At 47.0% G+C, this 60,948-nt stretch overlaps 1 protein-coding gene and 1 pseudogene across 3 annotated transcripts; one reads left to right on the top strand and one right to left on the bottom strand.

Moving 5' to 3' along the window:
• The first annotated feature begins 2,464 nt into the window (after positions 1–2,464).
• Ston1 (stonin 1) lies at positions 2,465–45,070 on the top strand. Of its 3 annotated transcripts, none has more exons than XM_038320446.1 (4): positions 2,465–2,529; positions 36,287–38,251; positions 42,797–42,999; positions 43,722–45,070. In XM_038320446.1, exons 2-4 carry the CDS (start codon positions 36,334–36,336, stop codon positions 43,794–43,796), a joined length of 2,196 nt encoding a protein of 731 aa, XP_038176374.1. In that variant the 5' UTR covers positions 2,465–2,529; positions 36,287–36,333; the 3' UTR covers positions 43,797–45,070. The 3 variants fall into 3 exon arrangements, with proteins under 3 accessions (XP_038176374.1, XP_038176375.1, XP_038176376.1); XM_038320447.1 differs by lacking the exon at positions 2,465–2,529 and adding an exon at positions 5,359–5,474; XM_038320448.1 differs by lacking the exon at positions 2,465–2,529 and adding an exon at positions 28,218–28,331.
• LOC119807295 lies at positions 9,070–13,062 on the bottom strand (annotated as a pseudogene).
• Positions 45,071–60,948: the final 15,878 nt, after the last annotated feature.

The following is a 60,948-nucleotide window of genomic DNA, read 5'->3' as shown; positions in this document are numbered from 1 at the left end:
GAGCGTCCCCAGTTAAAAGATAAAGCAGGTGTCAGCGAACTGTAGTAGTCTTTAGAAAAGTCCGTGCCCGTCTGCTCCCTAGAGAAGTGTCAAAGTTTCCATGCTATTTCTTTCACCAGTTGAGCTACCCACCCCACTAACCAAAGCCATACTGCTTATCTCAAAGATGGCGAAAGTACAAAGGTGCACTCTGAAAGTCGTTGTAGTGGTAGTGACTTCTGCACGTGTGTTGATTTCTGTATGCCTCTTCTCTTCAGTTAGCTGTGCCATTTCTGAGATGGGCTGGCCTCCTTGGAAGCTAGAGGTAGAACAAGGCACAGTGACAGCATAACTCAGCCACCTACTTTGTTTTTAAATATATCATCTATCTTCTATCTCTATTTACCTATCATATATCTATCTATCTCTATCTATCTATCTATCTATCTATCTATCTATCTATATCTATCTATCATCTATCTGTCATCCATTTCTATCCATCTATCATCTACCATATACTATCTCTTTCGATATCTATCAACATCTATCCATCTTTCTATCTATTGTCTATCTATCTGTCTGTCTGTCTACCTATTTATCATTTATCTTATTTGGTGCTCTGGACTAGAGAGAGGGCCCCATGGTTAAGAGCACCATGTTGCCCTGATAGAGAACCAGAATTTGTTTCCCAGCACCCATGCTGGGAAGCTCAGAATTGCTTGTAACTCCATCTCCAGAGGATCTGCTGCTTTTTTCTGGCCTTCTGAACACATTCACAAGCACAAACCCACACACGGACACACATATACACAAAACATTGTGCTGACAATCAAACGCCAGGCTTTGCATGGTAGGCAGGCATCGCTGCACCATGCTTAGCCAGACCCCACATTTTTTCTTCCCTTCTTTCTCTCCTTTCCTCTACCCGTTTTGCTCTTCGCTCCCCTCACCTCCTTACCAGAAGGCTGATCAGCTCCTGTCTGCTTCCATAGGAAAACCATCCCCACCAAAGTTACCAGGTTTTTACTTCCTATGTTCTGGGCGCTCACTGGCTGAACCTCAGATCTTGGCCATTACTAGGATGGTAGTGAGGGAAAATGGGGAGGCGAGGGGCATTCCTTCTGTTTATTATTTCCGTTGTATTATGCTCTAAGCTTACACACTTAGAAATCTTACCAGAGAATAACATTATCCCAAGGGTGTCCAATGATGTGGCATCAGACACACCTGGGCCCTCCCTGGAGCTCCGTTTCCTCCCTGGATCCTGGTGGCTGGACGGACTACTTGAATATCTTTTCTATTTTACCAGGTTTTCCAAAACCACCAAGATGACACTGGGAAAGGTGCTTTAAAGATGAATCCCACTGCCCTGTGAATTCAGGGGGAGGCGCCACCAGGGCTTCCAGTGTCCCCCACCTGGCAGCCCAGCACTCGGGTTGAGCGGTTCACCTACCCACCTAACTCAAGCACGAGTTCTCTTCCCTGGCAGTTCGTCGTGCAGACCACTAAACCATTATTTCTGGACTGCCATTGTGAGTAGGGGGATTCACCGAGTGCCCCACTGAGTGTCCATCCTGGGGAATGCCGAAACGAATGGGAATGCCCTGTGTGAAAACCTTCGTGATTTCTTTTCACACTCACAGTCCATTGCACCGTTTTCCACCTCTTCTAAATATTCCAAACCCTCGGGCCCAGAATGTCCTCTTCCCTCACACCCTAGCTAATCCAACTCAAGACTCCATTCTGGGATATGGCGTCTTTCCAGGAAAAGGGGCTTCCCATTCCCGTTTCTTTGTTGTGACTGGTTCAGTCTTACTTGAGAAAGAGGCCAAGATGTGCTGAGAGTCACCTGTTGGCCGGCAAGGAGAAGAGGGAGTACTGTTCTGGAAACCCTGGGAGGAGGTCTTTCCTTTCTCCTCTCTCACGTACTCTCCCAGAGGCACGTAGGAAGCAGGAAGCGCTGCGGAGTCCTGCCTGCGCCACACAGAGCAGCCCTTCACTCACTCGCCTGGCCATCTGTGAGTGTGGATTTCACCCAGGAAGGAGGCTTTTTTAATTTTTTGGTTTTTTTTTTTATTTTTTATTTTTTTTATTTTTTAGCCTGACTATCCATACTTCGCTGTGGACCCAGCTGGTTCCACTTTGAAAGGAAAAGAGGAGGCTTCCAGAATAATCTGGTGACCCCCCCCCCCCCCTTTCCGACTTCTGCGGGTGAAGTTATGTTTCTTTCTTTGGGGAGTTCAGACTTGCCCGGAACAGCTGGCTTGGGGTGAAAAGCAAGTGTTCAAACTCACAGTAGAAAAACTTTGGGGGATCCAGAGTGGATAAAGGAGCAAGAAGGGAAGATTCCGCAGGGAAGAGGGGCGGGGACTAAAGGAATGCCCCGCGCGATAACTCCCCCCCCCCCCCCCCCCCCCCCCCCCCCCCGCCCCGCGCAGTCGCCCCGGCCCTCCCTGCCCTCCTCCCTCCTCTCCTCCCTCCCCTTCCTCCCCTCTCTTCTTCCCTGTGTGGATGGTCGCGGCCAGAGTCGGAGCACCAGCAGCGCTGCCCGTGAGTGATCAGCCCCAGGGACCAGCCGGAGGAGGCTTGGCGAGAGCCCCTCTCCAGGGTGGGGTTGCCCCAGCTCGCTGGAGTTTTGGGCGGGGACAGAGGACTTCTCCGGGGCTTTCCCTCCTGGACACGTCCAGGGCCCGCAAAGGGCTGGGCCCCGCAGACTTCTCTCTGCCCTGGGCATAACTGCAAAGAAAGAAAAATTCAGCAGCACGGAACAGCCAGGTTCCCGGGCAGGCAGGACTGGGCTGGGCGGGGACTGTAGGAACCCATGCTTGGTTCACCCAGACCTGGGCACCAGACCCTGTCCCGCAAGAGCTCCCTTGGAATTCAGGATTCCCACGTCTACCATACTTCCAACCCCACCCACAGTCTTCCAGGCTTCTGTTCTTGGTGGTCCTGTCCTCACCGCTGGGTTTGCTTCCATCCCTCTTTTCCTCTGAGATGATCAGCCAGGCCGAGCCAGCCAGGCCAAGGGGTCCACACACAGGCGTTAGAACACTCTGCCCTAGGGTTTGTTGCAGCAATGTCCTGCGCCTGGATTAGGCATGTGAACCCTGTGGGTGCAGGTGCGAACGAAAATAGATTCCCTTTCGGACTGCACTGTATGTATGGTTCGGTAGAACCATCCTGGATGTCTAGTTGTCTGTCGTATGTCTCCTTTCTTTCCAACTGTAAACTCCTACCCACCAACAATGACAGTTAATCTAACTAGACAGCAAAACTCAAAATACAAGATAGAATGCTAGCCAAAATATTGTGTTCAGGACCTGTGAGATGACTCAGGGGTAAAAGTGATTGCTGCTAAGCCTTGACAACTTGAGTTGGATTGCTGGGGACCCTAGACATTGCAAGGAGAAAACCCACTCCCTCACATTGTTCTCCATATTCAACCCATGCACAGTGGCACATGCTATCCCCCCCACCCCTCCACTGTTGCCACAGAAAGGAAAAAAACAAGCAGCAAAAAAGCAGCTAACAGTAAATAAAACATACCGTGCAGAAGCTGGTCTTCTGAAAGTGAGGACTTCAGTCTCCACTAACTGTTAGTGAAGCTTTTTTTTTTTTTTTTGGCTGCTCTAACCCAGCTATTACAGCCTCCCCCAGGCTAGAGGTTTTAATTTGCCTGGCGTGCTTGGGCAGGAAAGTCTGCAGTCGTGCAAACAAGCGGAAGAATGGAAGAGGCTAAAATGAGAAGGACCACAAGCAAAATAAAACACAGCACCAGTTTCTAGCCCTGAGGCTGTGGCTTTAGCTGAGTTCTGATTGGGAGGAAGAGCTGTTTAGTTCATTTGTGTGGTTTTTAGGTCGGGTTTTATTATGGCTGAATCAATGTTTCCATGATGGGCTTGGTTCTATGGCTGCTTCCAGAGAGCCTCTAGAGTCTTTCCTGGAACTACGCAGATGGATTCGGGAGTAGTTTTTGTTGTCGCCCATTGTTTGTGTTTTAGGGATTGAGTGATTTTGATTTTCGTCTGCCTCACTGACTCAGAATCAGAGCTGTTGGAAGCAGCCAGGGCTTCATCAAAACTTTGTTGTGTGGGAGAAACTGCAGGGGAATGCTGCACTTCACCGTATGTGAGAAACACATACTTTTGTTGGTTTCTTGAAGGTGTGTTTATGTGTGTGTTGTGTATGCGTGTGTGCACACATCTATGGATGGTGTGGGAGGGTGTTATTCCCTTGAGACAGAGTCTCTCACTAAACCTGGAGCTCACTGTTTTCTCCAACAGACTGGCAAACACCAGCATCACCCTGTCTCTGCTCAGGCATGCCTCGTTTTGGCCAAGTTGAACGTTTTATGTGGGTGCATGGGGATCCGAACTCAGGTCCTTCAGCTAGCACTTAAGAAAGGCAAGCTTCTGGAAAACTATTCTCTTTCTCTACAAACAATAATGAGATCATAACTCATGTTGCAAACAACTTCTTAAGGCAGGTCAGGGGAGAAATAAAGATTTAAAGACCGTGGTCATGCGGAAACTCATAACTGCGTTTAGTCTTCAGAATAAGAGACTGTTGATGAGCCATCTGCATCCTCCCCTGCAAGGCTCAGGAAACATGGCAGAAGGCAAATAGCGTGGAAGAAGTGAAGGATGGGAAGGCACATTAAGGGAACCTATTCTCTTCAACATAGTATGGATGATACCTCATGAACTCATAGCCACAAAATGGGTCCCACCAGCTGTCCGTCATGTATGGGGAGGGGCTCATAAGGCCCCACCCTTCCCTGAAGAGTTTCTAGGGGATATTCCTAGTGATATAGCTATTGGTAAATTGCTCTTGCTCGAGTATTTAATCCCCACCCATGCTAGAACAAGCAATCCTAATAAAGTGAATTGGAACACACACACACACACACACACGCACACGCACACGCACACGCAGATGGAGAGGGAGAAAGGATAAGAGGGCAATGGAAGGGAGATGATAAAGTACATTTTACATATGTATGACATTGTGAAAGAATAAATAAAACATAAAAAGGATTTAAAAACTGAATTCACTGAAAATGGGGGAGGGCTTATTTTAAACAGGCTCTCACTCACTTCTGCCCTGTTTGACAGCTCACATCTGTATGATTTAGTAAGGCTTTGTCAGTGGTCTCAGTGCGTAAAGACCGCTTTTATTTAAGTGCAGGTCCTAAGTGTTGAACTTGTGTGGCCCCATTGCTTAGAAAAACAATGCACCCCGATAAGAATCTTTTGTTTCTTCCTCTTCCTGGTAATTTCTAATCATGTCCTAAAGCCCTGGAAGTCAACCTTCTACTGTTTGGAGAAAATTGCCCTCTGGCAGTGTTCCCTTCCGCACCCTGTGGAATGAATCTAGTTAAACAGGGTAGTCTGCCAGGCATCCAGCAGCAAAGTCTGACTAAGCGGCCTCAGAGTGGGCTTGAGGGTGAGATTCTGGAGACGTCAGCAGACCACAGAAGGGTCCCTGACCTCAGGGTAAGTGTGATGGATAGTGAGGGGGAGGCCATATCTCCAAACAGCCAAGAGAAAGTCAGCCACCCTCTGGCCAAGTCACATGGGTTAGAAACCTACATATTGAGAGAAGAGAGCAGGAGTTGTTGTCATTCATAAAGAGGTGGGACCTGGGGCCAGTCCCACGAGGGGTGGTGGTCCCACAAGGGGCGGCGGTTGGCCACCCAAGGTCTCACGGGTCCCTTGGTGGGTGGCCTGAGGCCAAGGGGAAGACAGACAGATAGATACATCATGCGAGACAGCTGGGGTATAGAGTTTATTTAGTGGGCTATGGAGTTGGAAGGGAAGGGAAGGGAAGAAAGGGGTAAGGAGAGGGTGGGAGAAGGGAGAGAGGCAGAAGCTGCTTCTCCAGAAGGGTAGAGAGAGAACTGGAGAGGAGGTGGGAGATCCACTTGCCTTGGCAGAAGGGATAGGTTGGGAGTGGGAGGGGATTGTCTCTTGAAGGGACAGGGTACCCAGATGACAGACCGAACCAGCACATTACAACAGTTGTCAAAAAGTAGACTTACCAGAGGAATGCTATGTGGCCTTTAAACACTGCGCCATACTGAATACTGAGTTATGATGTAGGAGGTCCTTCTGTATTTGTGTTGCTTTCATTGGTTGAATAAAGAAACTGCCTTGGCCTTTTGATAGGGCAACCCTTAGGTGGGTGGAGTAGACAGAACAGAATTCTGGGAAGAAGGGCAGAGTGGCAGATGCTGTGGTTTTCCTTCCCTAGATGGATGCTGGTTAGACTCATGCGGATAAGCCACAGTCTAGTGGCGATACAGATTATTAGAAATGGGTTATATCAAAATGTGAGAGTTAGCCAACAAGAGGCTAGAGATAATGGGGCAGGCAGTAATTTAATTAATACAATTTCTGTGTGATTATTTCGGGGGTTAAGCTAGACAGGCAGCGGGACACAGCCTACCTCTCTCTACTACAGAGTCACATAGATCCTTAGAGTACGGGGTAAATTTAAATAGCAAGTTTATGGATTAGAAAGCACTAGCCTTTTGCTCTTTGAAAATACACTTGTAATTAATTGGAATTATATGCTTTGAAATGGATGGGGGATTATAGTTGCTTTTTCTTTTCCTGTGTGTTTGCCAGCGTTACTCAGCTTTTGACAGTAATGATAGCTAACATTCAACAAGTGTTAAACATTCACATGGAGTATTTCATTTTCAAAGTCTCTGAGGAAAGAACTGTTATTATTTTCATTGTGGAGATTCAGAAACCAAAGATTAGAGGTGAATTTGCCATGGCTGTACAGGCACTAACTGTGGAAAGTAAACCTCAAATTTAAGCCAGTGGTGAAAGTCTACACACCCCAGGCACTACTGTCCACTGTCCCTGCACACACATTATAGCAATATTGTTTTGGAAAAATCAAAAAGGGAAATAGTTCTTGTTTTAATAGAGTCAATTATTTTGATTGCTTTTAAAATCGGCCTCCCAAATCCTTCGTCTTCCCCTGTCTTTTCTTTTTGGAAGTCTTTGAGAATTGCTCCAGACTTACAGCATAGTTGGGAAACGGCTCTACCTCATGAGATGTATCCAGAATTCTCTGGAAGCTTCCCAGCCAGACTGGAGTTCCAGGAATCCCATGGGATTCCGGCGCAGTTCCAGTATAAGGCTGGAAGTTTTGAAGTAGACTCGGCAGACCATGTCTCCAGAGCTATCCGTTGAGGTGCCGTTCTTTACAGCAGTGTGAGGGGACAGGAGTGAGTATGTCCTGATGCCCAGTTCTCTGTGAACAGGGTAGTGAGCTGGCATCTGGAAGCCTGGCTCCATGGGCGATCTCATGCGTTGCCAAGGGTTTAATGCACATGGGAATATTCTGAAGCTCAGTCACATAGCACTGGCTACTCTCAGGCAGCCAGGCCCTGGAGATCACTGTATCTTTCTTCTTTATGGTACCTACCTACTTTTTTCAGAAAGTTTAGTTTGTTTGATACCCCCACCCCCACCCCAAAACAAAACAAAAACAACCCTGCTGACTTAGATGCCTGGAGGATGTCTCTCTTCTATTTCTCAAGGAGAGATTTCTGGAAGACTAATGATTCCAATAATGGTGACCTCCTCATTCAAAACATGTTGTAGCCAGGTGTGATGACACATGCCTTTAATCCCGGCACTCAGGAGGCAGAGGCAGAGGCAGGTGGATCTCTGTGAGTTCCAGGACAGCCTGGTCTACAGAATGAGTTTAGGACAGCCAGAGCTGTGTAGCAAGAGCCTGGCTAAGAGTGAGAGCAGCTCTTGCAGAGGACTGGTTTGGTTCTCAGCACTCACGCTAGGTGGCTCATGGCCACTTGTAACTCAGGCTCCAAGGGATTAGATGCCCTCCTCTGGCACCCATGGGCACCTGTACTCACAAGCCCACCCCACCACAATCAATATAAAAATTAATAAATCTTAAATAAAAAGAAAGAAAGGTCACTATAAGGGTGAAGGATCCTTCCCCAAATGATCACACTTAGACTGTTGTGAGGTCTTGTTTATATTTAACAAATAAGAGGTTTTGTTTTGTTCTCAGTGTCTGTCCCTACACTTAGAAAGAAGAGACAGGCAGATTTTTATGAGTTTGAGGCCAGGCTTATCTATATAGCAAGTTGCAGGACAGCCAAGGCCGTGCAGTGAAACCCTGTTTCAAAAAACTAAAATAGAAACATTTCCTCTGCTTGCGTATGCTTATCGAGTTTAATTAGTCCTATTAATTGGGTAGCTTTTCCTCATATTTATATGTGTCTATAAACATTGAACAGTTTATAAGATGTAAAGATTATGTGTTCTTTAAAAATTGGTAAAACTAACCAACTCTAAAACCACTAGGTCACTTACATAGAGCACATGTGTCAAGTTCCTGACACTGTGGTGTTCTCTTTTCTTTTTTGCTACAAGGTCTCACATAGTCTACACTGGCCTTAAACCTGCTGTGTAACCAAGGTTGTTACTTGGCAAGAAACAAGCCAAGCTAAGGCCAGGCATTCATAATGAAGAATAATTCCTGATCCTCCTGCATCCACTGGCCGTGTGCTGGGATTATGGATACATGTTACCATATCCTGAACTGACAACTAAGTTTTAAGATCGATTATTAATTCATTTGATTTCCCCTTTGTTCTCAATTCAGTTTTGATTATTAGTAATATGATCCACTTAGGTGTTCTTAAATTTACTTTTTATTTGTTAATTAATTAGTTTTTATTTTATGTGTATATATGTTCTGCCTGTGTGTGTGTGTGTTCATCACACACAAGCAATGTCCTCGGAGACCAAGGAGGATATCAGATCCACTGATACTGGTGTTACAGACTGTAGTGAGCCAAAGCCGGGTCCTCTGCAAGAGCAACAAGTGCTCTTAACTGCTGAGCACTCTCCAGCCCTGTCTGTGTCTTAGATTTAGTACCAGAAAGTTACACACCATTTCCTTTTGTAGCTTAATGTTCTTTATGTACTTAATATTGATTTGTGCCAACTCTTTTATTTAAATTAACCTAGAGGTTTACTTAAACCTTTTCAAATATCTATCTGTCTGTCTGTCTATCCATCCAAAGTCTTGGTTGGTATGCTATTTGTTGCACCCCACTCTGGCTTCAGACTCATGGTAGTCTTCCTGCCTCCGACTCTTGAGTGTGGGGATGATAATCTGGTCCATCATACTCTATTTAAGAAAGGCCTTTTGTTTTTAAATCTTGCTACTAGAGGAATACCTTTCCTTATGACACTGCACATGTTGTTTTGGATGATTTCCCCACCACTCCCCTCATCCCTCTGGCCTACCTCCCCTGCTGTACCCTTTTGCCTCCAGTATCTTCTGTCCACTTTCACACCGTACCCTTTTATTCTCTCCCCGTCACCTTAAAGACTGCTTCCCCATCTCATGGACCTCTTCTAGCTTCCTGGCTCTATCTGCATTTCCCTCAGCTAAACACACACATATTATATCAATATGTCACTATATATATATATATGTATATATATATATATATAATATGTCAATATGTGTATTGACATATGAGAGGGTTGTGTAGCGTCCATCTTTTTGAGCCTGGATTACCTCGTTTAACATTTCCCAGTTCTATCCATTTTTCTGCAGATTTCTTTTTATTAAACTGCTGGGTAAAATTCCGTTGTGTATTTGTGCCACATTTTCATGATTCATCCACCTGTTGATGACCATCTAGGCCACCTCCGTTTCCTGGCTGTTGTGAATAGCAAGACAGTGAACACACAAGTACAGACATCTCTGTAGTGGATAAATGCACTTTTCTCCAGATGCCCAGCAGTGGGAGAGCCGTATTTTTAGATTCTTGCGCCGTCTCCACGCTGGTTTCCACGGTGGCTACATAATAGCTTCCTCTCTTCCCTCATCCTCACCAGCAATGGTGAGTGCTTTGCTTGATGACAACCATTCTGACTGGGGAAGGGTTGGGGAATATGTTAAGGTGTGTTACGTTTGTTTATGTTGTATTTGTTTAACTCTGTGAAGCTGTGATTCTTTGCCTGTCTAGAACACCTGATGGTCTAATAAAGATCTGAACGGCCAATAGCAAGGCAGGAGCAAGGATAGGCAGGGCTGGCAAGCAGAGAAAATAAATAGAAGGAGAAATTGGGGAGGAGAAGAGTAGTGACCAGAGAAGGAGGAGGACATCAGGGTCCAGCTGTTCAGCTACACAGCAATCCACAGAGTAAGAGTAAGATTCACACAAGAGAACTAGAAAAGCCCAGAGGCAAAAGGTGAATGGGATAATTTAAGAAAAGTTGGCAAGAAACAAGCCAAGCTAAGGCCAGGCATTCATAATAAAGAATAAGCCTTTGTGTGTAACTCATTTGGGAGTTGGGTGGTGCCCCCCCCCAAAAAAAGTCCAAAGAGCTTGCTAACATCATCAGACTACAGGGAAGAGATGGGATCTCAAAGTACTTACAATTTGTACTTCTCCCATGGCTCTGGATGTTGAATACTTTCTTAATGAAATTAAAAAACACATTTATTTATAGATTTTTTTGTCTCTCTCTGTGTATGCATTGCTATAGCGTGTGTGTATACATGTGCTACAGCGTGTGTGTATACATGTGCTACAGTACGTGTGTGTATTCATGTTACAGCATGTATGTATACATGTGCTGCAGCATGTGTGTATGCATATACTACAGCATGTGTGTGTATATGTGCTACAGTGTGCCTGTGTATTCATGTGCTACAGCATGTGTATGCATTGCTGCAGTGTGTGTGTATGCATTGCTGCAGCAGGTGTTTATGCATGTGATACAGCATGTATGTGTATGCATGTGCTACAGCATGTGTGTGTATGCATGTGCTACAGCATGTGTGTGTATGCATTGCTACAGTGTGTGTTTATGCATGTGCTTACAGCATGTGTTCATGCGTGCGTGTGTGCGTGCGTGCGTGCGTGTGTGTGTGTGTGTGTGTGTGTGTGTGTGTGTGTAGGTCAGATGACAACTTGATGCATTTCGTTCTTGGCTTCCACAGTGTGAGTTCTGGGGATTGGACTTAGGTTTTGAGGCTTTTTGTTTGTGTGTGTGTTTGTTTTGCCTTTCCAACTTCATTTAGAAAACCAAATCCAGATTCTTCCCCTCCTGCCCCACTGCAGCTATAGTTTAAATAATTTAGAGACAAAGTGGGAGGGGACAGAAGGAGAGGGAGAAGAGCCCCTACCGTCACCTCAGTGCCCTGCCTCTTGTCCACCTTCTTGGCTGCAGCTGTACCTCCCTTTTGTTTCGTGGGACCCTCAACTCCTCCCAGGACCCCTGGGGCCAGAGGGTCAAAGGAGGAGGATGTTGCCCCACTGGCCAGTTTCCAGGTAGTCTCAACCCTACCTCTGCTGCTGCCACCTGCACCCCCACGGATCTCTGTGAGCAAATGGGCCGGGCAGCGTTCTCTTCATAGTTCTCCAGAAAGCAGGCAGCCTCTGGGTGAGGGTGAATCAGCAGGTCCTGATGGTCAGCAGCGTGTGTCAGGTGCCCAGCTCAGCCACCCAGTCCCTCGTGAGCACGCCGGCACAGATTTCACCATTGGCACTGACATTTGATAGAAGATCTTAGTCAGGAAGTAGCCCTTGTGTAAGGGAGGCAGGGAAGTCTTTGCCCAGTAGGAGCTTCATACAGAACAGGCCTCCTGCACAGGGGTCCCCTCCGGGCCTTTGATAGTGGTGAGGAGCTCCTCATTGGGGAAGACTTTAATGCCATCGAGGCGTCTATGGTCAGTGTTGTTACCTCCGCACACAGGTAGCCTCAGCAGCCCTGCCACTGCTGGTGCCGCCTGCACCCCATGGATCTCTGTGACTCGAAGGGCGGCAGTGGGGTTGAGGTTGTGCATGGTTGGGAGGCAGGTTCATGATTCAGCCGGCTGGAGACAGGGAAGGGAGAAGTGCCTGCCTGCCTGCCTGCCTTCCTTCCTTCCTTCCTTCCTTCTTTTGCTGTTTAGTTCAATGGCCCATTTATTGATTGATAGTTTTTTTTTATTATTGTTATTTTGGTGTGTAGCTTTTGTAGTTCTTTGTATTTTCTGTGTATTACGCTCTTGCCTGAAGCACAGGTAGCAAAGATGTTCTCGGATTCTGCAGGCTGTCTGTTCACTCTGCTAATAAAAGCATGTTTTGCTGTGCAGAGTTTGTTTGTGTTTGGGGCTATTTCCTGTGCCATCAGGTTATGTTGAGAAAGTTTTTGCCTGTATTGTTTCCCGAAGTATTTCCGCTTAGCACTTCCAGTTCTTCTGTGTTTATTTATTTATCATTTATGCATTTGTATATTTTTGTGAGTATATGACATGTATGTTCAGTTGCCCATGGAGGTCAGAAGAGGGTTTAAGACCCCCTGGAGCTGGAGTTACAGGTAGTTGAGGGGGGGCCTAGGAAACAAACTTGAATCCTTTGGGAGAGCAATAAGTACTCTTAACTGCCGGACTATATCACCATCCCCCTCTTCTTAACCTTAAGGAAACAAGAGTGGCCACAGCCCACTGCTTTCTCTGACCCCACTTCAGCAAACAGACGGTGGAGTCAAGCAGAACTGGACCACAGTGCAGGCTTATGCACCCTTCAGCGAGTCTTTGACATCTCGGCAGCTAAACAGCTTTCTCTATAAAAACAGCAACAAGGAAATCCAGTGGCTGTGTCTGAATCCAAGTAAGATCCCAGGACACAGTAAGCCCTGGGCCCATGTTAGTACCTACAAATGCAGTCATCTTCCGCTGCCTATCCTCTGCCTAGGTTCTTTCGAACAAGATTGTGCTTCATGGAGTCTAACCTGAGAGGCCTGGCCACACCTCCAAAGAGCTCCCGTTTTCTCGGTAATCAATTTTGAATGCTCTTGGATGAGTTTCCTTAAGGCTTTGATTTGGCCATTTGGCACCTCTCACCTTTTCAGCAGGGTGACTGTGGCCACCAAAGAACCATGTCCCTCTAATCAGAATCATCTCTATGCTTTATTTGTTGGTGGTTTGTCTCTTAAGGAAACCAAACCCTTAATTTCATGATTCATGTTAATGTTTTAAATGCACCAGTCTCGCTGCTTCCGGCCCTAGACGTTCCAGGTGGGCCATGAAGGGCCTGAGACTTGGGAAAGTAGGAGGGCAGAGTATTCATAAAGGCATGACCAGGGGAGGAGGAACTCAGCTAGCTGTTCCTTGAGAGCTGAGGACCGAAGATGTGCCTATTTTATAACCATCACTTATCTGGGTCCTCTGGCATCTGTGTCTCAGAGAATGCTGAGTTTTGCCAGGGTCTTAGCAGCAACTATGATGATGGAAGGGGGAGTTAGGTCAGTGGGCAAAGGCACTCGAGAACCGACTGATACAAGTTGTCTTCTGACCACCGACACACTGCCCCACCCTCAGCGCAAGGACAGAGAAATATAATTTACGAAAAGAAACCGTGGAGCTGATAGCTAAGTCTGTTCTTAAGTAGAGAAAAAGATCACTATGAAAACAAAATGTAATTGGAATTACGGATACACTTCCATTTAAATATCTGTGCTTTTACATAAAAATAGCTTTTCCATTACGGAGCTCAGCCAAGGACTGCATGGAAACAGCAGTGCGCGTCTAATTTAACACAGCTGCAGCCTAGGGACTCCGAGACAGGGCTGGCACCCTGGCCGCTTGTCCCCGTCCCTTGGAGCGCTTTACCCTAGCTCACTGAACCCGTATTCACAGCCTATGTGGAGGGTTAGAAAAGGAAAACGAGGTTACATCCCTTGTTTTCTTTTTCTCTTCCCTTCCCTTTTTCTTCCTTTCCATTCTCCCTCCCCGTCTTCCTCCCTCCCCCTCTTCCTTTCTGAGACAGGGCCTCGCTGCCCATCATGGCTGATCCCGAACTCCTCATCCCTCCGTCTTTTCCAGAGATGGGATTACAGTTCCTAGCTCAAACCTTGTTTATGTTGGCCTCATGTTAGCATTAACACTAATAGAGAAATGCTTTAAACTTCGACTCTTTACACCCAGAGACCCCGCTCCTGCAGCTTTCAGGCCTGTGGCCTTGTGGCTTGAAGCAGGCTCTTGTACATGTCGTGAGCATCCCAGTTCCTTTGCTGGTGTCCATCTGGTCATTACTATTGTAAGGAAAAAATATTTTGTAGGAAAAGTGATCAGAGCTCTGCTGAGAATCAGATGGTAGAGCCAGGGTCCTCCGAGAAGGTGCAGACTTGCCGAGATCATCATTTCCTCCAGGGAGGAGAGAAATCCCATTTGCCGGCTGACGTCATCCTCGGTGTCAATCATCTTTGAGTGTGAGCTGTGCAGATGCGAGGGTTGGGCCACCTTCTACAGCCCCTGCTCAGCAGGGTTTGCCTCCTCCTCACCCACAAGTTCCCCTCTCCTGCCAGATGTTTCTACTTAACTGTTCACAGGTCCGCATCCTGTGCGCCAGCCTCCCGCCAGCTGTCTGTCTGACAGCGGGAGTCTCCCTCCCCACCCCCCTACCCACTCCCACAGGGGCATGGGAGAGGCTGTGGGGTGTGCTTTGCTTACAGATGTGTAGCTTCTGCTCACGTGCGGCAGGCTCTTGCTTCTTTGTTGGCTTCCTAAACTGCCAGCGCTCTTCATCCTTCATCCAGAGCTCACCCAGTCACTTAACCCCGCCTATTCTAGAACTTTCCTCATTGTTTTTTTCTTATGCTGTGTTGCTCGAACTTTTTGACGCTTCCTGGACCCTGACTTTGCCTTGCTTAGAACTGTTCCACTGTCTTTTGATGTATGTGGCTCAATGATTCAGTCACCCCTTACTGTTCTGTGTGTCTATTGGCAGTGTTCTCTGCGACAGAGTCCCTTTGGGGAGGAATGAGGAGCTTGGCAGAGTTTTGGAGAATTGTCCCCAAGCTGAGAGAGATGTACACGATAAACAATTTCTTCTGTTCTAGACTTTGAAGGAAAGCATGTAGTGCAAGAGTCATCAGGTCCAGTCCCAGCTTCTCTCTCGAAGGCTTCATCCATCTCTCTCCTGCTTTGACTTGACACCCCCCTTCTCTCCCCATCCCTTACTCTCTCCAGGGTCTTCCTATGCATCCTCTTCTTTTCTGAAACTCTTTATGTAGACCAGGCTAGCCTCCAATTCACAGAGATCCACTTGCCTCTGCCTCCTGAGTGCTGAGATTAAAGACGTGGGCCACCATGCCTGGATATTGTGTTATTTATTTCTCTTTAAATGTCTCTCTGTCTCCTCATTGCTTTTAGGATGAAATCAAAGTTGTTATCGTGGTGCTCTCCCCCCCCCCCCCCGCGAGCCTTTTGGGCATTACTCCTTCTCCAACTGTGCCTCTCTAGCCAGACTTGCAGGCTTGCTCTGTTTAGCCTTATCAATTTTGCCAATCTTCATGGCGCAGCTCAGATGCTGTCTTAGTTACTTATTCTGTTACTAAGAGACACCATGACTGAGGCAGCTTAATAAAAGGAGAGCATGTGAGCTTCCTCACAATTGTAGAGGGTTAGTCCATTGTCTTCATGGCGGGGAAATAGATAGGCATGACACAGGGACAGGAGCTGAGAGTTTTGCATCCTGATTTGCAGGCAGTAGGGAGAGAGAGAGAGAGAGAGAGAGAGAGAGAGAGAGAGAGAGAGAGAGAGAGAGAGAGAGAGACTGGCCTTGACAGGCATCCTAATACTTCTTAAACAGTTCCACTCCCTGGTGACTAAGCGTTCCAATTCCTGAGCCTATGGGGGCTATTTCATTCAGACCACCACAGATGCCCCATTCTTCCTGAAGTCCTTCACAATCCCCACCCCTCAATTATGGACATTTAAAATGTTTTAATAGATGGATTTATGCCGTGTGTGTGTGTAGGGACACATGTAGAGGTGGGAGGACAGATTGTGTGAGTCAGTTCTCTCCTCATATGCAGACTTCTGAGATAGAACTTAGGCCATCAGGGTTGGTGGCAGGCACCTTTCATTGAGCCATCTTGTCAGTCCTAATTATGGGTACTTATCACCCTCGTTCCCATCATACTTGATTAAGGCCAAGGAACCCTTCATTCGTCTTTAACATAGTAAGATAGCTTTTGAGGGCTGCCCTTACCAGGCAGAGAATTCTCTGGCGGAACATACTGCGAATGCTTTTACTTCCAGCATTGCCTTAAGAGTGCTGAGTGATCATTGTTAAATGTGTTTATGCATGAGAGAATTAACAGATATACATAAACACACGCATGCACGAACACACTGCATGAGCACATTCCCCAAGACACAAATCCCTAGGGGAAGATTACTTCAACTCTTAAAATAATTCTAAACACATATCAGTGTCGTAGTGGGTTACTGTTTATTTAAAAATGGGCAGAATGCATAATAAACAGGCAAAGAAGGGGAAACTTAGCTTAACCTAATCATACTTAGAACATAGCCTTGTTCGTACTCAACTGCAATAGGAGGAATGTGGGAATCAAAGTGAGAGCTCACATACATCTTTTTAATCTCTATTGTCCTGAGATCAACACTTTACCTCTCTGGGTCTCTCTTGCTCTGTTTGTCAAATGTAATTTGAGAAAACACAGTATGCAATACCCATTGAATATTCTAGAGTTATTTCTTAAAGACAAACAACTTGCTGTCTTCTACTCAAGTGGAATGAACTATGGACTGACCAGTGTTGGCCTCATTGTTAAGTCTGGAGCGTAGCCCTCCAGCCCCTGGCATCCATCCCAGCCCATCTGGCCTGGGAGTTGCTTTGGTCTGGACTCCAAATCCCAGCATGCCAGGTCCTGACCCCTCCCTGGGGAGGGGTCAGGACCATTCCCACAGGGTATTTAAGTGGGCTCCCAGAGAAGAAACATGTGGTTTTCAGGTCTGCATAGGCTCCCTGCTTTCCTGTCTCCTCGCCATGCACTCAGCTACCCAAGAGCGCCTTACTTAATAAATGGACATTTTATTTTTTTTCTTAACACTCATGACAGTCCCTCAGCTTTTGACTGTATTGGTGCAAGAAGCCAATGGCTGTAAAGCAAGAGCTCATGGGCAGGCTTGTGAGATGAGATGACTGGGTAAAGCAGAAGCAACAGCCGTGTCTCATGGCAGGGTGAGGTTAAAGCTCATGGTGGTGTGTGGGTGAGGCTAGCTACTGCCCACAAGAGGGTGAAGGGGCTGGGCAATGTGCTGCCGGGGACAGGCTGAATGAACACGCCTTCTGCTCTTAGGAAGTATGGGAAGACCCAGTGCCAGTCATCATCAGCTTCTCTGGGTTAGCTGAAAGGTGGGCAAAGGAAGCTGTTTAAACTCAGTGTGGGTGGATACTGAAGAAAGGAGAGTTGAATCCTGTCTAAATCAGACTGAAATGAGCTCCCAAAACAATCAGGCCTTTATCACTGGAGGAGCCTATGTAGCTTCTGCCTAGTTCCTCGGTAGGGCTATCATATTAAAAATTTCTAGCCAGGCAGGGTGGCCCATGTCTTTAATCCTAATATCAAGGAGGCAGAGACAGGAGGCATGCTGGGGCTCAGGGGCAACCATCCTATATGAATTAGTGAGCTCCAGTTCTCTGTGAGAGATTCTGCTTCAACAAACATGGTTGTATTAGTCACCACACCCAAAGGCAACACAAAAAAGAAAGAGTTTATTCAGGGTTTACGGTGTTAGAGGGTTGAGAGCTCATGACGGCGGAGGGAAGAGTGGCACTCGGAGGGAGTGGGCGTGGCAGCCGGAGGGAGGCGTGGCAGCAGGAGCAAGAAGCTGCTAGGTCACATCCTCACCTGCAAACACAAGCAGAAAGAGGGAAGTTGGAGTGAAGCGAGACTGTGGCCTCCCAAAGGCCGCCGTTTTAATGATCTACTTCTTCCAACTCCCCAGACTGAGCCACCAGTGGGGAGCAGGTGTTCAAGTGAGGGTTGTTTCTCATTCAAACCGCCACAAAGGTGGACAGCACCTGAGGACACTAAAATTCACCTCTCAACTCCACACACATGTGCACACAAGTTGTCCTTTGACTTCCACATGTGTGCTGCACGCACACACATACACACACACAGAAATTTCTGAATTATGAACTTGAACTAAGTTAAGTCTCTTTAAAAAAAAAATGTAATTCTAGGAGGAACACTCCCCCCATCCTTTTAAGTTAAACTCTTGGATCTCATGCCTTTTCCTATTTACAATGTGATATGGTGAACCATACTGTCCTGGAGACTGGCCTTTGGGGACCCTAGTCTTTGTCCCCCCCCCCCCCCCAAGCAGAGCTGAGTTAGATTTAGTGTGTCAGTACGTGGCTTAGCCAGGGGTTCTCTGGGGACGTTCCAACACTTCGTACATGCTCAAGAGAGTGGAGGCTTCCTGCTCTGCGCCCAGCTGGGCCTGCACCTCAGATGACAGAAGGCCTGTTCCCTGCTCTTCTGCTTTGCTCTGCTGGAGGACTGTCTAACCTAGACCCTGACTCTCAGACTTGGAGAGTCCGTTCTGGGTACCACCCGGGAGCTTTCTTAGCTTTCTTAAAGCAGCACGCTTCCCCACAGTGCCTGCCTCCCCTCCCATTCCTTTCTTTGACCTTTTGTTTTTCTTTGTCACCTGGCCTTCCTCTCCTCACCGTGCTAAATGGTACCGCATTTCTACATGTTCGGCATTTATTTTTTTTTTCTTTCCTCAAGTTCTTTGCCTTTCCAGTTTGGGTGGGAATGTGGGTAGCTTGCAAGCTCCATTATACACATGAAAAAAAAAAAATGCCCAGAGACTGGTTAAGTGGAGCGCTTAGTTTACTGGCAGAGCAACTGGGCCAGGACAGTTTCCCGACTTCCCGACTGGCCTCTGGCCCGGACAGCACGCTCTGTTTGCTAACATCACTGGGTTCACACTGCAGCAAAGCCTTTCTCTTTGTGTGGTCATTGTACCAGAAGAATTAATTCGGGAGCCAGTCCCAGGCTCTTAGAGACACAGAATCTGAGTCTGCTCTGAGGCCCAAGAACAGCAGCAGCATTGCAGCTCCCGATGCTCCTGACTTCCAAGGCTACATTCATCATGCTGTATAACAGTCCCCAAAGTCCCTGAAGCTTGAGAGCCTGCCATTTTGCAATCAGGACCTGAGGTAGGTGACTTGTTCCATCCTAAGCCTTCCCCGTAGGTAGCCACACTTCAGGGAAGCTGTGGAAAGGATGGAGCCCTTTCTGTTTCTGTGAAAGGTGACGGAGGCCTTGGAGGCAGACCTCTGGTTCTGGGTGTTGCAGTTGGTGGCTGATGTGGCGTTTGGAGGAGGGAGACACAATAGAAACGATCCCTCTGTAGTGAGGGAAGGACTGTTGTCCCAGGCACAACAGGGCTCAGTTGCATAACTCAGCCTGTGTCATCCTCTTCACTATCTTCATGTCCTGTACCATGCCAAGGGTTAAGCCCCGCTCTTAACCCTCTGCTGAGAAGGTAAGGCTCTACTGCCCCTGAGCCCTGGGAAAAGCTGCATGAGGATGTTAAATATGGATCTTCATCATCCTATTGGCTCAGCCTGGACCCTGCATGTCTCCTTCACTAGTAACTGGCCGGATCTCTTCTCCGATGTGGCTGCCACTGGTTCTGAGCCAGTGCTGTGAGATCCCGTGCTGCCTGGGGTGAATTTCCCCAGGCATCAATGCTACAGCCCTATTTCCTTCCCAGAGATAAACATCTGCTCCCTCTATGTTCCTGGGTACAGTTCGTCACTCGTAGAGATCCCGTGAGACACTCTAGGATCAATGGAACCTGGCCTGATGTCAGGTACTTTACCAAATGTTTCCTGGGCTTTAGGTCTTTAGCCTACACTGGGACAGGGAACCCAGGTGTAAAACTCTATCAGTCCCTGGCCTGAGTGGAGACTTGAGGAGACACCTAGCCCTTGGTAGCAAGTTCTTTCAGGAGCCCCAGGCTGGATTCTGGTCCACTCACCAAACACAGCTACTCTGCGCTTTCCTGGGAGTGCCCCATGCTTCTGCCAGACTCACCAGGTGCTCACCTTGGGACTTTGCTGTCCTAGCCATTGACTGCTCTGATCTAATAACTATTGCTATAGAGCATAGACATTTTCATTAGTGGTTGGATGGAGGAGCAAATATGTATATCCATACAGTAGAGTATTGTACAGTCCTAAACAGGGATGGACTTTTGATAATGGCTTCAATATGAACGAGACTTGAAGACATTGTGCTAAGAGAAATAGCCAGACTCAAATGACAGGCAGTGTAAAGTTCCAGTCATAGCAGGCCCTGAGAGTAGTTAAAGCCACAGAGAAAGAACCTGAAGGGGTGGTGACAGGGGCTGGAAGAGGTAGCAAGGAATTACTGTCTTGTAGCACAAAATTTCAGTTAAGAAAGTTAAAATTCTGGGAATGGATGATAACAGTAGTTGAGTGTGTATGTGTGTGTGTGTGTGTGTGTGCGCGCGCGCGCGCGTGTGCGTGTGCATGTGTGTGTGTTGGTGCAGCTGCACATACGTTACCATGGGTTTGGAGGTAAGACCTTTGGGTGTATGTATGTCCTCGCCTTCTATATTGTTTGAGATATGACCTCTGCTGCTTCATAAACCAGGCTTGCTTTCCCTTAGATTCTCCTGCCCTGGTCTCCCACCTCCTCACAGGGTCATGTTGGGATTAAAGGTACTTGCACTGCTGTGTCTGAGTTCTCAGGACTTGAACTCAGGCCGGACGGTGGTGGTGCACGCCTTTAATCCCAGCACTTGGGAGGCAGAGGCAGGCGGATCTCTGAGTTCGAGGCCAGCCTAGTCTACAAGAGCTAGTTCCAGGACAGACTCTAGAAACTACAGGGAAACCCTGTCTCGAAAAACAAAAAAAAAAAAAGAAAAAAAAAGAAAAAAAATAGGACTTGAACTTAGGTCATCAAGCTTGCATAGCAAGCATTTTTACCCATAGATCCATTTCCCCAGTCCACAGATGTTCTTATGTGCATTGGTGTTTTGCTTACGTGTATGTCTGTGTGAGGGTGCCAGATCCCCTAGAACTGGAGTTGCAAGCAACCATGTGGGTGCTGGGAATTGAACCCAGGCCCTCTGGAAGAGTAGCCAGTGCTCTTAACCGCTGAGCCATCTCTCCAGCCCCTCCACAAATGTTCTTCATAACACTGAAATATTCACTTTAAATGGTTAAGTGGTAACATTTATGTATTTTTACCACATAGGCATATACCACAACAGCAAAAACTTAAAGTTAGAGTTTCTATACTGTTTTCTGGATCTGTGGATAAAGTAGGCTCAGCTGGGGTCCCTGCTCAGAGATTTTCCTGTGGCTGCAAACATAGTGATGGAGAATGCGAGCCCGAAGGTTTATCTGCCAGGACACCCAGAGGCTGCCTCCATGCCATTGTCGCAGAGCTTCAGCAAGGGAAAAGGTGACATTATCCCTGTGCTCTGACTTGTCTCATCTGTCACACTGCACCGTTAGAGCAGCCAGGAGCCCCTGAACTCAAGGTGACAGGAACAACCTTTCCTGATGGATGAGGGGAAGGTGAGGCTTGGAAGAACGCTAGTGGAGGTGTTCCTGCGGTCCTTCACTGTGTAGAAGCTACCCACCTGCAGAGTGCTTGCTGGAGCCTTTGAGAGCTCAGGCAGGGAGGCGCCCACTTCTCAGTAGACCCATTCTTTGGAGAGTGAATCCTCGTGGCTTATGGAAGTTTGAAGGCATCTTGGCAAAGCCTTGAGATTAGAGACTTGTTTAAATGGAGAGTCAGAGAGAAGCAGAGCCATTAGAATACTATACCCCTACTCACCGCAGACTGAGTGAGTCCGAGACCCAACAGCATGGGCAACTTATATGGGGGGGGGGTCTCTGTGTGTGATGAACAGGAGAACAGGAGAAGAATGGATTCATGGTGAAGAGATGGGCGTGGGTGGAGCACAGAGCTGGGGATAGGGTTGGCCAGCGGTCAGCACTGAGAGCCAGCTGAGCCTTCATACCGCAGGGCTGGATGTGTTAGGAACTTATAGGTCTTGCTGGATGGGGCTATGCAAAGGCGCCTGGGGTGGCCTTCAGACATGCGTCCTGAGCAGGAGTCATCCAGAGTTCAGTGGCGAAGCCTGCAAACTCAGAGTGTGAGCTCCTTGAGGTTAAATAGAGGCTAACGGGCCAGCCCCTGTTTTGGCAGACCCAGTCACCAGTGTCCGGTTACGCACATCTGGCCTATCTTTCCATGTGAAAGAATTTCAAAGGCTTCAGTACCTTCTGAAATATGATAAAATTAACATGTGGTTTGCAAGTGTTCCCCAAACCTAGGAATATAAATATTATTAATATCTAGATTTGGGACCAAGACATCAGTGGAGGCCAATCTTTGATGCCTGGTTTGTCCTTATGTGCTTTAAAAAAAATTCTCTAATTTCACAATGGCTCAAGCCACTGCATAGTCACACATACACATTTGTGGAATTCCATGGGGGTGGCGAGGACAAAAGCAAGCATAATTTTGTTCTCTCATTTGGTAGGTGGAGCTGATGTATAGATGTAGGTGTTTTTGGTCAGTAGCAACCAGGTCTGACCCTGAAAAAAACTCAGACTCATTTGCTGTGGGACACGTGGGCAGCCATGATTTCTCAGGACCCTCATTAATGATGATCAGTGTAGGTAATGAGTTTTGTTCCCGAGGTGACCAAGGCCACATGGCAGAACATCTTCACACTGGTGGTGATGGGCACAGGACCCAAGTTAATAGAAACATGGGCAGAAGCCGGGTAGTGGTGGCACACGCCTTTAATCCCAGCACTCGGGAGGCAGAGGCAGGCGGATCTCTGTGAGTTCGAGACCAGCCTGGTCTACAAGAGCTAGTTCCAGGACAGGCTCCAAAGCTACAGAGAAACCCTGTCTCGAAAAACCAAAAATAAAAAAATAAATAAAAAAGAAGCACGGGCAGAGCCAATCACCATTTGGTTTACTGTTGTATCTCTGACAGACCAGACTCCTCTCCCCTTGGAGCATCCGTCTGCGTCGGGGGGGCCTGGATTGCTGTCCACCCTCTGCCTTTTAGCAGAGAACAAGCACATTTTATCCCCCATTTGTTGTTTCCTCTGGCTTTTCTGCCAGACTAGACAATCCTTAGGAGCAGGGCCCTGTAGCAGAGGATTCTCTGTTTGCGGTTTCTCAGATGCTGGCTGTCCCAGCTGCTCAGTGTGCTGTCACGAAATGCCTCACCTCAGGAGAGCTCACACAGTAGAAAGTTACTGCTCATAGCCCTGAGGGCTGGGAAACCCAAGATGGAGGTGACGATGAGCTTGAGGTCTCTGTTTTACACTTTGACATGTGTCCCCTAGAACTGGAGTTAGAGACAGTTGTGAGCTGTCATGTGTTGCTGGGACTTGAACCCAGGTCCTCTGGAAGAGCAGTCAGTGCTCTTAACCACTGAAGCATCTCTCCAGCCCCAGGGCCTTTTATAAGGGTACGAGTCCCAATCATAAGAGGAACCCTCAGAGCATGGTCACCCATCCACGGCCCCGTCCCTCAGTACCATCACATTGTACATTAAATTTCAGAATAGAAGTGTTTGTGTGGTGGGAGACACAACAGTAACATCATCTCATTTCTCACCCAAGGAAACGGAAGCTCAAGGAGTTGAGGTAACTTCTTCCGGGCACAGAAGCTGCACTTCAGGATTCTAACTTGGCCTGTCACCGGCCAGACATTACAGGGCCTGTGGTCTCTGGGGTGCACAACTCAGAAGCCAGAACTTAGGGAAGTGTTGCAAACTTCACTCAGTGAGAAGCCAGGGTGCATGTGGTACAAGGGTGTACCAAGACATAGCCCCTACATGCCCCAGAGCCCAGCCTCCAAGGGTCACTGTCCTGGAAAACTGTCCCTGCCAGCCACAGCCTGTAAGTCATACACAGGTGAGCAGAGCTTGCTAGGTGTCAGGGGAAGAATTCCACTTTAGAGAATTATATATCCTTTCTGGGCCATTTACCTCTTTTTCTTTTCTCAAAACACTAAAACAATTACATGTTAATCAAGACAAAGTGTTTTAATACTATTTATATCAATTTTTATAGCAAAGGGATTGGTTTTGATTAGCCCCACTAAAACTTTATGTCTGAGCCTAGTGAGTTGGCTCAGTGGTTTAAGCTCTTGCTGCAGAGCCAGAGGATCTGAGCAGGGTGCCTGAAGCCCTCAGGCTTTGAGGAGCCTGTCTAGCAAGGGATAACCCAGCACTGTGGCCCTAGAAACATGCCTGTGGGCTCAGACCTCATGCAGGACCAACAAGCTGTGCCACCCTATGCTCTGAGGAGGCACGTTCCTCCCAGATCTTACTACCTAATGACAAACCCTCAAGCCTTTCTCTGTGTCCTACAAATTGTCCTACACACTCTTGTGGCACACAAGCGTACACACACACACACACACACACACACACACACACAAATAAATAGTATTTGCTAATTTTCAGGAGGGGTGACAGGCTGCAGGGAAATTTGCGTATCCAAGATGCCTGATCATACAATTAGTTTTTTTTTCTTTTTTGAACAGGCTTTTTAAGGTTTCCCAGAAGAATTCAGAATCAAAACTCAGGAGCCCTGGTTATCTGGTAACCACAGGGTCTCCGGAGGATAGCGCCCTTTCTTAGTTCTCTCTAACTATGTTTCTCTTTTCCACTGAAGAGCCCACGGAAGCCAAATGCCAGAAGGCTGCCATGAAAGCAGGCCTTGTGTGAGGCGCTCACCCCAAGGAAGAATGCTTGTCTGTCTTCTGATGGCTAGGGTGGGTGGAATTTTCTGGAGAGTGGGCAGTCCTGGGGTCCTTTTAACACAGCTCCTGAGAGCAGAAGGAGGTAGATCATGAAGAAGGCCGTTATCAGGACTGCCAGGAACCTGTGAACACAGGGAACAAACAGGCTCCTGACGATGTAGACATTCCAGGGGCCCAGCGCCCATGCGGGCTTAAGAGGCCGCATGTTGTCTTTGCCCTAGAAGGGCAGCTTGATCTTTTTTTTTTTTTGGTTTTTCGAGACAGGGTTTTTCTGTGGCTTTGGAGCCTGTCCTGGAACTAGCTCTTGTAGACCAGGGTGGTCTCGAACTCACAGAGATCCGCCTGCCTCTGCCTCCCGAGTGCTGGGATTAAAGGTGTGCGCCACCACCGCCCGGCAAGGGCAGCTTGATCTTACACCTCCCACCTTAGTCTCCCCAGACCTAACCGCTTAATCATGAACCCCCACGTCTTTGTTGTCCCTGGTCTCAGCCCAGTATTGACCTTGGTCATCCTGGGTGTGTCTTTCTCCTTTTCCCTTCCAGTCCCTGTACAGCAGTTCAGACTCACCTGTGGGTGCCCTGTGGCTTTCTCTACTGCACGGGGTGAACCCTTCCCTAGTACAGCAAGGCCCTTAACTTTGTGTTCAGCCTCTGCTCTTGGTTTTTCTTGAGATACTTACTGTCTTTGGTATCTGGTCGCTCAGTAGACATTTCCACTGGGACAGACCTCAGACCTGACCAGTGTGGGTAAGGAGCAAAAGGTAGCTGTGGGGCGTAGCATAGGGAGGAGACAGTTGTGATCCCAGGGCCACAGGCAGAACCCATACTGAATATTGTGCAGCCTTCTAGAGTCCCGCCCTTATGGAACAGTCTGAATCTCTCTCACCCTTAACCGATTCTGTCCCTTGGCCAGGAGAGGCCAGGGCCCGAGGGCAGCAGGCTTCAGTGTGGTCTTCAGAGGGACAGTAATAGGAACTCTAGATGTTGCCCTGCCTGCTTGCTCTAGTCAAAGGCAAAGCCCTCTCTATGTGGAAGTTCTGTGGTCCCGTCTGGGAAAGCAAAGGTGGGCTCGTCCCTGATGTGGGCGGCTGTGGTGACAGGGAAAGGAAGTGTCTGCCAGAGCCGAGCCTCAAGGCTGAAATAGAGAAGTTAGCAAAAGACAGAAGACTGAGGCGGTCAGGGTGAGAGCTGGCTGCGTATGCGCCAGTTCCATGTGTGGTAGATACCGTGTCTATTCTGAAGGAAAACTATGTGTTTCTCCCTCCCTGTGGAGGCTCCTGGGAGCATGAGCGGGCTTTCTAATTCATTAGAACATGAATGTTGGAAGAAGTTACCATGAAGAGACCCATTGATCCTTTAGATCAGGACCTTGCAAGCACAGTGGATACTGGGTCTTTTCGTCTTGTCTGTCTTTCCTTTTATTTCCACTCCCATTGACTTCTTACTTTGGGACATGGCATCTTTCACATTTCTTCCTTTCAGGTCTGGAGGCTGGAAGTCTGGGTTCGGGATGCCAGCACAGTGGGGTTAGGCGAGGCCTGCCGATTGTCAACTCTTGTGGTCATCTCATGGTGGACAAACTGTATTAGTTCCTCCTTCATTGCTGTGACAAACTACCTGGTAAAAATACTCAGGGAAGGAAGGGCTTAGTTTGGTTTCCAGTGAACTGGCCACAGCGGCAGGAACATAAGGTGGCTGGTCCCGGTGCATCCTGTCAGGCAGAAGAGAGACGAATTCTGGTGCTTGACTCACCCTTTTTGTTTGGTGTGACACCCCAGCCCATTGATGGTGGCACCCACATTCATGGTGGGTCTTTCTTCTTCAGTTAAAAATCCCTAGAAACACTCTCAGGGCCAGAGGTGTGTTTCCATGGTGGTTGTAAATCCAGGTAAGTTAATCGTGGAGATCCGCCATCACAGACAACAAGCCGGTTTCTGCTCTCCTCCTCCTCCTTCTCCTTTCTGTTCTCTTCTTTTACACTAATCTACAGCTAGGTATATATCCCCATGGTAGAGTTCATGCCTAGCATAGGGGTAGGGCCGTGAGTTCTACACCTAGCACCACAGCAAAACAAGATAACACAACCCAACACATCCAGACAGCTCTCCCGCCAAACAATAACAATTTAAAATCATAATGCCTACCCAACTCCAAATGTTTGTTCATATGAAGACCCCTCTGGCACAGTTTGGTTTGCTGTCTGCTCAGACGTGAGGGCAAGAATGAATTCCACACTCTGCCCCCGCAAGACAGGGTTTTCTCTATGTAGCAGCCCTGGCTGTTCTGGAACTCCCATTGTAGACCAGGTTGGCCTTGAAATCCCAGAGATCCACCTGCCTCTGACTCCCAAGTGCTGGGATTAAAGGCGTGTGCCACCACTGCCAGGGCAAGAATGGATTGTAATCGGAAGCAGGGAAATGTTCAGCTCTATTGCCCTCGGCTCTGCATGGACTACATGGACTTTTGCAGCAGAGGCAGGAACCCTCAAATCAGGAGTGGGTGGCCCGCAGGGGCCCTGGGTGGTTACATACCTGTCATTAGAGTCAGTCCTGCTGTCCCTTGGAGCCTAGGGCCCTGTCTCAGGAGCTAGTGGATACAGTCTTTAGGTAGCCCTGCGTTCCCCCAGGCAGGCACTCAAACATTATAAAGCGTTCGCATTCTCTCAGGCCTCTATGGGCCCAGTTGACGGGGTTCTCTTAGAAGCAGGCTTTGGACTTGGTAAGAGTCTCCTAGGAGAGCAGACATCTGTCACTACTATCAAAGTTGAGGAAATGGATAAACAATAGAGCCAGCTTAGGGAAAGAGCCAGGACCCAAACTTGCATTGGCAAAGTGAAGATTAATTGCCATGAGGAGCTGAGACCAAAGCTGATAACTTTTGAAGACTATGCTGTGGTTTAACATTGTGCAAATGGTATTTCCTGTCACATGACTAAAACTCCACAAATGTTTGTGATTGAATAGTGTGGCTGTACAACATATGTCCTCGTCATGCGTCCCATGCCGCGTGGTTTCCCCTTCAAGGGAAAACTCCTCTGGGAATGAGCATTGCACTGTCACAGCAAATGTTTGGGGGAAATCTTCATCTTCATGATGCCCTCAAGCTGGACTTCCCTGATACCACTCCTGTCACAGCAGCTAGCGGGAATCCCGGCCCTTTCAAGGCACATACCCAGTGACTTCCCAGAGGCAGCCTGCATCCAGCTAGTTACAAAGATGTTTTGGGGAGTCTGGCATGCAGGAATCTGAGAATTCCTTATTTGGGAGAGCAGCCAATGAAACCACACAGATATTGACCGTAAGACATTCTTTCTCTAGATTATGCAGCATTGTTACAGAGCAGAGGCACAGAAGACTAAGCAAAAGGCTCAGCCTTAGCAAAAACAGGAGGCTGGAGCAGGAGCCCGCCTGACCGCGAAATGGGGACCAGCCCATCGGAGGTGTGGGCAATGCATTCCTGAGCTTGCAGGACCTCTTCAGCTTCAGTCCTCCCCCCACATGTGGCACTTACAGAGGAACCAGATATTAGGGACCAGTAAGAGAAGTCTGCTCTTCTCCACAGACACGCAGTGATGTGGGGACAAAGGTTTTACTGGAATGCTGCCTCACCAGCCAAAGGCCCCGCAGTCTGATTCAACAATCTGCAGGAGACGTAGAGCTTTGTATGTTCCTTTGAAAATCCAAGGGAAAAGGAAGGTAAGATAGAAGAGCAGAGGGCAAAGAACTGCAGGGTAGAGGAGCCTGGGGCAGTGTGGAGGGGAAGGGAGGGCCCTGTGAGGAGTAAGACAATTTGGACTGTCGGTTAGTACAGCAAGATGCCAGGACAGGAAGCCCGGCAGCCTGAGTTCTCAAAGCTAGTCTCAGAAGGGAACCTGGCGGGGGCTGGGATGTTGTTCTTGAGCAGTCTTGGGGGACTCTGGTCCCAGAGTTTGCCAGAGCACATGTTGATGAGAAGCAGGCTCGTCCCTGGCTCATCCTTCTGTCCCTGGCTTCACTGAAGGACGGTTGCAGCTGGGAACGGTTTCCTAACTGAAGGGTGTGGTGGTGACTGACTCCCTGCCAGGGGTCATGAGGTTCTGGATCCTGGAAGTGTGTGACTTTGGTGTCACAGACCTGGTTACAGTCAGGCTCTTCCTCTGTGGGTGTAAAGGAGACGTGCATCTGCGGCCCTTAGACAAGCCCTGCACCGCAAGTGTTTGCTTAATCGAACAGAATGCTCACAGTTCTTCCTAACTCTAAAGTCCAGCGACTCTTAGAACAGGAAAAGTTACACGGAGATTTACTTCAGACAAAGGAGAAAAGTCCACGCGAAGTTATTTTATCACTACATTGAGTTCTGTGTCGTGGTCAAGTGTCTGAAGATAAAGTAGAAAATGCCCTTACCAATGAGGCCTGATCCCTGTCTGCAGGCGCTTTACTCTGACTCAACGAATAGATGGTATTTCCCTCTGCCGTGAATGTTTTGTCCTAGGATATTTGTGGTGAGGTGATTTTCTCACAGCAGCGCTTCTTACCCACAAGCCAATGCTGCACTGTTATTATAGGGTGGTGACTATTGCTGCTTTGATTTCTGTGCGGGTTGTATGCACGGTGTATGTGCGCATGCTCACATGTCAATGTCTGTGAGCGCAGGTTCCAGTGCCGAACTGCCAGTGTGGGGCTGGAGGACAACGTCTGCCTCCTGCTCGGCTGAGGCGGGGCCTTTTGTTTGCCTCTGTATACACTGTACTAGCCTGCCTGTCGAGCTTCCAGGGGTTGGTTATCAGTTCCTGCTTGTCACCTGACCATAGGAATGCTGGGCCCCACCCCCCCGACAGATAGACAGACAGACAGACACACACACACACACACACACACACACACACACACACACACACACACACACACACACCTGTGCCTGGCTTTATGTGGTGGGTTCTGAGTATTCAAACTCAGGCCCTTATGCTTGCATGGTAAGCACTTTACCCAGGGAGACATCTCCTCAGCCCGGGTTTTCTGTTTACTTAAACCAATTTATGGTTATCTCTGTAATAATACATGTGTTTGGTTTCTTAACTGGCAAGAGAAATGCATCTATTTTTTTTTTTTTTTTTTTTTTTTTTTTTTTTTTTTTTTTTTTTTTTTTGTTTTTCGAGACAGGGTTTCTCTGTAGCTTTGGAGCCTGTCCTGGAACTAGCTCTTGTAGACCAGGCTGGTCTCGAACTCACAGAGATCCGCCTGCCTCTGCCTCCCGAGTGCTGGGATTAAAGGCGTGCGCCACCACCGCCCGGCTCTATTTTTTTTTTTTAACATTTGCTGTAACCTATTCTGTTGCTCACTCTCCCTTTAGAATGGGGTGGGGGTAATTATTGTGTGAATCCTTTAATTTGGAGGGTGTTAAACTCTTGGCATATTGAAGTCAGCTTCTGAATGCACCTGCTTTACCTGTTGAGGGGCCCAGAGCCATGGTTTTCTGTAGCCTTGTTTTCCCTGGTGTGAATAACCAAATGCAGCTGCTTTAGCTTGTTCTCAAGTTCAGTCAGCCTGAAGCCGCGCTGACACAGGCCCATGTGAATAGAGTGGCTAACAGTTTTACAGAGAAGCAGACATCTCCCTTAGGAATCTTAAATATCAAAAGTGGATTGTTAGAAATCTCCACTGTAATAAATTATCTATCTGAGCCCTAGACAGAATCTTGGTGTCTTGCCCTATTTCTGGGCCGGACTGAAACTGTGTTCTAGGAGTTTGCCCATAATCCATAATACACAGACTTCTGAAGGTTTGAAGCCACAGGGAGGCATGGCTTGTCTGGCAGGGAAAGAGCCCTGGTCAGACAGAGGAATAATATTTATTTATTTATATTTATTTTGCCCTGAGGAGGGTAACTGAGACAGGAAGGAACTAGGAGTTCCTGAGCTCTCCTGAACTAGCTAGATTCTTGACCTTGGGAAGATGCCCAAATGCTGTGACTGGTGAAGTTTAAATGAGATGTTGCCTGTGCTTGGCTTTGTCAGTGATGACACTTGGGGGTAGGGTGGGGAGCAGGAGCCTGTCCTGGTCCAATGTGACTTCCCACTCAGGGAAAATCTACCCGCCCCAGCCCAACAGAGGTTAAAGAGAGGCTGCAACCTTCCGGGGCTCTGCAGCAGCTGGGAGTAGGAGCAAGTTAAGCTCCTACCCAGCCCCAGCTGGCAAGATCGCTGGTGCTTCCCACCCTTGCCAGAGGCCCAGGGGCTTCTGAGCCAGGCTGTAGGGATGGAGGAGGGGGTGGGTTGGAGGAAGGGAAGTATTGGTGGAACTGGCCTCAGTTGTTGACTTTGGGCCAAAAGACTGGATGGGGCTGCGGGACAGAAAGATGAGGTCATACCAGAGGGAGGGGCGGCCGAGGTAACAGGGCTGGGAGGTGGTGAAGAGGGCAGAGCACTGAGGGAAACACCCACCTCCCACTGTGGTCCTGTCTGTAGAATACCAGAGAGCAGAGAGAGGCTGTGGGCTGCGGAGCCGGGGTCAAGGGACCTTTGCATGGATTTGAGGTTCAACATCGTAGGTATTTTATAAAGTATGTTTAAAAAAATGGGGGCAGAGGGAGAGCCATTTGCAAAGCAATGGGGCTGATTTCCTTGTGTGTATGATAATCAGTTTCTCTGCCTCACAAGGGACACAACACGGAAAAATAAACTACACTGAGTTTCCCAAACTACCCAGGGAAGTGCCAGGGGGCAAATGGCAGGCGTGGGTCCCAGCAGGACTGCGCTGATTTTTCTCTCTCTCTCTTCTAACATAATAAACTCGGATGGAGTAAATATTTGAAGGGCGTCTGGCCTTCCCTCTGGCTCTCCGAAGGGCTGTTGGGATTGGATTCCCTCTGAGGGTGGGGGGAGCATAGGTCTGGGCCCCTGAGCCCCCTTGGAGGCGCTGCTGGTTTCCAGGAGCCAGTGCTTTGATGATGGCATCTGCAGGGCACAGTTTGACAATGAGGTGCTCCCGCCGTCCCACGGTGTGGGTTTAGAGCCCTCAGCAGGAATGCTCAGAGACAGAATGACTGTCTTCAGTTCTGCCCCAGGCTCCCTCTTCTATTTCTTTGTGTGGGCTCTTTTCCAAGCTTGAGTAATTACACGCTAGCAGGGGACCCAGGGAGAAAAGAGGCCTTACCAAGAGCATTGTGCCAGCAGGTTCTCAGTTTTCCTGTTCAGTGGGGCTCCTGGGGCTTTGCTTTCTGGCAGTTTTAGAAGGACAGTTAAAAATAATGGATGTAGCTCAATGGTAGAAAACTTGCCAATATACACCCAGTATTACCAGAACTGGGTTATCTCAGCACTAAGGCCCAGGAACTGAGTCGGGAACAATATGTTTGCTTTTGAAAAAAGTTCAATTGGATATCAATTGCCATAGAATTGTTTTAGAGTTGGAAAGAGCCCCAAAGATAGCTCCAGTGTAACCCAGGAAATCTGGAGAGACGGGGCACATGGCCAGCCCTGGCAGAGCAGTGCCCAGGATTTGTGTGACATCACTGTCTTAAGGTCTCTATTGCCGCTACGAAACACCATGACCAATAAGCAAGCTGGGGAGGAAAGGGTTTATTAGGCTTACACTTCAGCATTGCTGTTCATCACTGAAGGAAGTCAGGACAGGAACCCAAACAGGCAGGAATCTGGAGGCAGGAGCTGATGCAGAAGCCATGGAGGGTCTTGCTTCTCATGGCTTGCTCAGCCTGCTTTCTTATAGAACCCATACCACCATGGCCTGCCCCCCCACCCCCCCATTGATCACGAAATGAGAAAACTCCATGCAACTGGATCTCACGGAGGCATTTCCTCAACTGAGATGCCTTCCTCTCTGATGCCTCCTGCTTGTGTCAAAAGACACACACAGTCACCCAGTGCACTCTCTAACCTCAAGGATGTGCTCCCTACAGCTCACTGCCTTTGGGTGTCACTAGAATAATTTCAATAATTGATGCCATATTAAAGGATATGGCATGTGCTCAAAAGAAATGTCTACAGAGAAGGCAAGTTCACAAAGATAGGGTAGAGTAGTGATTTCCATGGCCCAGGAGAAAGGGAAGATGGGCAGTAGGGTTGATGTTGGGGGCAAGAGGAATGTTCTGAAGTTGGTGGCAATGGATATACAATTCTGTTATTATCCTAAATAGCACTTAGGTGCACACTTTTTTTTTTTTTTTGAAAAGGGCCCTGTAGTATATGGTATGAATTCTATCTCAGTGAGTCCTAATTTTGACCCTAACTATTGGGACAACTTTAGGCGGATAGAGGAGTTTTGTCCCTTACTGTTGGATGATTTCATAGCACAGCTCATCTGATAAGTCAGGAGTCAAGAGCCTTTTGAATAGTGAACGTCATATATTGGGAGTGGGGCTGCAAGTGCTTTATAAAGTCATTGGGTTCTTAGCTTTCCCCCACATCTTCCACTCCACTAATGAAATGGCTACACAATAGTCATCATTCCAATGAAGACTTAGTTATTTGATTCAAAAGTATTGAATCAAATATTCCCAATCCTCCTGTCTGTCTATATTTCTCCTGGTGTGTGTATGTGTCTGTAGGCACAGGAAATCTATCCTTTGTAACACGATTTTGAGTGATCAGCGTGGAATGGCTAGCCCACTGGTTGGTCTGCTCACGGTCTCTTAACAATTCTTTTCATTCTTTTGTGACTTCCAATGCATTGTCTTTTATTTCTAATTTTGAATCTTCCCCCTTTCCATTATTCGTTAAATTAGCTATAAGAATGTATCAGTTGTCAACAAAACTATTTTGTGCACTGGTTGAGCCCCACACTCATCTTTTACAGCTGAAATTCTGTGCTTTCTGAACAGCGACTCCCCATTTATCTCTCCCGGGGCCTGGCACCCACTGCTTCACTTTCTGCTGTCTGAATCTGACTTAGATGTCTTGTGTAAGTGGGCTCAGAGTGTGTGTGTCTGCTGCTGGCTTTTTACTGCATATCCAGTCCTCCTGGTCCAGCTGTGCGTGGCAGGTGTTAGAATTAGTTTTGAAGACCCCGTAATCCTTTCTGTGCGCACAGACTGGGTTTTCTTCATTCTTAGAAGCCAATACTCTTTTTTGTTTGTTTGTTTTAAATAATGAATTCATTGTTTAAGGGTCCTTGTCTGGCTTTGTTATCAGGATGAAGCTGGCCTCATAAAACAGGTTTGGAAGCATTCCCTCCTCTTCAGCTTTTGGGGGACTTTGCAAAGGACATTAATTCTTCTTTGAGTGTCTTGTAGACTTTGGCAGGGAAGCCATTTGGTCCAGGGCTTCTTGTTGGAAGTTTTTCATGATGAAACCAGTCTCTCTTACTAATTAAAGGTTTGTCCAACTTCTCTATTTCTTCTTTCTCTTTCTCTGTAAAAGATTTACTTTTTTTTTTTTTTTTTTTATGTGTTTGGGTGTTTTATCTGCCTGTCCGTACCTGTGGAGGTCAGAATAAGTCATTAGATCCCCTGGGATTGGAGTTACTGATGGCTGTGAGCCTTCAGGTGGTTGGGAACTGAGCAGCCAGTGCTCTTAACCACGGGGCCAACTCTCCCGTTCCGATTTTCTGTTTTACAGTGTTGGCGGAATTTTGACATCTCTCCCCCCCCCCCCAAGATATCCCATTTGTTGGTCTGCTCATAGGCTCTTAAGCCTCCTTGTTTTTATGACTTTCATTGCAATGCCTTCTGTTTCTAATTTGGAATCTTCCTTTTCTCTCCACTAAATTAGCTAAAGATTTATCAGTTTTCAACAAGACCGACTATCAAAGCCTAACTGCTTTTCCATCTCTCTCACGTATGCCCTGGTTGTTACCTTTTCTCTGCTAGCCTTATCTTAGCCTGTCTGTTGACTAGCTTCTTCAAGTGTAAAGCTGTGTAATTTCTGAGAATTTACCTTTATTTTTTTAATGTAGGCATTAATTGCTGTAGACCTCCTGTTAGCATGGCTTTCACTGTGAATTGTAGAAATGTGTGTTTTCATTTGTCTCACAGTATTTCCTAGTTCACACACACACACACACACACACACACACACACACACACGCACGCACACACACACTCCACTTTCTTTTTGAAACTGTGTGACTATGCAATGTTATTTAGGTTATTTGTCAATTTCCATATATTGGTGAATCTTCCAGTTTTCCTTTTGCTGTTGATTTCTAGGGCTTTCCAGCCTTATAGCAGGCAAAAATACTTACATTATTTTAGTCTTCCTAAATTTCAGGCTGTTTTGTGGCCTGTCATGACCTACTCTGGCAAGTGCTCTGTGTATGCTTGAGAAGGTGCTGGAATGCTGTGTACATGTCTGGCAGGCTCATTTGGTAGGGTGAGGCGGGGTTGTTGAAGCCTTCTTTGTGAAAACATTAACATCCATCTGTGTACTACCTCTATTATAAAGATATATCCAGCTGTCTTGGCCTCCCTCACATCTGCCTGTGTCTGCTTTTCTTTTGGTTCCGATGCTGGGTTCCAGCACATTACAGTCATTTTATCTTCCTTGCGCGTTGACCCTTTTGTTGGTATACAGCGTGCCTTTTGTGTGTATAACTTGTTTATTATTATTATTGTTATTATTTTCCCAAGACAGGGTTTCTCTGTGTAGCCCCGGCTGTCCTGGAACTCACTCTGTAGACCAGGCTGGCCTCCAACTCAGAGATCCACCTACCTCTGCCTACAAGGTGCTGGGATCAAAGGCGTGCACCACCACCTCCCAGCTATTTGTTTTTAAAATATTTTATTTTTTATCTTAGGTGTATGAGTATTTTGCCTACTTGCAAGTATGAGCACCACATGCATACCTGGTACCCATGGAGGTCAGAGAAGGGAATTGGTTGAATCCTATGGAACTGGAGTCGCAGATGCTTGAGAGCCGCCTGTGGGTGTGGGAAATAAGCCTGGGTCCTCTGGAAGAGCAGCCAGTGTTCTTAGTTGCTGAGCCACCTCTTCAGCCCCTGTTTGATTTTTGTTCTATGAGACTGAGGCTTGCTCCGTAGCTTAGGCCAGGCCGAACTCACCTGTGTAACTGTCCTGTCTCTTCTGCAGGACAGTTCAGACCCACACTCTGGCCTCTGACCTTCCCACTCTACTTTGATTTCCATCTCCCTTCCTTCAGTTTTCATTTTCGGATGATGTGTTCTTAACAAAAGCAAATCTCTGGGGGACCATAGAGTTAGGCTTCTTGATTTTGTTCACTTATCTGCCAAGAATGGCTACTTGTAAACTTTTTTCTTTTTTCTTTTCTTTTCCCTTTCTCTCTCTCTCTCTCTCTCTCTCTCTCTCTCTCTCTCTCTCTCTCTCTCTCTCTCTCTCTCTCTCTCTTTCTTGAGATAGGGTTTCTCTGTGTCACAGCCCTAGCCCTGGAATTTACTTGGTAGACCAGGTTGGCCTTGAACTCACAGAGATCTGCCTGTCTCTGCCTCCCGGGTGCTGGGATTAAAGGTATGTGCTACCACCGCCAGGTGAATCTTGCTTTTTTGTTTTGATTTGTTTTTCAAGACAAGGTTTCTCTGTGTAGCATTGGAGCCTGTCTTGGAACTCGTTCTGTAGACCAGGCTGGCCTCAGACTCACAGAGATTCACCTACCTCTGCCTCCCAAGTGCTGGGTGGTGTACGCCACCACTGCATTTTGGTTTTTAACACTTACTTTATCTGACTTTGTCTTTCTCCTTTGCAGAGATAATGTCCCTGACTCTTTGACCAGACCACAAGCCCGCCCTAAAGATGTGTTCTACAAACCCAGGTGGCTGGGTCACCTTCGACGATGACCCTGCTTTTCCATCTTCTCAGAAGGCGAAGGATTTCCCTCTGGAGACCCAAGGTGTTTGCAGACCAAATGGGCTGAAGCTGAACCTGCCTGGCCTCAGGGACCTTCCTAGTGCTTCCTCCTCCACCAGCAGCACCCCCTTATCCTCTCCCATGGTTGACTTTTACTTCAGCCCGGGACCTCCAAGCAACTCTCCTCTTTCTACACCCACCAAAGACTTCCCGGGGTTCCCTGGCATCCCTAAAGCTGGGTCTCATGTGCTTTATCCTATTCCAGAATGTTCTTCAAGCAGCTTCCCGACAACAGCAGCAGGAGCAGGGCCTCCGTTATCACCCACCAAGCCAAGCAGCTTACCCCATGCACAATTGCCCAGTGAGCACTCCTGCTCCCAGCTGCTTCCCAAAGCTGGTCTTGAAGATGACAGTAGCCCTCAGCGGGCCCACGGGGAGGCTCTACAGTTTGAGTCTTTTCGAGACGACTGTGCGTTTTCCAGCCCATTTTGGAAAGATGAAGGTAGCACTTCTCAGTTCCCCTTTGACTCCCTGGCAAGCAGAAAGCTGTTTTCCTCAAGGGACAAGGAAGTTCCCATGGATCAAAAAAGCCTAAACCAGTGCTCGCTCAACTACATCTGTGAGAAGCTAGAACACCTGCAGTCGGCCGAGACCCAGGGCCCTCTGGGAAACGTGTCTATGAGGAGTCTGTGTGCTGGAGACACCGCTTCTTCTTTTGTGCCACACACGCTCTTCCGGAGTCAGCCCAAAGCCGGATGGTCCTTCATGCTGAGGATTCCTGAGAAGAAAAACATGATGTCTTCCAGGCAGTGGGGACCCATTTTCCTGAAGGTTCTGCCAGGAGGGATTCTGCAAATGTATTATGAGGAGGGGTTGGAAAAGCCATTCAAAGAGTTCCAGCTTGATCCACATTGCAGACTTTCTGAACCCAAACTTGAGAACTTCAGTATGGCGGGAAAAATCCACACCGTGAAGGTGGAGCATGTGTCTTACTCAGAGAAAAGGAAATACCATTCCAAGACGGAGGTAGTCCACGAGCCTGACGTAGAACAGATGCTGAAGTTGGGGACCACGGAGCACAGGGATTTCCTTGAGTTCCTGACTACTGTGGAGGAAGAGCTGGTAAAGCTGCCAGCTGTTGCGAAACCAAAGAAGAACTACGAGGAACAAGAAATTTACCTGGATATTGTGGACAACTTTTGGGGTAAAGTAAGCAAGGAAGACGGGAAATTGGCTGACGGGGCTGTGATGACTCAGATCTCCTGCCTCTGCTTTGTGAACGGGACGGCAGAATGCTTCTTGACCTTGAATGACCTTGAACTCCAGAAACGAGATGAATGCTATTTTGAGAAAGAGCCAGAAAAAAGGGGGATTGAGATTCTTAACTACCATTTGCATGCGTGTGTGAAAGCTGATGAATTCAAACAGTCCAGAATCATTAAATTTGTTCCTCTGGATGCTTGTCGTTTTGAACTGATGCGGTTCAAAACGTCGTATGAAGGGGATGAGCTTCCTTTTTCCGTGAAGCCCACAGTGGCTGTTCAGGGGGCTTACGTGGAACTTCAGGCCTTTGTCAACATGACCCCAGGGCCTCAGAGGTCACCCCATGCCAGTTCCTTGAGGTATTGTGACAATATCATGATTCACTTTCCTGTCCCAGCCCAATGGATCAAGGCCCTCTGGACCAGGAACCTTCAGAGGCAGAAATCCCTGAAAGCCAAAATGAACCGTCGGGCATGTCTGGGAAGTTTACAGGAACCTGAATCTGAACCTGTCATTCAGGTCACTGTAGGGTCAGCAAAATATGAGAGCGCCTACCGGGCTGTGGTGTGGAAGATAGATCGGCTTCCGGACAAAAACTCAAGTAAATATCCAAGGCCTGGGTTGATTTTCGTAGGAAAATGCTCAGTGTAGCTCCCTACATCCTGGGCCAAAGTGGGCAGAGGCAGCTTGAGGGCTGAGGGTGTGTCAGCACAGCCAGGCGGGAGGGGGCGAGCCAGATGGCTGCGTTGTTTGTTTTCTGTGTTTAACTCTACCCAGTGAGCCTAACCTCTCCTGCCTTTTTAATATCTAAAGAATTGGCATCCTAGTTTAGAGATTTTTTTCTGTGGTGGTAAAGAGAATGTTTACAGGAATGGAGGAGACGAAGGAAGGCAGGAAGGGAGAGAGGAAGAAGAAGGGCGGTCTCCTCTGGCTCCCAGATGCAGCAGCATCTCATTCTCTGGGACTCTGTAGTTGATGCTGTTCATTGTGGACAGGCTGGACTGAGCCCTCTCCAAGGTGCCTCTGGGTTGCTCCTTCTGGGTTGGTCTCACCTGCTGGGCAGTTCCAGTTCCATTTCTGGTGACCTGGGGTCACGTGTGTGTCTGAGTCTCCCAAGCATCCAGCACAGAGCTGGATGGAATTTCCTGGAGGAAAGCAGTGCGAATTTGTGGGTGGACGGCGTGAAGGACTGGGTGCTCCTCTCACCACCCATCCGTGCTGATCCAGTCAGCTTCTGTCAGGGATTCCTGGAAAATCCAGTGCTATAGATGGGATAATTTTCATTAGAAATGTACAGTTACTGCTTCCACTCCACACAGACATCATGTCTGGTCCCAGAGGCTGTCTTAGCACCAATGGAAAACAGGAAATCAGGGTGTCACTCAGCCCTCAGAGGCGGTCTCTGGGTCCAGGAGGTTCCCAAACGTACAGCCACCTGCCTGCTTTCCTGTTTTTGTAAAAATGAGAGCCAGGTTTCTGATTTTGTGTACTATGTGAGATTAAAAAAGGGCAAATAGATTTCAAAGTCAACCTCGGAGAACATGTTATTAAGATCTTCAAACTGAAGCTAGTGGTGTTGGCTCATGCCTCTAATCCCAGCACTTGGGAGGCAGAGGCAGGCGGATCTCTGTGAGTTCGAGGCCAGCCTGGTCTACAAGAGCTAGTTCCAGGGTAGGCACCAAAGCTACAGAGAAACCTTGTCTTTAAAAACTAAAACGAACAAACAAACAAAAAACAAAACAAGAAACAAAAACCAAAGATCTTCATACTGGCTTCCCCCACATGACACACGGTTTAAGCTGCTTCAGCAGCCTAGTTAGGGGACAACCAAATGTATGATCTCTGGATTCTGTCACTCACTGACATGCCCACCGCACGGGAGCTGAGCAGCCCACACCATCACAGGCCATTGTGAGCAGACTACACCATACCGCCTCACCTTGTGCTGAGCTCTCTTGGCCACATCATAGGCAAATATTGTGACTGATGAGAGTCACATCAAGGTTGAGTGGAATGTGGCATCTGTAAATGACAGTGTGAGATATCTGGGAGGATGACAGGCTGAGGACCCTTTCTGCCCAGAGTGGTTAGGCTCCTCAGTCTCCCAAGTTGGCGTCTGGTACCTACTGCATCCTGTCTGTGGCTCAAACTCTCCTTGGTTATGTCAGCAAGCTGCAAGTCACGGGCAAGGACCAGTCCAGGAGGCAGGTACACCATAGGCTGGACCCGATTTTCCTGGCTACATCATTCAGTTCTGTAGGGAAGTGGTCCTCACCTTGGGAACATATGAGGTTCTCCTGGGGAGTGATTCAAACATACTGGGGCCTGAAGCCTTCCCAGGGATGCTGCTGTAATCTGCATGATGGGAAGCTGATACTGAGGTTATTTGAAATAGTCAGCTGTTCAAAATTCCTTAGCGCGCTCTCTCTCTAGTCAAAGCGCTTCCTTTGTTGTTCATAGCATGGAGGAGAAGCCCAAGGCGTGCTGAAGTTCCCTGAAGGTTCATGGGGGCCTTGCAATGGGGATGTGGCCGCTCTTTATCACCTACACTAGGCAGATGTGCACAGGAAAGGTCTGGCTGAATAACAAACATCTGGATGGATTCATCAAATCAGAGTTCCCCAAGTTTGCCCGCAACTCATCTTCATACCCCAGTGTTCTGCTGGAGTGCAAGCAGATGAAAAGCAAAAGAGCTCGTTCATCAGAGGGAAAGAGTGGGAGAGAAAGACACTGGAGACAATGGTAGCCACGGCGATTTAGAAAGGGGGTGCCCGAGTGAGACGCATAGCCATGGCGATTTAGAAAGGGGGTGCCCCAGTGAGACGCATAGCCATGGCGATTTAGAAAGGAGTGCCGGAGTGAGACTCTCCAGCAGCTGTAGCTTTCGGTTCCCACAGATGCATTTCTGCTTCGCTCTTTGCCACCAGCCCCTTGGTTCTTTGCCTCGCGATTTGGTCTTCCTACATCCATTGTCTTCTGCTCTCAGTAGCTCAGCTTCAGATGTGGAATCCGTCGGGTCAGGAGAGACTGGGTATCAACCAGGCCTGAGAAGACTTTGTGGTCTGCTCTCCCAGTCCTGAGCTGAGGAGCTACATGAAAAGAGTAATTACTAAGGCCCGACAGTGCCCTCTCGTGGTCGGTAACGGGACAACAGACTTTTCTATCATTCTAAGATTGACAAGTGTCTTTTAGGCGCTGAACCTGGTCTCTTCAGCTCAAAGTTTGAATGAGAGTTTATTAGTAAACACCAGAGTGGCCAAAAGCCTGGAAAAATACACCAGAAAACTTGGGAGAAAAATGCTTTCATCAGCAGCTTTTTTTTTTTTTTTTTTTCGAGACAGGGTTTCCCTGTAGTTTCTAGAGCCTGTCCTGGAACTAGCTCTTGTAGACCAGGCTGGCCTAGAACTCAGAGATCCGCCTGCCTCTGCCTCCCGAGTGCTGGGATTAAAGGCGTGCGCCACCACCGCCCGGCTCATCAGCAGCTTTTTAGGGAAAAAAAAAAGAAGTGTCGTTTCTACCATTTAAAAAGTATTAACGTCTTTAACTCAGATGTATTCCCATTTTCAGTGGGAAACTTCACTAAGAAATTTTTCCCGTACAATGTAAACATCAAATTAAGTAAACTTCAGTGTTTTTTTTTTTTTTTTTTTAGTCTAAATATGTAGAATACACAGTTCCCTGACTGGCAAGGGTAAAATTCAGCTTGTCTCTGCCGTGTACTTATGCTGGTTGGCTATCTTCACAACAGCCTTGTAATACCTCATTGGGGGAAACTGAGACTGAGAGAGTTAGGTAGCTTGCCTAGGTCCCACAGCTCTTAAGTAGCAGAGCCGGGCCTAGAATTCGTGTTCCAAAACAGTAATAAAACAGAAAGGCGTGGCTCAGTGTAGGCGTCCTGGCTGCTGCTGGAAGCCTATGGCCCCTGGTTGGCCACTGTCATCCCATCCTCTCTGTTGGTGCTGTGGGCAAGTATCGGCTGGCTGATTGATGGGTGACCTTTCTAGGCCTTTTACAGCTTCAGAACCCGATCCGTCTCTCTACCAGAAACAGGTTGCAAGGAATGAAAGGTGATTTATCTTTTAAAATCAATTTAAGCAAAATCTTTTAAACTCGTGCTTTTGTGCCTAGGGCTATCCTCTGATGAAAAATGTTGTTTTATTGAGTTGTCTCAGTGGCACAGGAATTTAATCTGGCTTTTGAAATTACTGCTTTATTTTTTTAAAAGTTACTTTTATTTAAAGTTAGATTAAACTGGATCGATTAGGTGCTATGAACAATGAGTGAGGACATGGGACATTTGTGGGTTTCTATAGAAACACACATTTTACTGTTTTGGTTATTTGTTTTGAGGTGAGGTTTTAGGCTGGCCTCAAACTCAGATGTAGTCTAGAATGACCTCACATTCCCAGTCCTCTTTAGTGCTGGCATTGCAGGTGTGTGCCTGGCTCCCAAATATTCATCCATTAAAACTCCCTTCCCTTGCAAACGCTATGTAACCCCCGCCTCAGCTTTCTGAGTAGACCCAGTACCCCTGGGTCTGGCACAGGGCCGGGCACAGCGTCGGGTAGCTCACGGAAACAATTCGCTTCAACGAGAACAAATAGAAATACTGAAGGCTGGTCTGCCCATCTCTCTGCTGTAATCTGTTCTAGTAAAGGCTTCCTGGGACAAAGAGCAGGAATTTCAGGAGTAAGAGAATCCATTCTAATGCAACAGAAAAGTACTGTGTCAAAACTCCAAGCCTAGCTTTGGAAAGTCAGGCTTTTGAAACTGTATAATTTCATTTGAAGTCTGTCTTTGCATTATCTAAAAATAAACCCTGGTTGGAAACAGCGACTGGGAATTATTGGAGTTTATTCAGTCGGCACAGGACGGAGGTTTCTAGGGGCCCGAATCACACTGCGGTCATAGAAATATTGTTCTTATCTTTGGGTCAGAGAACCTTCGTAACATTTGTTACTAAAGCCATTTTTAGAGTTGATCTGTGTGGGGACAGAGGGATGGTGCTCCAGGCAAGGCTCTGGGTTCTTCCCACTTGGTGCCCAGTTGTGTCTGCTGGTGGAGCCATCACTGTAGGGAGAAGCGCATGCTGTAAACTATTCTTTGGCTTCGCATCATTCTGACGCTCTGGTTTGGCTTCTTCTAGGTCCTGACCAGCCCCATTGTCTGTCATACAAGCTAGAACTTGGATCAGACCAGGAGATTCCCTTGGATTGGTATCCATTTGCTACTGTCCAGTTCTCAATGCCTGAAGCCTCAGCCTCAAGGACAGAGGTGAGGTCTCTGGGAGTGGAGAGTGATGTCCAGCCTCAGAAGCACACGTGTCTGCGGGCTTGCTACAACATCCAGGTATCCTCAGTGCCTTGGTTCAAGTTAGGGTTTCTAGATCTGGGGTGGGGCCTGGCTTGGCTGCAAATACTCAGGTTTCCCCTTAAGAATCAGTCAGTCTGTCTGGATGTCTGACTGTCTGTCTCTCCCCTTCTCATTTCTCTCTCCAGTGATATTCAACAAGGCTCAGAGCTCAGTCATGGAAACTTAGTGGTCACCATTGACAGCTCTTGAGAAATCTGTATGCGTGGCCTCACTGATTTCTTTCCCTACTGATAAAGTTAGTGAGGGGCAGCTGGTACATTGTCCTTTCCCCTCTGCCCTAAAGGCTACCCCACCTCCTGCTCCAGCAGCCAGGAACTGTACTTCAGAAAACTGGCTTTGCCCATGTCTTGTCTACTCTTGGGTCAGCTTGCTCCAGGGATAGGGAAGTGCAGTCACTTAAGGACCATTGAACGTCCCTCTGTAGGGACATTCCGTGTCAGCTTCCCAGAGCATGGCAGATTTAAAGTAAAAATTGTAATGAAAGCTATGACTTCAGAGAGCTTCAGGTTTGATTCTAGAAGGAAGGATTGGGAGCTTGGTTCCCACAAAACAAGAGTGCCTTGCTATTGAGCTGGTGTGGATTAGTGGAGGGGCTGTGTCTGTGTCCACAGCCGGTGTCTCATCAGGTGTAAACCGTACCAAAGAGCTGGTGTCTGTCTTGTCTCTAACACTGCCAGTGCTTTGATTTCTTCTAACAGGTTGAAATAGAAAAGAAGTGGATCCAAATAGACGGGGAAGACCCAGATAAAGCCAGTGGCTGTGTGACTCAGTAAACAATGATGCCCCCAGCTCAGATACGCAACCCAGGCTGGGGCAGGAAGCTCTGCTACAACATGGTCGGACTGAGTTCTAAGTAGCATCCTGAGGCCACAGATCCAGTGGATTCTGGAGAAACGTACGCCCCAATGCCGGCCCTGTGGATGCTACTCTTCTGATAGATTTCTGCTCTGGGAATGTGAGCAGGAATGTGTCCACGGTCTGTGCCAGTTCCATCTTCTTGAAAGTCGGTGAAGCTCTCTCTGATGGGAAACCTGCTGGCCATTTTGACTGGAGGGTGTTTGGGCTTTCTTCACCCAGTGACTTTGTTTTGTAATGTGGGTTAAGTGATTTCCCTGGCTTTCAGTGTAGTGATTGAATGAGAATGGACCCCATAGGCTCATTTATTTGTTTAGCACCAGGAAGTAGAACTGTTTGGAAGGATTAGAAGGATGGGGAGGTGTGGCCTGGCCTGATTGGAGTAAGTGTGATCTTGTTGGAGGAAGTGTTTCATTGAGGGGCTGGGCTTTGAGGTTTCAAAAGCTATGCTAGACCCAGTCTTTCTCTCTCTCTTCCTGTGGATCAGGATGTAGCTCTCAGCTACTGCTCCAGCATCATGAGCACCCTCGAGTTTCTGTGATGCTCCTGCCAAGATGATAATGTACTAACCCTCTGAAAATAAGCAAGCTAATAAGCAGCTCCCCCCCCCCCCCCCCATGGCCTCTGCATCAGCTCCTGCCTCCAGGTTCCTGCTCTGTGTGAGCTCCTGTCCTGACTTCCTTCAGGGATGAACAATGATAGGGAAGTGTGAGCCAAACAAACCCTCCCCTCCCCAACCTGTTTTTGTCCTGGTGATTCTTCCCAGCAATAGAAACCCTAGCTTGAACCATTAGCATGTGGATCACCAAGGAAGGCAACCAAAGGAGACAGAGCCCCAATTATGTGATGTGCTTCAGTAGCTGAAGATGGATGTGGAAGGCATGGGTTGAAATGGAGATTTGGATGTATCTGTAATTGTGAATTATCTATGCTCCTGTCCTATGCCAACACTGGGGAGTCATTCTCGGCTGTGTTTGTTACCTGTCTTTCCCTTGCTGTGGGGTCATTTTCAAAATGCCTTTGTATTCTGATTTGTGATCCAAAGAAATTATTTCCATTAATATACATATTTTGGAATGAGTCACTAAAATACAGTGCTTTTTGGTTCGGGGAGAATTCTTTTCAAAATGAGATCAGAATCATTGGACATAAATTAAGATATTTATGTTCATTAAAAGTGAACTTTAAAGTTCATGAGTATGGTTTTCTGAAAGCGGCAATGCTAGGACTATGTTTGGCCACAGTGTTCCCTGTAATTAACACAACCCTCTTGGTAGAAGGCTAAGCCCTGGCTTGATTCTGTATGCTGGTGCCATTCAAATTCTGTTTCATTCAGACTCTGCTTCGTTGAGAGTGTTTTCTTGTGCTGGAGAGATGGCCCAGCTGTTAAAGGCTAGGCTCACAACAAAAGCCACGAGAGTGTTTTCTTTGGAAGATGTGCAAAGTGAGAGGCACTGTGTAATTCTAGCTGTAATACTACAAGGAAATAGTTCAACTCTTCTGAGTCAGAGGAGTGGCTTGATGGTCCCGTTGTCTAGTGAGATGCCAATGGCATTAGTAGCTGGAACTCTGCCTGGAATTTCCTTTAGTACTTACCATGACAAGTCAGAATCCTAAAATTTATGAAATCGATTTTCTGAGGATTTTGTGTGTGTGTTTCTGAAAAAGAGTCCTCCATGTCATGTTAATACATGTTCAATTCATGTTGAGCCTTATCTGAGACTGAAGACTTCCTTCCCCACTCACTGGGTTTGTTTTGCGTCAGAAAGAGACACACAGCTGTTCTAAACCCCATATTTTGTTGGCCTACAGAATTTATTTCATGCATCTATCTTGTGTTACATTCATTTCGTTTCTTCACGTAGATTACGGCAAGCATCCATGATGGTTTGTACCTATCAGATTTCATTGCTTTTACTTCACTGTGACGGCACAGGAAACAGACGTCCATGCCAATGGGTTAGATGGCTCTTCTTTAACTTTGTTTGATATGTAGATCACGGTATTGGCTTGAGGCTCATTGGTGTATGTATGCGAGTGCATACTTTATAAAAACCCCCGCCATCTTTCCTTATCTTCTGGAGTAGGCATGCTTTCTCTTCATTCTGCTTGAAACAAATATGTGCAGTGTTGCTGGGAAATCCCAGGGAAGTTAGCTGGGTTAATTACATCTTTTTCTCTAAGGTGTTTTATGGCCTCCTGCCCGGAAAAGAACTCACAGTGGATGCAGATGAACTTAATGCATATTCATATCGCAAAAGAAATGCAGCAAAGGGCCCAGGGCATTACTTCTCCTCCCCTGAAGGTTGGCTAGTATGTGTGGGTCACACTGCTGGGGTCTTTAAGTCACAAGCCACCCAGACTTCAGGACCATCTCAGGCTTCAGTAACAGAAGACTGCCACACACCCAAGCGAGTTTCTGGAGCAATGCAGATAGCATTAACAGCGGGGGCAGCCGCGTAATTGTTAATTTGCACATCTATCAAGGACCTCAGATATCCATTATTTAGTGTTAAATTAACATCAGGGATGAGAGGCTGGAGGTCAGATGTGACTCCTGAGCTCTATGTGAAAACTTAGCCGGTGTAAGAAGTAAACTCTCTTTAAGGGGCCAGCAGTGATCTTCAAAAGCCCTTGCTTTTAAAGGAAGCCCAGAGGGAATTCTAGAAAAAAACACTTCTTTGTAACATTTTAATTTAGATAATTTCTTTAGACCATTTTGGAGTCTGTGGCCAACTTCAAGGACACCAGCAGTTTATAACTTGTTCTTCTGCCTTCACTGCCCTGGTCCCGTTGTCTAGCCAGCACGGGGCCATATTAACTGTTAATAAGTTCATGGGTTGGTTGTTACACAATCAGTTATACAGTCTGAGTGCAAAAACACTTCTCATATCCGTGGGAACCGCTAGAGTTAATCAATTACAAAGGAACACCAGCTCTCTAGTTTGCCTTTAGGACTGGTGTGTGTATTAGAGACCTAAGCGCCTTTCCTTCAGGAGGTGTGTTTCTGATCTCTCCCCTTTCTTACAAATTCTCTTAGATGGTGTTCCCTAACAATGACTTACGTTTTACTCACAGTATGACTTTTTTGACCTGTCATAACAAATACAGAACAGATTGAACTTTGATAATCATGTAACAAAGTATTTTGTAGATTACATATTGATTTTTATAAAATTAAAGACGTATTTCAAATGGTTCTTACTGTGCTGTGGACTCATTTCTTCTGCAAGGCCTGGGACTTTTTTTAAAGGTGTGAAATCAATTTCAATAATCTTAAACAACGGACTCTCTGTCAGATAGATGCATACAGCTTCACTATTATGGAGTCCCTCAACATGGCATCTTGGCCTGGAAAACGAATATCATCAAACTCTTACTGGTCACATTATAACAGCTGAGTCAAAAAAGATTTATTTTATTATCTACATGTGTGTGCATGTGCGTGTGTGAGAGCCTGAGTGTAGTGCCTGTGAGGTCCAGGTGGAGGGCTAGATCACCAGCGCTAAGTTACAGGCAGCTGTGAGCCGCTGGATAAGGGTGCTTGGGAACTGAACTGAGCTACTCTGAAAGAGCGGTATAGATTCTTAGGTCCTGGGTCATCTCTCTAGTCCCAAGAATGATTTTTTTTAGATGATATAATCATAACACATAAAGATACGGAACTAGCCTGAATCCTCTTCCCTGAGAACTAGCTTCCACGGTACTAGAGGCTACCCTGAAAGTTTCCAAAGGAAGGAGGCTACCAATGGTCCTACCCAGCTATGATGCTTAGGAATCAGATCAACAGCCAGTGTGGCACACTAACCCTAAGGGTGCAGTCAAGGCGTGCATACCTTGGTGGTCACCAACAGCTCTCTAATTGGATCTGCTCAACAGAGGGAAACCATGCCTGGTACTAGAAGCCTAGCTAAATACTCAGTGCTGATGAAGTCATGGGATTGGAGGAGAACCCATAACCACTGCTCTACTAAACCAGAATAATCTCTAATGACATTCTAAGCATTTGTCTCTGTCTTAGTATTTTATTGCTGTGAAGTGAATCGTGGCAATTGCAACTCTTATAAAGGAGAACATTTAATTGGGGCTGGCTTATTGTTCAGTGGTTTAGTCCATTATCAGCATGGTGGACAGCATGGTGGTGCTGGAGAGGTAGCTGAGAATTCTACATACAGATTGGCAGGCATCAGGAAGAGAGAGAGGGCCTCTGAGCCTGGCTTGGGCTTCTGAAACATCAAAGCCCACCCCTGGTGACACTTTCTCCAACAAGGCCATTCCCACCCCAACAGGCCATACCTCTAATCTTTTCAAATAGCACCACTCCCTAAGCATTCAAATATATGAGCCTAAGGAGACCATTCTTATTCAAACTGCCACAATATTTATACCCATAGATAAATGTCCAATCCCCTCACAGGGAAACTTCTCTTTGCAATAGAGGGAGACCACTATGGAAAACCACAACCAATCAAAATGCAGAGTTATGGAGTTCAGTCTCAGGGATAGATATATCTACAAAAACATCTTGCACCTGGGGCTCAGGGCATATTGCAGAAGAGGAGGCAGAAAGATTATAAGAGCCAAAATATGAGGGGGTTCACTGTGAAATTGTTTTCTAGTAACACTGAAGCTATACCCATAACGTCCAACACAACTGCCCCAGCATGAGCTGAATCAAGATGCCACCAATAGGCATGCCAAAGTGGATAAGGAAAAGCCCAGAAGGCCTCAACCCTACAGAAATAACTAAAGGCAGCTGAAGAAAGCTGGTGATGATGGGAGGGGTGGCTTCCTCAGGGAAGAGCATGCCAGTGCCAAATGACCAGCACTAAAAACATACATACAGGTGACATGGCGATGGGGCCGTTCATTTAGTAACATATATCTATATGTATTACACATGCAATAACAATAAAAAAGAAGCAATGAATTTGGAAGAGAGCCAAAAGGAATATATGGGATGGCTTGGAGGGAGAAAAAAGAAGGGAGAAATGTAATTAATTATACTCTCAAAAAGTAAAGAGAAAACAGTGATAATATAATCCCGACACATAAGAATCTGAGACGAGCATATGAATAAGATTTCATTCTGTTTAACTCTTTAACTCCTGAGGAAACTGGTGAGATGTGTTATAAATGGTGTCAAGAAACATCAAAGGACAGAGACACATGTAAGAAGTAAAAACTTCTGAAAGGAAGTCACAAACATGCTAGATCAATGGTTCTCAGCCTGTGGGTCGTGACCTTTTTGGGGTTGTCAAATGACCCTTTCACAGGGGTCAACTATCAGATATCCTTTATATCGATATTTACATTATGATTCATAACTGTCTTAGGGTTTCCATTGCTGCAATGAAACACCATGACCATAAAGCAAGTTGGGGAGGAAAGGGTTAATTCCGCTTATACTTCCACATTGCTGTTCATCACTGGAGGAAGTCAGTACAGGAACTCATACAGGGCAGGATCCTGGGGACAGGCATTGAAGCAGAGGCTGTGGAGGAGTGCTGCTTACTGGCCTGCTTTCCCTGACTTGCTCAGACTGTTTTCTTCTAGAGCCCAGGACCATTAGCCGAGGGATGGCACCACCCGCACTCACCACCAATTGAGAAAATGCCTTACAGCTGGATCTCATGGAGGCGTTCCCTCAACTGAGGCTCCTTCCTCTCTGATGACTCCAGATGTGTCAAGTGGACACAAAACTAGCCATTACAATAATAGTAGCAAAATTACAGTTATAAAGTAGCAGTGAAAATAATTGTATGGTTGGGGATTGTCTCAGTTATGGTTTCTGTTGCTCTGAAGAGACACAGTAACCATAGCAACTCAAACTGGGGCGGCTTGCTTACAGTTCAAAGGTTCAGTCCATCATCATCATGGTGGGACATGGAGGTGTGCAGAAGACATGGTCCTGGAGAAGGAGCTGAGAGTCCTATATCTTGTGTGGGCAGCAGGAAGTGGTCTGAGACCCTGGGCAGTATTTTGAGCAGATGAGATCTCAAAGCCCAACTCCACTGTGACACACTTCCTCCAACAAGACCATATCTGCTCCAGCAAGTCCACACCTCCTAATAATGCCATGAGCTTATGGGTGCCAGTTACATTCAGACTGCCACAGGGGGTCACCTTAACATGAGGAGCTGTATTAAAGGGTTGCAGCATCAGGAAGGTTGTGAACCACTGGGCTTGATGCTCTGAGCCACCAGTGGACTATGGTCAATAATTCTTCCAACCCTAACACAATTAATTTGCATTTTGTGGGCAAGAATCATGTTCATTAATATTAACTTTTTTTGACTTACAGACTTGATAAACAATTCTAGGATTGTGTCCAGTTGACACAAGCTAGAGTCATGTGGGTAAAGGAGACCTTAATTGAGAAATGCCTCCATATGATTGGGCTGTAGGCAAATCTGGGGACATTTTCCTGATTAATGCCTGAGTGGGAAGATGTAGACCACGAGGGTGGTACCACTCCTGGGCAGGTGACCTTGGGTTGAATAAAGCATAAAGCTGAGCAAACGATGGAGAGCCAGTAGTAAGTAGCACCCTCCATGCCTCCGCATCTGCTCCCGCCTCCAGGTTCCTGCCCTGACTTCCCCGGATGATGGACCACGGTTGGGAAGGGTCGAGCAAATAAACCCCTCCTCCTCAAGTGGGTTTGGCCTTGTCTTTGTCACAGAGCTAGGCAGTAAACTGAGGCATAAGGGGAAATGTTGATGGTTTCAATGAGCCAGCTGGACAGGACTCCAAAGTCTTCACCATTTTCCTTTTCTTTCTTATTTTTTTCTAGACAGGGTTTCTGTATGTTACAACTGTAGCTGTTCTGGAACTCCATCTGTAGACTAGGCTGGCCTTGAACTCACAGAGATCTGCTTGCTTCTGCCTCCCAAATTCTGGGATTAAAGGCGTGTGCCACCATGCCCAACTAACCATTTTTCTTTTTAAGAATTAAAAAAATTACATTTTATTATTTATTTTCCCCCTCTCACCCCCCCCCCCCCCCAATGCTCTGGGTGTCCCAGGGATTAAACGCAGGTCGTCAGGCTTGATGGTGGGTACCTTTACCTGCAGGACCACCTTCCATGCTCTTTTATCTTGTTTCTAAACAATAGGACAACCTTTGTCCACAGGATGGAATTATACAGTGTTGTAATATGTAAGTAGTGTGTATTTAAAAACAAGTCTTTAAAGTTTAGAAAACCACTGTTACACAATTGATACAGAGATAACTTCAGGTCAGGTGTGAGAGATGGGTGGTGTCTAGGTCGGGCCATGACAGACAGGAAGAAACTCAGTGTTGATTTAAAGCCACGAGGAGCGGAAACAAAACACCCTCCACCCACATTTATTGGAAGGTAGGCATTTGTTGAATTCAGCTTCTATTTATTTGTTAAAGCTGGAATCTCACAACAGCGTCTGAGGGATGGCGAGGTGGCTCAGTGATTAAAGGTGTTTGCTGCCAACACGGATTACCCGAGGGTGTGTGTGTGTGTGTGTGTGTGGCTCCTGGAACTCACTATGTAGACCAGGCTGGCTTTGAACTCACAGAGATCTGCTTGTCTCTGCCCCCTGAGTGCTGGAATCTAAGGCGTGCGCCACCACCACCTGGTTGTTTGTCCAGTTTGGTGGAAGCAGAAAACCTAGTCTCCCGGTCATCCTGGGACCACCGTATGTGCACTGTGGCATACTCCCCCCCCAAATAAGTAAGCAAGTAAACAAACAAACAAACAAACAAACATAAAAAACAAAACAATGAACCACCCTCCCCAAATCCCTGCCCAAGCCCTTTGTAGGGACCAGGTTGTAGGGCATTGTTTCAGACACCCCTTACAGTCAGAAGGCTTTGCTGAAATTGTTTCAGAGCAGCAAAAGGACTGAGCATGAACTGGCCATGTTTGCTCTCCATCAATCAGTCCCTCAGGTCCCCAGTTACCAGATTTTCCCAGTTTCTTCTTCACCTAGTCTGTCTTGCCCCATTTGTGCAGATAGCTGGTCATTTCTCTCTTCATGTGTTCTACATCCTCCCCTTCAGAAGTAGCCCGGAGCCAATGTGCATTTGGTCAGGTGTTGGCATTTACCAGTGTGGTTCATTCTGGGCGAGCATGCCATGAATTTAACCTGATTGCCTGCATATTTCCCTGGGTTATATGAAACAAGGAAATTTTTCTTGTTACAGATAAATTACTAAGTCCCTGCTATAACTGACATTAAATATATAAGTTTACCTATAATTTTTGGAATATTGGGGTTGAACCCAGGATCTGGAACACAGTTAGTAAGCACTCTGCCTCAAATTATATCATTCACAATCCATAATCAATTTAAAAAGGGATAGTTGCTGGTTATGGAGTGAATGGTTGAGTTCCGAAAGAAAACCTGTACCTTTACACGTTTTAATAGTGTACCTTTATCATTGTTGCCCAAGTTTTGAAGGATTAACGTGGACATGAAAGAAATGAAAGCCTGCATACCTCTGTGAGGTTCGCCACTAACCTTCCAGGTACCGGCATCAGCGTGGTCTTCCAGACATGAAGAGGAAATGCCGCTTTTAAAGAAACTCCGTTGTGTTTCCTAAGAAACTGTCTTTGTTCCATCCACAACCATTAGGAAGTTCAAAAAATGTTGTTTACAATACACACTCGAAACAGCAGATGGCGCTCTCAGGCAAGCCGCAGCCACCCAGAGTCGGGAGCAGCGCCAGAGCTTGGTGCTTGTATTTTGATTAATAAAAGATCTTGAGGGCACTTTATAAGCATTTCAAAGCATTGTGAATCCGGTGGAGCATAATTAAAATTAGTGTAGTAGACAATCTCTTTAAAGTATTCCTAATGCCGTGTCTAAAAATGCCGTTGAATACAATTTTACATATCCCAAAGATTTAAATACTACACATATCTCCAAACATTTCTAACTATTAAAGGGCAGAAAAATAATGTCCTTTTTCTTCATTTTCAAACAAACGTTTTAAAGTCAGTTATATGCTAAATCCTCCTGGTTAAAAATACTTGTAAAATTATCCATCAATTCTTTCTCGTGTGCCTCAGGGTCAGAGCAAGCAAATGCATGCTTGCCAACTACTCCATGCTACCTTGACTTAGTGGCGAGCCTTTGTTCTCTTAGTCCTTACAAAGCTTTCTCCCACACCCAGAGACCTTCCTGGGTGGGTCTAGTCATTTCTTTATAAAGCGCATTTGAACGTTTTCTTTGTAAAATTCTTCACATCATGAGTAAGCCTAGAAATGTAGCTGAGCCATTCCTTAAGGTGTACTCCACACTGTGAGGCCAAAAAGGGCTGCCGTGTCACGTTGGGTGGCCTCAAAACGCTATATCATTGCAATTCGACATCATGATGGTCATTCAAAGGCGTGTGAGATTTAACACTGTCTTGTGTCTGCATTTTCTTAGCTACTGGGGATGGGCAATGACAAAACAGTGACCTTCTGCCCATATATAAAGGGTATATATCACGGGAGGAAGCAAATAATCAGCAGATAGCAACTTGGGATTACTGTTATGCAGAAAAATAAAGCAAGCCAAGGCTGCAGAGAGTGGCCTAAGGAGGCTGCATGATATCTTCGAAGAGACTTGAGAGAAACGGAGCTATCCAGATCCTGCAGGGTAGAGGGAGTCCAGCAGAGGGCGCTGCAGGAGCACAGACGCCTGACGAGCGTCTCTCACCAGTAAGCCGTGCAGATCCCAGGGATACCGTAGTGAGCTGGAGGAAGGAGGAGCAGATCGGAGAGGTCGTGAGTGGGCTGAGATGGAGCTGTGCTAGGGCTTTCTGGGGAGCTGTCAGAACTTCAGGTGTTGTTTGATGTGCCGAGGTAGCGAACTTTACGCTAAAATAATATGAAAAGGCTGCAGCGGCGCTGATGCACAAACTGTACGAGTAGAAAGAGCAGTCATGAGGTTATTGAAATGACTCAAGATTTAATTTGTGCCTGTGACTATTGCAAAATACCTCAGGGAATGGAGAGGTGCCTCAGAGGTTAAGAGCACTGACTGTTCTTCCACAGGTTCTGAGTTCAATTCCCAGCAGCCACATGGTGGCTCACAAGGATCTGTAATGAGATCTGGTGCCCTCTTCTGGTGTGCAGGTATACATGCAGGTAGGACACTGTATACATAATAAATAATAAATCTTTTAAAAACATAAGGAAAACATACCTTACATTGTGTAATTGATGAAGAATAGAAATTTATTTCTCATTGTTCAATGGTTAGACTACTGGAGCTCCATCTTTAGGAACGAGATTAGTATCCCTAGTGTCTCTTCATTTTATTTATTTATTTATCTTATTTATATTTTGTTTTTTTCGAGACGGAGTTTCTCTGTGTAGCTTTGGTGCTTGTCCTGGAACTAGCTAGCTCTTGTAGACCAGGCTGGCCTTGAACTCACAGAGATCCGCCTGCCTGATCACAGAGATCCTCCTTCTGAGTGCTGGGATTAAAGGCCTGTGCCACCACCCGGCGTAGTGCCCCTTTATTAAAGACACACTGAAGCGGGCGTTTTTTGCCCTTCCATCATGTAATTACATAGTAAGGAAGCACTGCCCATGTGGAAAGGAGCTATAACAGACAATGTGCCAGACTAACCATTTTCAAACACCCCCACCGCCTTTCCATCCCTTCAGCTTCAAGGATGGATTTCAGGGCGTGAATTCCAGGACGACACAGACATTTGACTCATAGCTCCAGGACTGAGGCCACAGTGATCAGGAGGCAATGGGAGAGGGGCAATGCTTAGATTCAGAACACTGATCTGTAGAAAGAACATTTATTGATGGATCGGATGTAGGCTACAAAGGATAGAAGTAAAACAAAGATGTTGTCTACATTTCTGGCCCGAGTAATAAAAAGTAGAGCTGGCTTGCACGGAAAAGGTAGGCGATTGGGGGGAGAATATTTTCTGACTTAAGATTCCCCCTTGTGACTCTGCATCTTTGAGGCAACAGTTTGGCTTTTTCCACCACATCAGAAATTAAGATGCCGGCATACTCTCTCAATGAGCACACAGGTGTACTAGAGAGCTTCCAGGTAAGCACGAAAGGAGAAATGGCAAAGACAGCTTGACCCTGGCGCATGCGCAGTAGAGTAGGATGAGACAAAGATGGCTTCTAAGGGGAGGGACTTAAGCTTGCAGGCGGGAAAAGGCCACAGGAAGCGACTCAAAGATCCATGCTGCAGAACCTAAGGGACTCACTCTGAGCCATCCCATGCTTTGCTGTTGGTGTGTACGCGCTCATGGGTGTGGGCATATGCATGTTATAATGTGATGTAGAGGTTGGAGGACAGCTTCACGATGTTGGCCCTCAGCTTTCTGCCCCGTTTGAGGCAGAGTCTCCTGTCGTTTGCCACTGCATACAACAAGCTAGCTGGCTTTGGCGGGTCAAAGCCTCTCCTGTCTCTGCCTTAAATTTCAAATGGTTGCCCCAGGCTTAGAGGCCTTTGCATAGCTGCTGCCTCTGACCTTTTCTTTTTTTGAGGTGGGGGTTGGGTTGCGCAGCAAATGTGTTAACTACTGACCCGTTCCTCCAGCCCTGACTTACTCATATTATTGAGTTTTCTCTTACTGCTGTAACTTGGGTTATGTTTGCTGCCTCCTTTGTGGTTAGTGCTGAAGAGGAGAAGTTTTATGTCTTCCTTCAGCCTGTGCACTGCTCATAGGTTAGGCGCTTTGGGTGTGGCAGCTCATGTTTCTTCAGAACTTTGATGGACTCTTGTGCATGATGTTACAGCCATTACAATTTCAAAATTAGCTTAGCCGTTGCTTTAATCATTTCTCATTTTGCTTCTAAATTTTTTTTCTTGATCGAGGGTAGTGGGGTTGATGTCACATCACATTAGACAGCAACCTTACTTTATGCTTTGTTATTAAATTCAAAGTAATGGTGAACTAGTTGATGGGTTTCACTCTTCAGAATACACACTGTTTCTTGCAGTATCTAGAAAGGTACAACATTTAACTAATAGCTTTTCTTTTTATTAATAGAATATTTTTTTGTAGATAATTTCATTCATGTAAATTATGTATCCTGATTATAGCCACACTCAGCTAGCCCCTTCCACCCCCACCCCCGCCTGGCCCCTAAACATCTTTTTAAAATTTTTTTATTATTATTATTAAAAATTTCCACCTCCTCCCTACCTCCCATTTCCCTCCCCCTCCCCCACTTTCCTCCCCCTCTCTCTCCAGTCCAAGGAGCAGTCAGGGTTCCCTGCCCTGCTGGGTCCTCCCCTCTCCATCCAGGTCCAGGAAGGTACGCATCTAAATAGACTAGCCCCCCCCCCCCCCCAAGCCAGTTCATGCGGTAGGATCAAAACCCAGTGCCATTGTCCTTGGCTTCTCAGCAGCCCTCATTGTCTGCCACATTCAGAGAGTCCGGTTTGATCCCATGCTTTTTTAGTCCCAGTCAAGCTGGCCTTGGTGAGCTCCCATTAGACCAGCCCCACCGTCTCAGTGGGTGGGCACACTCCTCGCGGTCCTGATTTCCTTGCTCATGTTCTCCCTCCTTCAGCTTCTCATTTGGGTCTTGGGAGCTCAGTCCTGCGCTCCAATGTGGGTCTCTGTCTCTAACTCCATCCATCGCCAGATGAAGCTTCTATGGTGATATGCAAGATATTCATCAGTATAGCTATAGGAAAGGGCCATTTCAGGCTCCCTCTCCTCAGCTGCTCAAGGAACTAGCTGGGGACATCTCTATGGATACCTGGGAACCCCTCTAGAGTGAAGTCTCTTGCTAACCCTAAAATGGCTGGCTCCCTTAATTAAGATATCTTCTTCCCTGCTCCCATATCCACCCTTCCTCCATCCCAACCATCCCATTCCCCCAGGGTCTCCCCATCCTCCCCTCCTCACTTTTCTCACCTGCTTCATGTCCTTCCCCTGCTCCCATTGGTGCTGCCTGCTGGGATATCGACTGATCTGTCACTAGAGCTGCAATGAGGTCATGACACAGTGGTCATGGCTATGCCCAGAACACAGCATTTCAGAACACTGCCCCTCTCTCTCTTCAGCCCTCTCCACTACCCTTCCTGTAGTGTTCCCTCAGACTCTGGAGGGATGATGTAGATACAGATGTCTCATGCAGGATGAGGGCTCAAGAGTCTCTTATTCTCTGCACTCTGACCAGTTATGAGTGTCTACATTAACTGCTGGCCACTGTAGAGGCAAATTTCTCTGGAGCAAGTTGAGGACAGTACTAATCTATTGTATAAACATACATATTTAGAAGGTAGTTTGGCAACACTTCCACTCAATGAGCTAACAGTTGTCGATTTCTCCTAGAGTGTGATGGGCTTTTGGCGAGGTTTACAGTACTGGACATGGATTTCGTCCTGCAGCTCAGTCCTCAAATACAAAAGCAATTGGTTATCACTATAATGTTCATGCTACTATTGCACCAGTGAGCATAACTTGTCTGACAGGTCAATATTACAGCATGCAAGACTCATTACTGAGTAATTCCACTGATGGCAAGGATGTCTTCGGTGATATAAGAAAGCAGGCTGAACAAGCCTTGGGGAGCAAGCTAGTAAGATTCCTCCATGGTCTCTACTTCAGTTCATGCTTCCAGGTTTTTGCCTTCAGTTTCTGCCATGGCTTCTTGCAGTAAAGGAATTATGAAATAACTAATCCTTCTCCAAGTTGCTTTTGGCCACAGTGTTTATCACAGCAAAGCAAAGTGGGACAGGTGGTGTCCGGTGTGGTGGCAGCATCTGTGTTGCCACCTTGGCCATGGAAAGCAGGGTTGGCTGCGGCGTCTGCTGAGGTTAGAGGAGATGTGAACCAAGTGTGAGCTTGCTGCTTTCTGAGCTTCCTAACTTCTGTCTGCAGAGGAAATGCTGATGCCCCTCAGCTCTGAGGCATGTGTAATCCACACTCCAGTGGCTGCTCACAGGTGGGGTCTGACAGGTGTGGCATAGCACTCCCATCTTCGCAGCCTAGCATAGCGTCCCTCACAACAAATCATGCAAGTATGTAGAGTCGTTTCAAAGCTGCATAGCAAAACAATTTGCTACTTAAATAGAACAAAAGCTAATTTAAAAATATTACAACCGTGATTAGGGAAATGGTTCAAATTAGGGAAGTGGTTAAAATTCTTGTTCTGTATGTGTGAAAACTAGAGTTTGGATTCCAGAACTCATGCTCAAAACTGGGTGGTAGGCCACCTGCAATCCCAGCCCACACCTGCAATCCCAGCCCACACCTGCAATCCCAGCCCACACCTGCAATCCCAGCACACACCTGCAATCCCAGCACACACCTGCAATCCCAGCACAAACCTGCAATCCCAGCCCACACCTGCAATCCCAGCCCACACCTGCATCCTAGCCCACACCTGCAATCCCAGCCCACTCCTGCAATTTCAGCCCACACCTATAATCCTAGCCCACACCTGTAATCCCAGCCAACACCTGCAATCCCAGCACACACCTGCAATCCCAGCCCACACCTGCAATCCCAGCCCACTCCTGCAATTCCAGCCCACAACTATAATCCCAGCCCACACCTGCAATCCTAGCCTACACCTGCAATCCCAGCCAATACCTGCAATCCCAGCCAACACCTGCAATCACAGCCCACACCTGCAATCCCAGCACACACCTGCATCCTAGCCCACACCTACAATCCCAGCCCACACCTGCAATCTCAGCCCACATCTGCACTCGTATTAGTTTAATAAAACACTGATTGGCCAGTAGCCAGGAAGAAAGTATAGGTGGGGCAACCAGACTAGGAGAATTCTAGGAAGAAGAAAGGCAGAGAAACATAGTCACCAGCCAGATGCAGAGGAAGCAGAATGCCTCACCGAGAAAAGGTACCAAGCCACGCGACTGAATTATGGGTTAATTTAAGTTGTAAGAGCTTAAGAGCTAGTTAATAATAAGCCTGAGCTAATAGGTCAAACAGTTTATAATTAATATAAACCTCTGTGTGTCTCTTTGGGACTGAACAACTGGGTGACTGGGTGGGACAGAAACTCCTGTCTACACACACCTGCAATCCCAGTCCACATCTACAGTCCCAGTCCATACCTGCAGTCCCAGAACACACCTGTAGTTCCAGTACACACCTGCAGCCCTAGCCCACACCTGCAGTCCCAGCACACACCTGCAATCTCAGTTTACACCTGCAGTCCCAGTCCACATCTGAAATCCCATCACACACCTGCAGTCCCAGCACACACCTGCAGTCCCAGCATGAACCTCCAGCTGCAGTCCATACCTGCAGTCTCAGAATACACCTACAATACCAGAACACACCTGCAATACCAGCACACACCTGTAATCCCAGTCCACAGCTTTAGTTCCAGCACATACCTGAAATTCCAGCACACAGAAGGCAGAGACACGGATCCCCAGAGCCTCAGAAAATGCAAGAACACTATCACTATAATACAGTAATGTATAAAATGACCAAACAAAACTTTTTTTATTTTTGGTTTTTCAAGACAGGTTTTCTCTGTAACTTTGGAACCTGTTCTGGAACTAACTCACTCTGTAGACCAGGCTGGCCTCAAACTCACAGAGATCTGCCTGCCTCTACTCCCTGGGTGCTGGGATAAAAGGCGTGCTCCACCACTGTAGGGCGAGCAAACAAAACTTAATGAGCAAAAATATAATTTGCAATTCACAATCCATTTTACTCTTTCAGACTTATACACCACAAGTAAATATTCCATGAAGTCACGGAGAATGGCAGAACTGATGTACTCTAAGTAAGCTCCATTGTCTCATGTTTACAGTGGCTGTTTATTAGAAATCTGTTCTTTAAATCCAAGAATATATAGGTCAAAGAGAAGGAGGAAAACTGCAATGAGCATGTGCAGGCATTCCAGACTCCCCGAATGAACATATGTACTTCAGTCCTTGGGTGTGGGATCTAGCTGGGGAACCAGGGTTTCTCCATATGGATGTCCATATAAATACAACATTTACTAAATGCTAAGAAGATGCCCTTGTTTGAGTCTTACATGAGTTACTAAAACTCTGTAGTAAGCTCAGCAGCCATTTAGAGTGGCAAGGAGATCAAGGAGGGGGTGGTGAACATTTTATTGCGGGTGTTGCTTAGAATAAAAAGCCCATGGTGATAATCAAGTGTGGACTGACTGAGTCGCATTATTATCATGTTTAAATTATCAGCAGACCATCCATCCCATGATTGCCTGTGTCAGGGTTGAGTGCTCACACTCCCATCCTCGGTGAATTTATGCTTATTAACAGTGGCTCAGTGGTGAAAGGAAAATTAATGATGCGGGGTGGGGGGAGGCTGTTTTCAGTGCTGTCTCTGAGTAGACAAAAGGGCATGGGAGTGAAGTGCTCTAGTGGAGGTGCTAAACTTAGGTCTGAGTAGTTGTTCACTGGAGAGGGAGGTGGAGTTCTTGGCCCAGAGGAATGTGGCGTGCATGCACAAGGTGGCTCTTCTTTCCTTTTCCAGCAGCAGATCTGGATTCATAGACTTTACGCTGTAGAAAGGGTTGAATTTGTTAAGCAGCCCTTCTGACTGGCTGACTCTGGCTTTGCTTTCTAGAAAATGCTGATCATGTCTTCCAGCAAGTTCTTTTATGGCACTAACATACTTGACTCTTATAGTTTGATGTGAATGTCCCCAATAGATTCCTGTGTTTAAATCCATGGCACGCAGCTGGCAGCGCTGCCAGGGAGGTTGGGAGGGGCCCTAGCTGAAGGAAATGGGTCACTCTGGGTGTGTCTTGAGGATCAGACTACCCTGCTTCTGACTGGCTCTGCTTCATGCTCTGCTGGGATGTGAGCCCTCAGCAGCCACATGCTCCCCTTGCTATTAAGCCACCTATGCTATGCCTTTCCTGCCATGGTGGACTGTGTTCCCTCAGACTGCAAGCCACATCAATTCTCTCTTCAGTTGCTTTCTGACGGGTACTGTCACATCAGTGAGAGGAGTTGACTAATAAACTTACCAACTACACTGACCCAAACAAGGACATTCTTAAGACCTTGAAACTGAGATTAACCATTCCCTCGAAGGAGGATGAATAATGGGTAATTTGTCTCTGATTTGTGAATGTTCTAGATCTCAGTCTCTCT

Source organism: Arvicola amphibius, chromosome 2 (assembly GCF_903992535.2).
Source record: "Arvicola amphibius chromosome 2, mArvAmp1.2, whole genome shotgun sequence".
Classification (NCBI taxonomy): domain Eukaryota; kingdom Metazoa; phylum Chordata; class Mammalia; order Rodentia; family Cricetidae; genus Arvicola; species Arvicola amphibius.
Note: the sequence above shows the minus strand (reverse complement) of the source record. Positions and strands in the feature narration are given on the sequence as shown.

What these genes read in the sequence shown, in the direction of transcription:
- Ston1 (XM_038320446.1), top strand. Translation starts at nt 36,334, where the DNA reads ATGTGTTCTACAAACCCAGGTGGCTGGGTCACCTTCGACGATGACCCT. An exon ending in GCTTCCGGACAAAAACTCAA is followed by an intron (nt 38,252 to 42,796) that starts GTAAATATCCAA and finishes GGCTTCTTCTAG; the next exon opens with GTCCTGACCAGCCCCATTGT. An exon ending in GGGCTTGCTACAACATCCAG is followed by an intron (nt 43,000 to 43,721) that starts GTATCCTCAGTG and finishes TTCTTCTAACAG; the next exon opens with GTTGAAATAGAAAAGAAGTG.